The sequence below is a fragment of the Jaculus jaculus genome, chromosome 5 (genome assembly GCF_020740685.1).
Source record: "Jaculus jaculus isolate mJacJac1 chromosome 5, mJacJac1.mat.Y.cur, whole genome shotgun sequence".
Taxonomy (NCBI): domain Eukaryota; kingdom Metazoa; phylum Chordata; class Mammalia; order Rodentia; family Dipodidae; genus Jaculus; species Jaculus jaculus.
In genome coordinates this window covers 46,003,860-46,074,533 of record NC_059106.1, presented here as the reverse complement: position 1 = coordinate 46,074,533, position 70,674 = coordinate 46,003,860, and the positions used below count along the sequence as shown (strand labels likewise).

General features: G+C 51.1%; 1 protein-coding gene across 3 annotated transcripts; it reads right to left on the bottom strand.

Moving 5' to 3' along the window:
• Positions 1–11,986: 11,986 nt before the first annotated feature.
• Positions 11,987–68,397, bottom strand: Disp3 (dispatched RND transporter family member 3). 3 transcript variants are annotated; one of them, XM_004657644.3, is made up of 21 exons: positions 68,165–68,397; positions 47,405–48,473; positions 46,603–46,822; positions 33,736–33,872; positions 32,820–32,954; positions 32,265–32,425; positions 30,382–30,521; positions 28,537–28,685; positions 28,216–28,377; positions 27,273–27,434; positions 25,504–25,617; positions 24,842–24,978; positions 23,708–23,892; positions 21,638–21,768; positions 21,389–21,561; positions 20,280–20,406; positions 19,646–19,791; positions 15,153–15,312; positions 14,628–14,741; positions 13,787–13,953; positions 11,987–13,136 (listed from the first exon to the last, which is right to left on the bottom strand). In XM_004657644.3, exons 2-21 carry the CDS (start codon positions 48,468–48,470, stop codon positions 12,774–12,776), a joined length of 4,149 nt encoding a protein of 1,382 aa, XP_004657701.2. In that variant the 5' UTR covers positions 48,471–48,473; positions 68,165–68,397; the 3' UTR covers positions 11,987–12,773. The 3 variants fall into 3 exon arrangements, with proteins under 3 accessions (XP_004657701.2, XP_045006778.1, XP_045006779.1); XM_045150843.1 differs by lacking the exon at positions 68,165–68,397 and adding an exon at positions 63,298–63,390; XM_045150844.1 differs by lacking the exons at positions 20,280–20,406; positions 68,165–68,397 and adding an exon at positions 63,298–63,390 and having other exon boundaries at positions 19,646–19,765.
• Positions 68,398–70,674: the final 2,277 nt, after the last annotated feature.

The window sequence follows — 70,674 nt, the reverse complement described above, 5'->3', positions numbered from 1 at the left end:
CAGAGATACCAGCTGAGAGACCAGCCGCCAGCAGGAGACATTCCCTTCTATTTGTGGGAGGGTCAGCCTTTTCGTTATGTTCATGCCTTCAATTGATTGGATGGGACTCCTCTGCATGAAGGACGGCCAACTGCTTCTCTCAGCTACAGTCAAAATGCTAGTCTTATCCCAAAGCACCGTTAAACACAAACCAACAATGACATCTGACCAAGTACCTAGGTACTCTGAGGCCAGTTTTATGAACTGAGACATAAAATCAACTACACCATATACTAGGTATGGAGATACACGTCTGGAATTCCAGCACTTGGGAGGCTGAGAGGGATGATTGTGCTGGACTACATAATGAGACCCTGCCTCAAAGTCAAATAAAATAATGTAGTAAGATTAATGATAATAAGAGCTAAAAGGGAGCCTGTTTGAAACATAATCGGATAATATCAATCCCCACCAGGACCACGTGGTCAGCAAAAAATAATGCCCACCAAGTCACTGTATAGTCCAGCATCCTGCCAGTGTTCCTCATAGCACTAAGGACAAACTGCACCCTAGTTATTGATATGTTTGTAAGGTTTCTTTCTGTACGTGCACAAGGACTCCATGAGTGGTTGTATGGGTGTGTATGTATTTGTGTCTGTGGAGAGTAAAAAGAGTTCCAAGACCTGCAGCTGGGAAGCTGAAGATGTGCATGCACGCACGTGTGTGTGGAGGGCCAGAGGCCAATGTCGGTATCTCCCTAAAGTACACTCCACTGTAATTTTAAAAAACATTTTCATTTATTTATTAGAGAGAAAGAGAGCAAGCAAGTGAGAGAGAGAGAGGCAGATATATAGAGAGAATAGGCATGCCAGGGCCTCTAGCTACTGAAAATGCACTCCAGATGCATGCACCACCTTGTGCATCTGGCTTACATGGGTTCTGGGTAATCAGACCTGGTCCTTAGGCCTCATAGGCAAGTGCCTTAGTTGCAGAGCCACCTCTCAGCCACACTTATGTATGTAGGCACTGGAAATCCAAACTCGGGGACTCATGCTTATGTGAAAAGCACTTTACCCACTGAAGCAGCTCCCCAGGTCCCCCTGTAGTTTGTTTGTTCACCTTCCTACTGGAAGGAAAACTCCACAGAAGTGGGGAACTTCCTTGGCTCCTCACTGTATCCCCAGGGCCAGGCATACAGTAGGCCTTCAATAAAAGTTGAATGAATGAATGGATTGATAGTGTCACATATTTTATAGGAAAATTCTAAAAACAGCCCCACCTTTCACCATCTCAGGAAGTATTCTTGACTGTAGGTCTTAGGAAATAAGGTGGATCTCAGGGGTTCTGTTCTGTTTGCATGTACCTTGGCAATCCCAACTATGAAAAATGTCATTTACCTGGGCCTTTCCTGAGGAACAGGTCCCCGGGGAGAGGTCTGGATTGGAGGAAGGTGGCAGCAGAGGGAGGTAAATGTTGGGTGTTTTCCAAACCAATCTTCTCATTACACATACATGTTTAACGCTGTCAGAGTTTAATTTGTTATATAAAGCTGGAAGCAGTAGCTCTGCGTGTAAATAGCAAACCGTGGGAAGATTGCTCTCTGCAAACATGACCCGCCAACCCAGTCTACTGCTCTAGCTAGTTAATGCGCAGGGGATCCTCTGTCCATGGTACTGAAATAATAGCCCAATTGGGCTTCAGGAGTTGGTCTCTCTGTCTGAGGTTCTGAGGTCCCCCCCACCACCACTCTGGACCCTGTCCGGCAATGTGTGGTCACTGCACTCTGTTGGGTCACACTGCAATCACAGCTTCTGGAAATCACAAGGATGGGATGGAATTCTACTCACACCTGGCATCTCTGGAAGTTCATCTGGTATCTAGCCATCATCTCCATTCTATTCTGCTGCAGGGAGAGAAGGGCTACAGAACCTTTTCTACAACATCCCGAGGTAGGGCCAGCCTCAGGCATGTGGACCACACTAATAAGGAACCATGAGGAAGAACAGAGGTAGCACAGGCCTCGATTCAGGGGCTCTACTTACTGACAGCTGCCTGTCCAGCCTTGTACTGTGTTTTCTTCCCCTGGGCCAGGGGACCCATACTCACAAATCCCCACGTACACGCTCTGTCATGACTGACTCTTTGATGGAATCTGGGTGGGATGACAGAGAGTTTAATGAACCACCCACTCTTCTTCCAACACACCCTGTGCTGGAACACACTTGAGAGAATCCTGCCAAACTGAGCTGGGAGCATGGCCTCCACTCCGAGAGCCACAGTGTGGTCCTGGCAGCTGCAGATACTCAATAGCCAAATTTCAAATCTTCAGGAGGCTTCATGGTCCAAGAACAAGAAGGGCAGAAACAAAGCAGGGAAAAGAGCAAATTCTTGCTTTTCTTCTGACTTCTCCCCTTTCTCCCAAGTCTTATAATTTGGGGCAACTTAAGGACTGACAGGTCGTGCTGTGCAAGAAATTCTAAGGCTCAATCTGGGATTGTATTATCGAGTGCTCAATGATCTCAAGGGAGAACATCAAGCACTTTACAGACTGTTGTCAACACGGAGGAGCCAGGAAGGTCCCCTGAAGCCCAATTGGACCTATTATTTCAGGACGATGGGCAGAGCCCATAGCTGCCCTTGACTTTTTCTCTCTCTGTCTTCATGATTTATATCTCTTTTCTGTTTCCGTTTCCCCGTTTTTCTTTACCTGGGATCTCTGCTGTCTTGTTCATTCCTTTCTTCTTACCATCACTTTCTCCCTCTCTGTTTCTTTTGAATTTATGTATTTGTAAGGAGAGAGAGAAGAGTATGAGAATGCCATGGCTGGGCTGGAGAAGATGGCTTGGCTGTTAAGGTGCTCGCCTGCAAAGCCAAAGGACCCCAGTTGGATTCCCCAGGACCTACGTAAATCAGATGCATCTGGAGTTCGTTTCCAGTAGCTGGAGGCCCTGAAGCACCCATTCTCTCTCTTTCTCTCCCTCTCTCTCTACCTCTTTCTATCTCTCAAATAAATAAATAAATAAAATATATTTTATAAAAGAGAATGCCAGCGCCTCTTGCACCCTCACCACCTTGTACACCTGGCCTTATGTGGGTACTGGAGAACTGAGCTCAGGCTGGCAGGTTTTGCAAGCAAGTGCGTTTAACCACAGAGCCACCTCGCAGTACCCTCTTTAAGATATCTTCCCACTTCCTCTGGCCTCACATACTTTTGTGGAGAAAAGATCCTTGAATTTAAGGATATCAAAAATGGCTGGTGACAAATAAAATGAAGCTCCTTCCTGAGTTATTTTGTGACAGAGCCAAAAGTTCTCATGGCCCCTTTGGAGGCAGCATAGGGATGGTCAGTGCTCTGTGCTTGGAGATGAGGACGTCCAGGAAGCTCTTGGCCGGGCTGAGGGTTAAAGAAGTGGAGGCAGTTCATGGGTGGAGAGTGCTACATGATGGTGGAATACCTTGGTTTTGAATCCCTTGACCAGAACATTTGGGGACCATGCAGGCAGGATGAGCCACAAGATGGTACAGTGCTTACCTGGAGGGTCTGGGAGTGTTAGAGGGTCAGAGATGCTCAATGTGCCTTTAGGGCATTTTTATTTTTTTAAAAAAATAGTTAATCAATTTATTTGGGAGAGAGAAAGAGACAGATAGAGAGTCTGAACATGCCAGGGTCTCTAGCCACTGCAGATGAACTCCAGACACACGCCTCACCTTGTGCATCTGGCTTTATGTACTGGGGAATCAAACTTGGGTCTTTGGCTTTGCAGGCAAGTACCATAACCATTAAGCCATTTCTTCAGCCTGTCTTTAGGACATTCTGAATCTGCTATTGGAGCTCTGCCTGTCTCAAGGTTATGCAACTTTCCCCAGGTGACCTATAGATCACACAGAAAACCTGCTACCACTGCAGGAGTCTTGGTGAGCCCCCTCACATGCCCCCTGCCTGAGGAAGGTCGCTGTCAGCACTTTCCCTCTCCATGAGGATCAATAGAGCCCTTGGACTTGACCTCGAGTTCAATTATGGCTTCAATTATGGAATAAAGAGGCTGTTATCACACACCTACCTCTTATTAGAAATGCCGTGCTGGGGGCTGGCAGAGATAGGTCCTGGGGGAAATCATTAGCCTACTAATTTGAAATCAATTTAAAGTGCATTTGCTTAATGGTACGAGTATTGTGAATTATCTATAAATTGTTCATTTAGTTGAATGTCACACCAGATTTTCATTTTATAAATTTATAAGTTATGTTTTAGGGTTGGGTGATGTGAATGTGGGTGTCCTTCCTGTTCTCTTGTTCTCTTATAAAACAAGGGAGGTATGGCCATCCTTCTTGTGCTCAGAGCTTGTGATGTTCAGCTACTTAAAAGTCTGGTGTCTGAAACAAGGGGAAGGATGCTGGGGTGAGACTGCTTGTCTGACCCCCAGTCTGGCATCAGTGACAGCTTGGGGCAGGGTGTGGAGCAGAGCAAGGGCCCCGAAGAGCTGACCTGCCTCCTAGCTGTCTCCGACTGACTCCGAGTGGGAGGTGACTGTGCCTCCTCTCTGAGGGTCACTGCTTCTGTCTGGGCTGGGAGGAGGGAACGTGGCTCACAAAGCAGCTTCCCGGCACAGTGGCTGAGGGCCTGGACTCTACAGCAGCTGTTATGAGAACGAGGCTATCGCCTGTAGTGGCAGCTTCCTCCCCATGGACTGGGCATCCAAAGAGAAGAGGTGACAGTAGGTGGGCCCTTGTGGGCAGGTAAGGAACTCAGTACCAAGCCAGCTGGAATTCATTAGACTCTGGGCTTCTTGCTGGGAATCACAGCTAAATCAAATGAATACTCTGTCTTCAAAAGTACCTGCTTCTGCCCTTGTCACAGACAGAGGCACTTGCTTCAATAAATCACCACATGCTTTTGTGGAGCCCTTACTCTGTTTTATTTTTGGCGGGGGGGATTTCAAGGTAAGGTCACTATGTAGTCATGAGCTGGCCTTGCGCTTCACAGAGATCCTCTTACATCAGCCTCTGGAGGGCTGGGATTAAAGGTGTGCACCACCACATCTGGCTGTTTTTAACTTTTGTTGTGTGTGTATGTATATGTGTGTATATGCATGTACATGTGGGAGTGGGTATGTGTGCAAATATATGTGTGTGCCTGTGAAAAACGGGGGACAACCTCGGGTATCACTTACCAGGAAGCCTCCTTTATCTTTTGTGAGACACTGTCTCTCACTGGCCTGGAGCTTGTTAACTAGACTAGACTGGTTGTCCAGGGAGCTCCGGGGGCCTGTTTCTGCTCCCCCAGTGCTGAAATGACAGGCGTGCACCACCATAGCAGGAGTTTAGAATTTTTTTATAAGACAGAAAGAGCATACACGAGAGAGAGAGAGAGAGAGAGAGAGAGCGAGTGAGCGAGAATTGGTACACCAGGGTCTCTAGCCACCTTGTGCGCATGTGTCACCTTGTGTATCTGGCTTATGTGGGTTCTGGGGAGTCAAACCTGGATCCTTAGGCTTCCCAGGCAATCACCTTAACCACTAAGCCATCTGTCCACCCTTGGAAATTTTATTATTTGATTAAAATATTTTATTGGGCTGGAGAGATGGCTTAGCGGTTAAGCGCTTGCTTGTGAAGCCTAAGGACCCCGGTTCGAGGCTCCGTTCCCCAGGTCCCACGTTAGCCAGATGCACAAGGGGGCGCACGCGTCTGGAGTTCGTTTGCAGAGGCTGGAAGCCCTGGCACGCCCATTCTCTCTCTCTCCCTCTACCTGTCTTTCTCTCTGTGTCTGTCACTCTCAAATAAATAAATTAATTAATTAAAAAAATTTTTATTTATTCATTTGCAAGGAGAGACAGAATGGGCATGCCAGGCCCTAGCCACTGCAAACAAACTCCATATGCATGGGCCACTTTGTGCATTTGGCTTTACATAGGTACTGGGGAACTGAACCCAGGTCGTTAGGCATTGTAGGCATGTGCCTTAACCACTGAGCAATCTCTCTTGCCCTTATTTGACTTAAAAAATTTAATTTTTTTTTTTTTGCAAGGAGAGAGAGAGAATAGGCATGTCAGGGCTTCTTGCCACTGCAAATGATCTCCAGATGCATGTGTCATTTTGTGCATCTGGCTTTACTTGGGTCCCAGGGACTCAAACCCAGCTGTTAGGCTTTGCAAACAAGTGCCTTAATCACTGAGCCATCTCTCCAGCCCTATTATTTGACTTTTTAATGGTCTGGGTATATGGTGTGTGTAGTGTGAACACATTTGTGTGCAGACGCACACACCCCATGTGTACATATGAGGAAACCAGAGTAGAGAACATCAGCTGTCCTTCTCTTCACTCTTTTGCATTGCTTCCTTGAAACAGGGTTTCCTCATTAAGCCCAAGCTGCCGTTTTTGGTTAAGACTGGCTGACCAGGGAACTCCTGTGATTATCGTGTCTCTGCCAACTCGGGACTGGGGTTGCAGGCACCTGTGACTCTGTTCCTTTTTTTCTCTTCTCCTTCTCCTTCTTCTTTTTTTTTTTTTTTTTTTTTTTTGAGGTCTTGCTCTAGCTCTGGCTAACCTGGAATTCACTATGTAGTCTCAGGGTGGCCTCAAACTCAGGGCAGTCTTCCTACCTCCTGAGTTCTGGGATTAAAGGCGTGCATCACCATACCCAGCAAGCAACAAGAAAGTAGTTGAGACAGGAGATAGGTCCTTAGCTGTTACTTTCAGCCATTAGACTTTGCAGTAGTCTGCTGAGCTGCAAGTAAGAATGGATACACTGAGGCTCAGAGATGAAGGGGGGGTGCACAAGGTCACACGCCTCTGGGGGAGCTGGAACCCATTCACTTGATTGCAACACCGTGGGGTAAAGCGTGTCTTGAGATATCATGTTCCTCTGAAGCACTCTCCTTGAGACCTTTAAAAGTCCAGGAGGTGGGAGTTGGTGGTAAGGGGCCAAAGGTACCATGCTTCCTCCTTCTCTGCAACTGAGCCAAGGTAGGGCTTTGATCTGCCCCATTCTGACGAGAGCGGTCCACTTTTACAGACGGGTAAATGGAGGCATAGCTCGGGGGAGTGGGACGCATCAGTTCAATACAGGGAACTCAGACACCTGCTCTTTGCCTTTATGGAGCACCCCTATTGGCAAGAGAGCCAATCAGCAGGTCATTAACAGCTAACAAAGGAATACAAGACTTAGCCTCTCCCACACCCCAAAGGCTTCCAGGAGGAAGCAGGTTACTGAAGCGCCAGGAGACACTACTCAGTGCAGTGGCTCCAGGAGGAGGCGTCAGGCGGGGGGACAGCTCGTGCAAAGGCTGGAAATTAACCTTAATGGACTTGAGAAGTTTGTTTCAGCAGAGGCCAGAGGGCCAAAATGGAGGCTGTGACAGGAGATGAAAATGGAGGGGCTGTCAGCGAGGCCCTGAAGAGCTGTGAAGAGGGTGTGAAGAGATGGGCGGTGCCTCGTGTCTCCAAACACCAGCCACTTGCCGCCAGCTGAGCATGGTTTCATCTACGTTAGGACCCGCTGGGCTTGGCTCCAGCTGGGGTCAGATCAGTTCCCTGGGCCTCTCAGACTCCCAGAAGCAGTGGTCTTGGGGGGCTATCTCCTTCCCCCGGAGGGTCGGCAACAGACGACCAACCGTGTTTCAACTCTTTGCTGCTTCATACTTGTCACAGTCCAGTGGATAACACAGGTCGTAAGGACAGGCTGGCTATGGGTAAGAGAAGACTGCACATTCCAACCTAGTCAGGGCGGGACTGCTGGTGGTGGGGGGATGGGTGGGGAACAGTTCCTGCTTATTAAAGGGCTTTGCCAATCCAAACAGGCCACACTGTCCTAGGTTAGGAGAAACCTATCTGATAAGGATGACAGTGAGAATGGTGATGTGGTGTCACTGTGGCCGAGGCCTGGACAAACGTAATCTCATGAGAACGCAAAGACCGCGCTTGGTGGGTATTATCCTATTTAATGGATGGGCGAACAGGTAAAGATAGAGCACGTGACTTGCTCGCACAGCCAGCGGCGGGCAGGCGGGGGATGCTGTCTGCAAGGGTGTCTTCAGGGTGGTGGCAGAGTCCACCGTGGCCTCTGCTACTCAGTGCTGCCCCTTCCAAGCATCCCCACACGCGCTCTCCTGCCCGGGGACCAGGGGTGCTACCCTGTCAACCATCCTGAAGACTCTGATTGGTGCTCGCCAGCTCTGAAGCTCTGTTTCTGGTCAGAGAAGGTGGCAGGATGCCTGGCAGTGCCCCCAGCAGCCCTTGGCAGTGTGGCACATGTTGGGTGGGGGGGTGCCTCTCCTTCCTCCCTGCTGCTAGCAAGAGCTTCCTAAGAAGCCAGTGACAGTCACCTCTCTCTCCTTACAGGAAAATAATCTAGATGATGCATTCCCACAGTCAAAAAGAAAATCCACAAAACCCTAGTGTGCAAAGATTTATAGCAAAAGCCTTTCTTCCGTAGCTCTCTGCCTCAGACTAGTATTCCCACCTTAGCACGCACAGGGAACCGCTGCTTCTGTTTTTCTTGGATTCTGAATTACTTTATTCATATGCAAGCAAAAATGAGCATAGATTCTCATGTGCCTGCCTATTTCTCAAGCACACAAGCTCGCAAACCTTACCAGGTTTTGCAACCTGTTCTCCCCCATTTACTATCGTCGGCAATTTTGCCACCTTGCTATAGAAAAAGCTCTCTCATTTTTCATTTACAGCTGCAGGTCGGACTGACTGTTAACTCACTCCATTCCTTCCTGTGCTGATGGATGCGTGTTGCGGGGGAGGGGGCTCTGTTCCTTTGCTAGAGTGGACAAGTCTTCAGCGCATACCTCCTACACTTGGCCACTGTAAGCTGATCTGCAGGATCAGTTCTCAGGAGCAGGAATGCTGAGTCTAAAGAGCTGTGTGGTTATAACTTTGACAGTTCCTGACAAACTGCCCTCCATGGTTGAATAGGTTACATTCCCATGGGCAATCATGAGAGCTTCCCCAAAGCCTTGCCAACAAGCCTTATTGATTATTATTATTATTGTGTGTGTATGTGTATGCATGTCCAGGCCAGAGGACAACCTCAGGTGTCGATCCACTTTTTGTTGAGACGGGGTCTCGATTGATCTGGAGCTTGCCAGTTAGGATGTGCCTGTCCTACAAGCATGTGTCATGACGCCTGGATTTTTGTGATGAGGGTTCTCAGATTGAACTTGGATCCTGTGTTTGCACAGCAAACATTTTACTGACTGAGCTAACTCCTCGGGCCCCTCGCCAGTAAAGTTTTAGATCTACCAAATGGACGGGTACAAAGTGGGCTTCTGCTCTGATAAGCTTTCCATTGTGCTTCCCCCTTCCACGCGGGATAAAGCCTAGTGTCCTCTGGCCATGTGGGGAAGGCACAGTGCTGTCCTTTCTTGCAGTTGACTGTTGGCCAGGGAGGGGGTGACAATACAGCTTATGTCTCTGGCTTTGGCTTCCTAAGCAGTGAAACCAGACAAAAGCACTTCCTTCCCTGAGAATCAAAGAATTCTTAAGGAGAGATGTGGCCCAGTGGAGTAGTTACCCCTTGAAAGCAGCTCTGTGACTCCTGTTGGTGGTGTGGTGCAGGAACCAAGGCAAAAGGACCTTTTGTGGGTGAGGGATCTCCCCTCAGCCTTCCTTATACCCTTGTCTCCTCCCCCACACAGAGGTCTGCCACGTTGGCATGCGGGATGCCCCCCCAATCTTAGGACCCCAGGCTGGCTGCCATGCCAGAGTGAACTGAAAACATCTCATTATGCTCACAAAGCTCATTAAGACAGCAGCCCCGCATCAGCAGCAAAGGAAGGTCAAGGGTCTGTTCGTGGGAGCTGCTGCCTCTGGGACCTAGTGGCGCCAACAGTCACAAACAAGATGAAGGGAGCATGTGTTTGTGGATAAGTAGGCAGACAGCTGTGTGGACTGACTTGCCATCACCTTCTTTCCCCAGCCTGTCCCTGCCCCCACCCTTTGAGAGAGAACACTGCTAGCTGGGAGTGGGACGTATCAATCACAATGCAGGGGCTCTAGGAACTTGAGAGAGGAAGTCGGGCCAATTTGGCCTGGGAGATGCAGCTTGGAAATTGAGAATGCCATCCCTAGGGTAGAGGGCGAGCTTGGGCCCATGTCAGCATGCTGTGTGCAAGATTCCTCTCTGGGGCCCAGGCTGCTCATCTGTAAAATGGTTACAGTAGAGCTGCCCAAATGCCAGGGAGACCTAGTCCACCCTTGACTCACCCGCCTACCATCCTCCCAGTCCTCTGAAAACATAGAGGGAAGGAAGAGGAGCTATTCCTTGAATGGGCGAGATGAGAGCACTTTATGTGTATTGTGGATTGTGTGTATCGTGGATAGCATGCAAATGATAAACAAATGACCCACTTCCACATTAAACTAGGTTATTGGGAAGGTCTTGGAGATACCGGCCCTTTTTCTAAGCATCTTCTGGGATGTTCTGTCAAGTTTTCCAGCCCCCTCCCCAATTCTCATTTCCTGGTCTCCTGCCATTCAGTATCACACTCCTTGTCACAATTATCCAGAAAGGAACAGATCTTGTACTTGGCCATCAAACAAGGGATCCAGAAGTTCTGGGTCAGAGCTGGCCTGCTGTCTGGGCAGCCCCTTCAGGGTGCCATCATGAGGCCTCAGGAAAAAAAAAAAACCCACCAACCCTGAGAAGAGCGTCTGGTGTAGTGTGACATGCCAGCCAATACCATAACTGTCTGAGCTCTTCACCATCATGGCTGGAGAGCCCCTCCTCCCCTAGTAACAGGCCTCCCAAGGCTCAGAATAAGCATGGGAAGTCTTGTTCCAGTTTTCCTCTGGAGTTGAAGCTTTTTGATCTGACCACTAACTTTCGACCACCCAGTAAAACAATATGCCTTTGTCACCACTGTGAGGCTGTGCGCCTTCACGGTTGAAATGGTTGCGCCCAATGGTTGAAAACAGGCCCATTGGGTTCAATATCTGGCTGGTCATTTGCTGTCCCATGATCTAGGCAGGCAAGCCCATCCCTCAGGATTGGGTTTCCTGATAGCACTGAGACCTTCAAGCTAGCAAAGGGCCTCATATGTGGTGAACTGTCCCCAAAGACATGCTGAGGTCCCAATGCCCGGTCTCTGTCAATGTGAGTTTGTTGGGAAGTAGGGTTTTTGTAGTGACCAATTTAAGGGATCATTAGGGTTGGCCAATTCGAATGTGACTGAGGTCCCTTTTACAGAGGGGTTAAGCTATGAAATGATAGCATGTAGAGATGGAGGCAGAGCCTGGGGTGATATAACCAGAGGCCAGTGGACGCCAAAGATGGCCGGCAGCCAGCAGCTCAGGAGAAGCCAGAAACACATCCTCCCTCTGACACTCCAGAAGGATCCGACAGCCTCCAAAGCTGAGGGCACTTCTGCTGCAGCCTGTCTGTGGTGCCATCATGGCAACTTAGGAAACGAATGCCAACCCTGAGAAAAGCATCTGGTGTAGTGTTACGTGCCAGCCAGTACCATAATTGCTTAAGCTTTTACCGTGGATGGTTGGCCCAAAGACCAGATTTTCCCCTCAACAAACATTGGGCACTACACCATGCCAGCCATACACCAGCCAGGGACACGGTAGTATACATCTGTCTTGTATTGGCCCCCTCCCATGTGGCTAGGGAAGTTGGCATGGAGATCACCCTAAGGAATCGATCCAAGCTCAGTCTGTGTCCAGCTTCATAAAACCCAGGGGACAATGTCTGTTCCCAGGAAGATGGCCAGTGGCTGGCACAGCACCAGGCATTCAAAAGGCACTCAGAAGTGCCCCACAGAGCCACATGGGCATCATACAGACGGAAGTATCTCCTAAGCCCCCCCTTCCACAGGGAGGCTCCAGCCTGACACTGGGCCCACACAGCACTTGGTGTCCCTGTTCCTAGGTTGGACACACTTCACTCATCTCCAAAGCTACTCTCTGCACCAGGCTCTGGCTGAGCAGCCTATGAACACTTAAATTATTTCAATTTGAAGAATAGGACAGAGCCAGTGATGCTCAAAATGCTCATGTTAATGGCGGCGGTCTGCAGTTACATTTCACTTTAATAGCAAACATCTGCCGTGAGCAGGCGGCAGGCATGGCCAGCTCCTCCCCAAACGGGCAGCCCCCCAAGTCATCCACCCTCGGAATCAGGCAAGGGACATGGGGCGCAGGTATGGAAGGACATTTGCACTGGGTCCCTAGCCCTCAGGAGGGGTCTCTGAGGATCCCTGGAGGCTGGGGCTGGGGATAAGACATGCACAACCCCAGGCAGGTCCCTCTGTCCTTAATGACTTGGACAACGGTCTGGGAAGGACAACAGGTCACCCAGCACTGGTTGCTTAAAGCTGGGGGAGAGGAAGATGGGGTGTGAGATCCCCCACCCTGAATGCACTGTGCTCTTCCTGCAAAGGCCTCAGGGAGGCCTGTGCTCCAAGGCAGCCCTGGCTCCTCCCTGACCCATCCCAGGGTAGTCTCTGCCTTCTGGTGCCTCAGTTTCCATATCTGTAGAGTGGGATCCCAAAACACCCACCCCGGCGGGTTTTGAGCACTGAGGCAGTGAGAACACACTTGCTAGGAAATCATGTGCCCCTGTGGTATGGGAGGAGGGCTGGTCCCTTTCACTCGTGCCAGGCAAGGGCCCAGTGAAGGGCTGCAGCCCAGACACATCCTGCTTGAGCTGTGATGGGAGGCCGTGGGGTCCACACAGCATGACGGTGCCTGTGAGCTGAGCCAGCCGGAGCCGGGCTGGGTCACAGAATGGCTAGTCTCCACCTGCTGAGCTAAGGTGCGGAAGTTGGGACCCAGACACAGGACTATAGGGCCGCCCCGCTGGGCAGGGGGATCTTGTAGCCACTACGCAGAAGCACGAGGCAGGTGCCCAGCCCCAGAGCCCCTGCTAGCAACACGACGCCCAGGGCCTTGAGGAAGGAAGTCCTGGTCCGGGTGAAGGAGCCGGGGGCCATGATGCCCAGCAGAGCGGTGCTGACGGTGAGTGTGTAGAGGATGGACACACCTGTGTTGAGTGCCACGATTTTGCCAAACTTGGCGAACGGGGCGATGATGCAGAAGAAGAGGGGCACGGTGGCGACGACAGTAGTGAGGGCGCTGGACACGATGGCCACACCCACGTGCCGCACGGCCTCCAGGGTCCTCCACTGGCGCTGAGAGTGGGCGTCCTGAGATAGAGGAGAGCAAGAGCTGGGACTGAATGCCCACAGGGGACCCGACTTCAGAACACATAAGCACACATTATGCCCAAAGCCGGCCCTGCCCGAGGCCCCGTTCTTGCTGCGTAAGTGGGGAAGCAATGGGTGGGCACGGGTGCAGGCAGCTAGGGCACAAGACAGGAGGGTTTGTACAGTGGGCTCTTGACAATGGGAGCCCTGGTTGGACTATTTCTTTCTTTTAAACAAAAGCAGTTTAATGTACAACTGACCTAATATCGTCGCCTCTTTATGAATATCTTCACAATAATGCAATTCCAACCACATGGCCCCAGCTCAGGCTTCAGAATACACAGCCGCAGAAAGCCAGGGGGTGTGTGGCACCCCCAGCTCCAGGTTGCAGATAACGCACTGCTAAAGGGCCCTTGTCAATTAGTCCAAATCCTCACCATGCACTGGGGAGACTGAGGCTGGGTGGTACGTGTCTGCCCAAAGTCCTACTGTGCTATCTGGACTGAGCTGACGAATTTGAGTCCTCGGGCTTTGCAGTCGGCCTTGGGGAACCTCAGTGCCTAGAACGTGTTCTCCTTAGGGGGGTCTTTCCATTGCGCCAAGGTAGGAACCCATTCACTGGGGAGGTGCGGAGGAGTTCAAGTGTTTACCTCGGCCTGCTGAGGTGGGAGGTTCTCCCCCGCCAGCAAGTAGCCCTCCACGAGGTGGACGCAGTAATCCACAGAGGAGCCGACCAGGATGGACAGGGAGATGGCCTCCACAGCACCCATCTCCCAGCCACTCCAATACATGATGGTCACCACAAGACAGACGATGCCTATAAGAGGGACAGCAGAAGCCGGCTATGGAGGCGCACATCTTTAGTCCCAGCACTCAGGAGGCTCAGGTAGGAGGATCCCTGTGAACCTGACGCCAATCTGGGGCTACAGAGCAAGTTCTAGGCCAGCTGGGGATGAAATGAAATCCTACCTCAAAAAAAAAATTTACAAAAGAAACCGAAGAGGGACAGTGGAGGAGAGGCTCAGATGTGGCTCCACCCACATGGCCATGGAGGGCCCCTGAGGAAGGAGAGGTCTAGGGTCAAGTTCACATCTTGGATAATAGGAGAGATGAAGGCCAGAGCTAGAGAGGAAGGAGATGCCAGGGGCGGGGCAGGGGGGGGGGAATAGACATAGCAACACATCTTTGAACTAAATACCATCACAGGAGTTAGTTGGCTCTGCCCAAGGAGCGCAGACTTAGTTACTATGGGCCACTGTCACATGGCACCAAGCAGAGGCTCTTTTTGCCTGGGTGGCAGTTGGGGCAAGGGCTTCACTGAGACTACATAGTCAGTGGTTTAGAGAAGCTTGCTGCCTGACGATCAGAAGACCCTCCTGCTTGATCCTGTCCCCACTGGCCTGGCCTGTAGTCCCCCTTCTCATGTGACCAGGGACCCCCTTGCCTGGCTCTGCCCCCTCCTGACCTGCCCCTCCCCTTTGGTCTACATACCCAGGATGCTCAGGAGCACGGGCAGCAGGAGCAGGACATGGGTGGTAAACACAGCCACCGCGGCAACACAGATGAGCAGGGAGAGGACCAGTCCATAGAGGGCGCTCTGCACCCCTGCAAGCGGGGAGAGGAAGGGCTTTAAGGGAAGAAGCCTGCATCTCCCCTTGCTCTGAGTCCAAAGGTTCCTGGAGTTGCATGGAGGGACAGCACAGCTGGTTTGGTCACTCTGAGCCTCATGGCCTGGATCTCTCCCTGGTTGTAGTAGCAGGGGCCCTGACAGGTGTAGTTTTCTAGTGGGTCAGGCCCTGAACACAGGAGTAGCCTGTAGAACAGCCACAGGCCAGGGCTATTTCTTTTCAGGTGGCCAAATTCAATTCCAGGCAATGTGGCCAGATTTCACCAGCAGGACAGAACCAATGGCTGCCTTAGGATGTTTCTCCAGGGCTCTTGGACAGGAAGGACTCCAGATGAGCGTGGTTTAGACAGACACGCCCTCTACGCCCCAGGTAGCTGGCCCGCACACACCTATGATCTCCATGAAGATCTGTTTCCAGTGCTCGCAAGTCTGGAAGCCGCGGCGCAGGGCCGAGCCTTCAGGGAACGTTTGTAGCTGCTGCCGCAGGAAGCTTTCCCAGCGCAGGTAGTCTGAGTAGGTCTGGAAGGAGGACTTGCCCTTGTATGTGGTCTGTTGGGGACACAGGCTAGTGAGACTGGTTGGAGCTGAGGTCTGTCTGCCTTTCCCAGAGATAGCTGCTCTGTGGCCACCAATGGAGTATAGGGTTGTGAGCACCAATCCAATCCCCATATGTATCTACTAACTCTGGACCAACACAATATTCTCCTAGAGCTTCTCCCCCGCCCCATGCTTCTGCATACCACCCTCTGCCTATGCAGGAGACCCCACCCCGGGTGACCCTAAAGCTTACTAGGGTTTATCTCTTCCAGCAAGTATCTTTATTTTTTGTGAGTGAGAGCAGGGGAAAGAATTGGTGTACTAGGGCCTCCAGCCACTGCAATCGAACTTCAGATGCGTGTGCCACCTTGTGTGCAAGTGTGACCTTGTGCATCTGGGTTACATGGGATCTGGAGAGTTGAACATGGGTCTTTAGGCTTCCCAGGCAAACACCTTAACCACTAAGCCATCTCTCCAGCCCACACTTTTTTGTGTGTGTCCACATTTTTTCTCCTCTGGGCTGGGGCGCCCTTCGTGCTTCCTTGATCTGTCACAGCTCTTATCATTGCCTGGCTGAGACTGCAAGGCCAAGAGGGCAGGGGCAGCCTGCCTGGCTCAGTTCTGAAGGAGCTCGTGGATGGCGAATGTTGAAAGCACTTGCCCTGATCTGTAACTTTCTTCTGCTCCCCTGCTGACCCAGTTCTTCTCTTGCTGTGAACCAATCTGTGCACCTATGTGTGAATTTATGTGTATATTCCTCTGCACAGGGGTGTTGCTAAGGGTCAGCTTGGAAGGTGACAACCTGGCTGATGTGTGAGCTTGGCAAGGACATCCTGTGTGTCAAACTGTCTGGGGCATCAGCCAAAGAAGACAGGACAGTTCTGCCACATGCTACAGGGTAGATTGAGGGATATTATGCTGGCAAAAGGACAAATCTGCACAATTCCATTTACATGGGAAAGCAGAATGGGGATGACCAGGAGCTGGGAAGACAGGGAGAGAGTCAGTGACTAACGGGGACAGAGTTTCAGTTGGAGATGAAAAGTTTTTCAGATGGATGGTATGATGGTTATACCACAGTGACAATGTTTTTTTTTTTTGTTTTTGGGTTTTTTTTTGTTTTTTCAAGGTAAGGGTCTCACTCTGGTCAAGGCTGACCTGGAATTCACTGAGGAGTCTCAGTGGTGGCCACGAACTCATGGTGATCCTCCTACCTCTGCCTCCTAAGTGCTGGGATTAAAGGTGTGAGTCACCATGCCCGGCGATGACAATGATTTTTTTGGATATGTAGTGCCCATGCAGATCTATTCATGTTTGTGTGGGTACATGTATAAGTGTGGATGTGGGGAGATCAGAGGTTCATATTGGCTATCTTCCTCTGTTGCTGTCTTATGTTTTTGCCACAGAATCTCACTGAACCCAGAGCTCACCAAGTTGCCTAGACTGGCTCATCTGGAAGTGCTGATCTTACAGGTGTGCACCAGGTCTGGCATTCACACATGGACACAGCTGATCCAAACTCAGGTAAAACTGTGACCACTTTATCCACTGAACCATATCCTCACCCTGTAATATTTTTGTCTCCCATGACAATGTTTTTAATGTCACTGAACTGTATGTTGAAATGGATCAGATGGTGTGATGGTCAATCTTCATTGCCACCTTACCTAGATTTAGAACCACTGAGGCTATGATCAGGCATATTTCTGGGTATGTCTGTGAGGGTATTTCCAGGGAGGCTTAACTGAAGAGGAAAGACCTGCCATGGATGTGGGTGGCACCACTCAATGGGCTGGGGCCTAAGTGGCATCAGATAGGAAAGGGAAGATGCTAAAAGAGTGCCAGCATTCCCTTCCCTGCTTCCTGAACCACCATGACATGAAATGCTCTCCCATCCTCCTCAGCCATGATGGACTGAACTCCCTGAAACAGTGAGCCAAAGTTAATTCTCCCGTTAAGTTGTCTCAATCAGATGCTTTGGTCACAGCAGTGAAAAGGTAACAATACTGAAAACTGGTACCAAGAGTGGGGTTGTTATGACTGAACCTGAGCATGTGGTTTCAAGCTTCTAGAACTGGTTTTGCAGAAGAGATTTGGGAAAGTTTGGAGATGTATATCAGAGAAGCCCTAGCATACTGTGAGCAAGTTTTAGTGGCCTGTCCTGGTGGGAGTTTGGAAAACCAGAATGGGGGCAGTGGTTATGGGTCATGGAGGCTTCCACCCAGATTTTTTTTTTTTTTTTTTTTTTTTGAGGCAGGGTTTCACTTCTAGCCCAGGCTGACCTGGAACTCACTATGTAGTCTCAGGCTGGCCTTAAACTCACAGTGATCCTCCTACCTCTGCCTCCTGAGTGCTGGAATTAAAGGCGTGCACCACCACCCAGATCCCCTGCAAGGCCAGAGAATGTGTAACAGGGTCAGATTTCCTGCAGAAAACCCACAAGAGGGCAATCTGTGAAGAGTGAAGGCTAAGCGCCAACAGAGACCACAGGATACTGAAGATGTCAGAGACAGTAATGTCTGCTGGGGAAAATCACATAAATGAGTGAAAACAGCCCAAGAGAGAGAGGCCATGTGGGCTGAAAATGGAAAGGTCTTAAGTGCAGAGTTGTCCCAGACCAGTGGAGCTCACATCAAAATACCATGTGCTCCAGATGTAGAAATGGAGCTGCAGGATTTGATGTTTGCCTTGCTGGATTTCAGTCTTGCTTTGATCCCATCTCTCTTTTCTCTGCCCCCCATTCTTCCTTTTAGAAGGGGAATATTTACTCTGTGCTACTGGATATTGGAAGTATAAAATTTCCTTTTTGATGTTACAGGAGCTCACAGCTAAGAGCTTGTTTTGCATCTCAGAGGAGACTTTGAACTTAAGACTTCTGAACAATATTGAAACTGATAAGACTAGGGACTGATGCATTTTGCATTATGAAATGGACATAAGCCTTCTGAGGGACTGGGGCAGAATGTTATATCTTCAAGTACTGCATTTGGGCGTCAAGTTGACAAGGTGTGGACTTGCAATGGACAATCTCCACTGTCAACCTGACTAGATCTAGAAACCTCTAGGAAATAGTGAGGGGGACTTCTGAGTATGTCTGTGAGGGTGTTTCAACAGAGGATTCATTGAGGGAGAAAGATCTGTCCTGGATGCGAGTGGCATCATCCCATGGATTAGGATACCAGGAGCAATAAGGGAGGGAAGGAGAAAGCTAGTGGATGTCAGCACCACCCCCCCCTTTGCTTCCTGGTCTGCCAAGATGAGAACTGCTCTGCTCTGCCACTCTTTCTGCCACAATGGCCAGACCTTCTGAAACCACAAGTCAAAATAAATCTTTTGGGCTGGGGAAATGGCTCAGCAGCTAAAAGTGCTGCTTGCAAAGCCCAAGAGCCTGGGTTCAATTCCCCAGCACCCCCATAAAGCCATATGCACAAAGTGGTACATGCACCTGGAGTTTGTTTACAGTGGCCAGAGGTCCCAGCATGCCCATTTTCTCTCTCACTCTTGCTCCCTCTCTTTCCTTGCAAACAAATAAAAATATTTAAAAGATTTAAAAAAAATCTCTTTTTCCCCTTACACTGTTTCTGTCAGATATTTTGGTAACAGCAATGAAAAACTAACTAATACAGATGGCAAACTAACAAAAAAGTCAATAAAAAAACCTTTAAATTGGGGTGTGCATCAGCCTAGGGGTATACCGGGGGGCCTCCTATGTGGTGGCCAGAGGCTTCGTGGTAAGTAACATAGGCCATGGGAGACAGGGTGGTGGGGTGGGTAGAGACTAGGCTTCACTTCTCTCTTGCCTCCTGTTCACTATTTTTGCTACTCCTAGGAAAGAGTGTTATCTCCACGCAGCTGTGTCTGTCACAACAAGCAGGGGTGGGTCTTTAATCCTACTCTGCAGGTGAGGGATTAGAAGATGGAGGGGACCAGTGGTTTGCTGAGGAGCTCCATGTGCTCTCAGCTTTGGAATGGGTTCTGGAGGCAGCACAACAACACTGTCCAGCCTCAGGAGACTGAAACGCCAGGGTCCAGGGAGGCCCAGGTGACGCGGGAGTGTGTGTTCACAGGTGCGTGTGCACCTCCCTTGAGCCCAGAGATAAGAGGCAGCAGGGAGAAGTGTAGATGGCTGGTTCGCTGGCCATCTGCAGGAAGGACCACCACTATGGTCTGTGGCCCTGATCTGGGCCTCCCATAGGGGCAGAAAGTCCATAGCTCTGCAGTCAGATGGACTGGTTTGACACCTGCCAAGGCCTTCTTGGTATTCCTCTCTGACCTGGGATGGGGGCTGGGATCACAGGCGGTGTCTGCTCAAGGTAAGCACTCTGTGTGCTGTTTCTGGGCTCACCGACTCGAAGGCCATGGAGATCCACTGCACACGGCCCTCCTTGACGCCCACCGCCCCGTGGGACAGCTGCCCTGGCAGCAGGTTGGGCTCGGGCAGCTCCTTGCACTCTGGGTGCAGCATCTGCAGGAAGGAGGAGATGCTGTAGCCTGTGGGGAGAAGGAAGAGGAGGCTGGGGGCTTGAAGAGTGGCCGACTATACCCAACACACACACACACACACACACACACACACACACACACACACACACACACACAGAACCTGCCTCCAGACTTCCAAAGTGGCTGAAATCATTTGGCAGTGTCATTGGTCATTGGAAAGCCTACAATCCATGTTTGCCATCAGGGTAGAAACTAACATTTTGGGCCATCTAGGCCAGCCCCCACCCTGCACACAATTTTGGGAGAACATCCCCTGTAGATCCACCCACGCACTACACTGACACATCCTTCTCTCATCCCCATTCATGCACAAGCCTACATTCATCTGGAAGCGCCATGACCGTTCACAGACCCTGCAAGCACTGACGAAGGCTCTGCAGAGATGCCCATAGACCCAGGCGTATATCCCTCGGGCTGTCTCCCATGGACCCCTACCTCAAAGACTCACCAGGACCCGACTCCCGACCCCCACACACCTGAGGGTAAACACTGGGCGCCGCCTGGCTTCACCAGCTCCGAGTTGCCCGCGATGGCCTTGCAAAGGTGACACAGGTGACCGATTTCTTTGAAGAGGTCAAAGCTGCTATCATAGATGACGCTGCCCTTTCCCAAGGAGACACATGGGCCCGGGCGCTCAGTGAGTCGGGCTCCAAGTCCTCACCCTGTGGTCAAATCCTCTAGGAGCTCCTTGTTACCTTGTCATTGTCACACCACATCCCTGCGCATGGTCTCTCGCTGTCTCCACTCTCAGTAGCCCTTGCTCAGCTCTGTCCCTGTGGCACCTCTGCCTTCCCCCCACCCTCCACTTTCTTCTGTGCTTTCTCTTCCAACATCTCACCCGGAGTTGGCAGTTTTCTCCCTTTCTTCTAGGCAGCTCCATCCTCTCCTTACCCTGAGTTCCTGCCCCTGCTCTGCTCATGGGCAGACCCCATCTTGACTGGACAGACAGACCTTGTCAGTCTGTCCCACTCCCTTACTCTTGACTCAATAGCGCCGCCATGCCACTGCACCGAGTGACTGTGGCTTCTAACAGCACTGCAGACACTCCTGCCAGGCCTTCTCATCCCATGCCACGGCCTGTGAGGGGTATCAGCATGCAGGCTTCACCACAGAGGAGGGCAAGAGGTTCTATGCAGGATTCTTTTTTTTTTGGGGGGGGGTTTCGAGGTAGGGTCTCACTCTAGCTCAGGCTGACCTGGGATTCACTATGGAGTCTCAGGGTGGCCTCGAACTCAGCAATCCTCCTACCTCTGCCTCCCGAGTGCTGGGATTAAGGGTGTGCGCCATCACACCCGGCCACAGGGTTCTTATCTTCTCTGTTCTAGTCCCTAATGGAGATACTCGGCCATCGCAGACCCCCAAACGTATCCGGATTCCTGGGTGACTTTCAGCCAGCCCGGCCCAGCCGCCCCCTCCCGCCAGGGGAATAGTGACCCAGGGGCCAGTGAGGTGCCCGTATGGGTTAAACAAGCCACACAGGAGCCCAGTCCAGGTAGGGAGCTGGACTGGCAGTCCCACGGGCATGTGCATTTTGCAAGCCTGCTTCTGCAGCCAGGCCCTTCAGCATCTACTCAAAGGGGCGTACCGGGTCTCCGAGGACGTGGTTGTCCACCTGCTGGGTGCGGTTGATGCCAATGATGCCAAAGACCACGAAGACCATGGCCCCTGTGTCCACCAGCGGCCGCACTGCTGGCTTGCCGCAGCCCGTGTTCACGCAGGGGTTGAAGCCAAAGGTGGCTGAGAGGCGGGCCTTGGGCACTGTAGGGGGCAGTCATAGCCGTCAGAGAAGGGCACGGGCAGGCTTCTGAGGTCTCCCAGTGGCCTCCATGCATACCTTTGTCACTAGGCACATAGAAGAAGCCTTTGGTGGGCCCATCAGGGCTAGAGCTGAGAAGGCAGCCCGGAGGTGCCACACACACACGCCCGTGGAAAGGGGGCCTGTGGGACTGAGCGAAGTACAGCTTCCTGTGGAGGCAAGGGGGGCTGCGCTGAGCCAGGAAGACCAGAAGGGGAGGTGAGGCAAGGGAGGCTGCACAGTGGCCTGGGAGGGTGGGCACAGAGACTGAACCCCAGCATGGGAGCAGTGGATGCCCAGAGCTGAGATTCTGGAATTCTGCTCTAGCCCTGCATCTGCCCAGACCTATCTTGTGACCCTGGCCAAGGACCTTCCCCTCTATTATTTTATTTATTTATTTTGAGGTAGGGTTTCTCTCTAGTCCAGGCTGACCTGGAATTCACTATGTAGTCTCAAGGTGGCCTCAAACTCATGGCGATTCTCCTACCTCTGCCTCCCGAGTGCTGGGATTAAAGGTGTGCCCCACCACGCCTGGCTAAGGCTCCCCATTGTACCTCTCCGTCTCTCACAGTGGCATGAGGGTGGGGGACAGTCTTTGTATTCAGTTTTAGACTGTCCTCCAAGCTTCAGTTGAGACCTAGGACCAGTCCTTGCTGAGCAGTCTCTGGCCCCGCCCATGTTGAGGACTTAAGGAGCCTAAGGTTGTTTGAAGCGAGGGATCCACAGCCAGTCTGCTGACCACAGGACCTGATGTGGCTCCACATTCTTTCTAGAAGGGCTTGCCCTTATCCGGCTTGCTCCAGGCCTCTGCTGCGAGCAGTGAGTCTGGCCCTGCCACTCAGAAGTTAGCACCCTCACCCTAAAACAAGGGGTGTCCGGCTGGCAAGGACACAGTGAAAGCTGCCTTTTCATTCCCTGCCTCCTGAAATCACCCCACTACCTCAAGTGGAGGTGGCGTGTGTGGGAACTTAATGCCCTGACGCCAGTCCCTGGCCAGTCCACAGTCCTTGGGTATTGTAGCCAGCACAAGCCTCCCATGGTGGGAGCTGGGCTGTTCCTTCCTGAGTGTGCATCATAATGTGTAAGGACATTGCTGCTGCCTGTTAGTGGCCTGTCTCTCCCTCGATGGCCCTGGGCGGTACTTGCCACCCCATCTCCGCCTTAGCACAGTGCCACATACAGCTGGTGTTCAGGGTTCGTAAAATCAATGGGAGGATGCTCAGCCAAGACAGCTTCACCCGATAAATTCAACGTAGGCTGTGTTCAGAACGCAGGCTGGGAAAGCTGGGACAAGAGTGCCCCGGGGGTTTGGTGAAGGCAGTGCTCCTTCTGCGAGTTATCAAGCGCTGGCAGCATGCCACACCTTGGGGCAGAGACTGAGGGTACAGTAGCAAACTACAACAGATGCAGCCTCCTGCGCTCCCTCTTCCTCAGTACTTCCCGAATTATCTACACACCGAGAGCCTGGCTAAGAGCCTTGGAGAGGAAGCACAGGGCCCACTCCCTTCCACCCCATGGGGATCGGCTGAGCACCCACCACGTTCCAGACGCTACGTGAGATGCTGGGAAATCGCGGGACTAAGCTGGCACAGGGCCCCTGCAGGATACAGACATGTTCCTGGGGGTGGGCAGGCCACACCCCAGATTAGCATGACTACAGGTAGTGACAGGACCACAAAGAGCAGCCAAGTGAACTCCAGGCAGGATGACTTTGCATGGGGAAGGGGTCCTGCATAGGGACACCTCTTGCAGAAGATGACATTTGGGTAGAAACCTGAATCTGGAAAGTCAAGCCGGTGAGGAGGTGGGGAGAGTGTTTTGGGCAGGGGATGGTCAATGCCAAGGCCCTGAAGTGGACACGTATTTCAGGAATGGCAAGATGGCCACTGTGACCTGCCGGGCATCACAAGGGAAAGCAGCCATGTGAGGGGCAGATGGTGGGCCCGTCATCTTGGTGTGTGCGCACGCACGCTTGTGAGTGCACGCGCAAGGGAGGAGGGGAGTTTAGAAAAGCGAGAGAGACAGAGAGAGGGAGGGAGGGAGGGAGGGGGAAAGGGAGGGAGAGAAGGGTCGAGAATCGAAGGTCCGGGCGGTGGAAACGGCTGTTACCGCGTGTGCTGCTGCTCCTTGGGGGCCACGTAAAAGCTGAAGTCAAACTTCCAGCCCCGCTTGGCGTCGCAGGCCAAGGCCGTCACCATCCACTTGCGGGAGGGGCTCGCCGCCTGGAGCAGCCCTACTGTAGACATACAAGCGGTCAGCTTCTTGGTGAAGTCACCAAAAGGCGCTCTATACACCTAAGCAGTGGGTTGACAGAGACAAGACACATGACTCGGGGAGGCTGCCTCGGCCTAACCAGCCTCAGGGTCTGTCCCCTCCCACCTCAGCCTGTCCCACCCACCCCATGCTAGCTCCCAGAGGAGACAGCCCTGGGCAGAGGCTCAGAGGCCTGGGACTGGGCATCTCCCTGGGCTCCATCCTTCCCTTGGAGGCCTCACTGGACGACTGCCCGGGACAGGCTCTGAGGCCTGAGCTGGCACAGGGCCCGTCTGGCTCCACCCTAGTGCAGCTAGCAGGGGGTGCTACTAGGTTTGGAATATCCGAGTCAGACAATAAAGTAAGGTGGAATGATGGTGGGGAGAAGAAGGGTACCCCAAGAAGGGAGCCTAAGTAGGGCTGTATAGCAGAGGTTGACAACTGTGAGGAAGGTTGCATTGGGTGGCTCCGACAGAGGCTGAGTCGGGAACCCAAGCCTGACAAGGAATTGTCATGTGAAATGTCACCTGGATAGTGTGAGGGCTGAAGGAAAATCAAAAATCATGGTGAGGGGATATTAAGGTCTGGGCTGGCCTTGAGCGACCCTTTTCTGAGTGTTGGAGCAATTGTCTTGTTACGAGATGATCTAAGGGTTTTCAATGTGAGCAGTTACTATGCCCCAGCTACCAAGTGCTACGAAGGCCTTACCCCCTGTTCCTCCAACAATGCGGCTTGATACTTTTTATATCCCATGGCACAGACGAGGAAACTGAGGCTCACAAAGATCAAGCCATCTGCCAAACCACACAGGGCAGTGCTAGGACTTGAACCCAGGCCTGGCTGACTGTAGGCCCTGGACACAGACCTGTCTGACAGAGGCTGGTCCTCATGTGTCCGGAGCAGCTCCATCCTGAAGGACCCTGCTCCCCCTACCTGGCCAGTGCCTACCAGTGTGGCACCCAGGGCCCCTCCTCGGTGTTGACGGCTCACCTGGAAGGAGGGCACCTCTCCATCCCCGGCAGACACGGCCTGCCAGGGGGCCGGCAGGCTGGCATTGAGGGAGAGCCGGTAGACAGTGGGGCGGCCTTTGCTCTTCACTTTGGAGATGTACACAGTGCCCGCGGAGTCTGGGGACAAGCGAGGAGGGAATCGGTGTGGGCCGTCACCACAACCCTCAGCTATGGCGGAAGCCCACTCACAGCTCAGTTGGCTGAGAAGCTCAGTGCGTCTGACCTGGGGCTCATCTCCAAGCGCAGGTTTATCTTTCTCTACAACACCAGGTCCACGGCAGTGACGGTGGGAGGTGGTGATGGGCACAGGAGGATACTACTCTCAGGGGGTTATTTCCCACTGTACACCTGTCCTACCAGCCTCCTGACAGAGGCTTCTAGAGAGATTAGCTATCCTCTAGGGCTCAGGGCATCCTCTCTTGACTCCCAGGGATGGCTCAGTTTGGGTTCAGGTAGCACCCAGACCAGGTATGGCAGGGGAAACTGGTTTTCTGGCCCAGGGGAGCTGCTACGATGGCAGGTGAGGGTCCCAAGTTAACTCACACCCAGCTCCTCCCTTGACCCAAGAATACAGGGTCTCATTTCCACAGAAGCAACTGAATTGGGCCTGCTTCTGATAAAAGAGGAGCCCATCCCACTCACCCTGCGGGATGGCCTCAGGCCGGCTGGCCCAGGGGGTCCCTGAGCCTCGCTTCTTCTTCTCCAAGGATGTCCGGACGTTGTTCTGCAGGCTGTGAGGCTTCTCCTGGAACAAACCTGCCCCCGCCCCGCCCCACACCAAGTGAGGGACAGCAGTGGCTCCTTGGTCAGGCCTAATCGGCATCAAGGACAGGCCAGGATCTGAATAGGGCTCAGGGGCCGGGGGTAGTTTGCAGGTAAGGGGGTGTTTGTGGTCTGAAAGAGACTAGATGGAGCTGACAGAAACATCTCAGGCTGAGTTGTGTCCCCAGAGACAGAGACAGAGAGAGACAGAGAGAGAGAGATGTGTTGGTACTGTCCTCATATGCCCTCTCTGGGCCTCACTTTCCCAACTCTGTCAGGAGGGAGTAGTGCCAAGCAATGGCCCGTTTTGCCTCATGTGCCACAAATAAGGACTTTTGTTTGTTTTACACGAAAGAAGCTTCACACAATAAAAGTGCATTCCTCATGATTTTCCCAAGGCCATGGTTATGGCATGAGGAGAAAGTGGTTCTGGAAGCTGGGACTGCACAGGAAGTGAAAGGAGTCAAGGAGGGGCTGTTAGTTGCTCTCCCTAAAGCCCCGGCCCTCTTTGCGGCTATGCCCAGGGGTTCCCTCTAAGAAGGGGTCCCTCAGAGGTCTGGGATGAAGGGGCTGAGCCAGATTGTCTCCCGATGATGGCCCCGGGCTCTGTCTCACTGGGAACTGGAGGCAGGAGAGGACAGGCGGGAGGCCCTGAGGGGGCAGTGACCATGAGGCGTGCTGTGCCCAGACAGGGACTGGGCTGGGTTGGCAGTGATATGCAAGGGACTCTGGGCACCTCTTGGAGCTGCAGCCAGCTATCATGCATTCGGCTCATGCCATGGCCAAGGGGAAGGCCAGGTTAATGGGAACACTGCCCTAATTAAGTGAAGGTAATTATGGCAACCATGGCTCTTCTCCAGAGCTGCGGGCACTCAGTTCATTCGAGCATTTTCTCATTTGCTTTCTACCTGCCCTGGGCAGAGTGGGTTTGATGTTCACCCAACCCCACCCTGGACCCAGGCTCCCCCCGTGCCATAAGGTGAGGACCTGGACCAGACACTGGGACAGCCATTCCCTGGCTTGTTCTTCTGATAGCCCTGTGTGATCATGTCCTGTGGAAATTGCATCGCCCAAACCTCTTGACTCCCCAGCCCCTGGACATAGTGTCCAGTGACACAAACCCCCTCTTGACCTACCAGCCGGCATCCTCCTGCCCCCCAGTCCACCTCCACACAGAAGCTGACTCCCCTAAGAACACCCGGGAAGTCTTGGTTTCTGCAGCCACCAACTTTGCAACCTGGCCTTGCTCTTCCACATGGTTGGCACTACCGCCCGTCTACAGCCTTCCTTCCCCGCTCCCGCCTCCTGGCCTGCTTGATCCTCTCCCTCCCCACCCAGTCTGGCCTATCCCTTCCCCTTTCCTCCCTAGCCTGACTCCTTCCCATTCCCCAAGTACCTGCTTAGACACTACCTCCTCCAGGCAACGCTCTGGGACATTGTTCTCCCAAAGCGCCCTGCCCAGCTTCCACCAAGGCTCCCACCCCCATCACACCAGCCTGACCTTGGCTCGCAACATGGACGCCTTGAGCGCAGGAAGCCTGCCCCTCCTGCACCGCGCCTCTCTGTGATCTCACGCCTCTCAGGCCAAACAGTGGCAGTCACACACACCGACACCGAAGAGGGCAGGAGCGGCTGGCTGAGACCCTCACCTGAGCAGGTGATGCAGGATATGCCCTCGGCGCTCAGGTTGTACTTGAGGTCCAGCAGCACCTGGATGTTGGTATCGGGTCGGAAGAGCAGCGGGGCCCGGCTGGCAGGGCGGAGCCGGCTGGCGAACACCAAGGACAGGACGAGGGTGGAGGCGAAGAGCCCTGTGGGGAAGACACCTCGCTAGGCAGGGCCCCACGGCAGGACCGAGGCCAGAACCCGGTCCTGGCAGAACTGCTCTCTGTGGGGATACTGAGGGCGATGTCCCTCCAGGGTTGAATGCCATGTGTGGAATTGCTCAGGCCTATCTACAGCTGGAAGCTGACACTCTTCCGTGAGGGCCAGCCAGCATGTCACATGACAGCCCCTGAAGAGCTGGCTCATCTGCCTGGTGGTGACGATGACGATGACGATGGCGACCACGGTGATGCCTAATGCACACTGAGCACGCGGCACGTCCTGCATGTATGCCACCGCACTCCTTACAACACCTTATCAGACTTCTTTTCTCTTTTTGGCGCCGGGGAGATGAAACCAGGGCCTGGGATACACAAAACACGCCCTCTGCAGCTCAGCTATACTACTGGTCCCTAGATATTGTTGTAACTCTCTTTGTCAGAACTGGAATCTGAACTTCAGGCTGACTGGCACGGCCACGGTTACAACCGAGGGGCAGAGTGGGGATTCAAACAGCCAGGCAAGTGCACTGCAGAGCCTAAGCCCGAGTGCTCTCTGTTCTGTAACCCGTGGCGTGCAACCACCCATAAGCTGTGCCTGAGAGGGCCCAGCTGACTCTCCTAAAAACAGGAGGCACAGTGAGGCCCTGGCCAGGCCTCTGAGCTCCCCTTCACCTGTAGGCAGGGAGCCTGTGTTTTGGGGGTCTGTCCCCATGCCTACATACAGCTGGAGCCATGAGGAGATGGGCAGGAAGTGGGGAGCACTCACCCACAATCACCCAGCGGCTCTTGACGGCAGCCCACAGCACCCAGTGGTGCAGCAGCTCTTGGAGCTGCGCGAGAAGCTGGCCCCGGCTGCCCCTGTCTGGACCAGGCTGCAGGCCCTGGGGCGGTACGGATACCAGCGACACATCTCCCAGCTCCAGCGACACTGTCAGGGAAAGCAGCAGCTGATTAGAGCCCAGATCCAAGCCCTCCCTGATCCACGTCCTTAGGTGCCCACAGGCCATCTGGTTCAGCTTCCTGGGGGGCCAGTTTATCCTTGAGCCATTCTGTGAAAGGCAGATCAGCCAGGCCCGCCAGTTCTCACCTGGCTCCTCTTCCACGTTCAGCAAGGGGATGTCATCGTCCAGGTAGGGTAAGGGGCCCTGGGCAGGGCTGCCCCCAGCCCGCTCAGGATCTGCAAACAGGTCCCCAGGGAAGTGCAAGGAGTTCTTGCGGCTGCACTTCTGGTGGCAGCTATGGAGGGCAGGACACAGGTGTGAGGTTGAGAGGGGTCACAGCACCCTGGAAATCACACAAAGCCAGGCAGCATGCTGCTGCACACACTAGCTTTCCTTCTAGAGTTAAGGGAGACAAAGGGTGACAAGAGTCATCACCCGGGAAGGAGGGATAGCAACACGTGGTAACCTGTGTGTCAGGCTCCCGAAGGAGGGAACCATTTCTCTGCTGCCGTGTGGCCCCAGAACTCTGATGGGAGCCAACAGGAAGGGAAGCAGGGCTAAGGGGGTGGTGGCCTCAGCTGGAATGAACAAGAGATGAGGCTCACCCTAGGGATGGAGCCAAGAGCAAGTCACACAGGTTGACACCCTGGAGTAAAGCGAGCTACCTCTCACGCAGGTGCCCTTGCTTCATCCTCACAGTGACTACCACACCTGCTTTACAAGAACCCAAAATGTAGAGAGGTGAGTGACCCACCCAAGGTTCCGGAGCTGCCAAGCAAGAGACTGGTGTTGGAGCTCAAGGCTCACTGTCTATACAAGAGGGAAGACAAGCCCAGGCTGGGCTCCTTTAGGAAGACAACCTCTCCCTAAGACACTGCGTATGTATCATGAAAGCCTCAGAGAAGCACTCAGTCTGGAGGACCCCATGCAGTTCCCAACATGCACCACTATGCATGGCAGCCCTGAAGGGAGAGGGGGTGTGTGGGAGAGCTGAGGGGTCCACCGAGATCCAGGCTCCTACGTCGGACAGTCCCTCTGACTCACTGCAGTCAGGGTGGATTCCACTGTGGACTCTCAAAGCCTAGAGACCACCATGGCCCCTCAGCATTCCTAGCCCAAGGCAGCCTCCAGGCCTGACTCCACTTGACCAACCTCCTTCCCAACCCACTCCCAACACCAGGCACACCCCCTCAACCTCCAGCAGCAACTCTGGCCCCATTTGTCTCTGTATAAAGACTGTCTCCACCAAAGTGAGAACCTGGGATGTTAATGAGAGGCTTGGGGCCATGGAATCCGAGGCAGAGGTTCTTGGGTTTAAAGTCCCAGCTCTGTTCCCTGCTGAACCCGTTGCTTTGAGAAAGCTGCCTGATGCCCCAAAGCCTTATTTCCTCATATGTGTAAGGGTACAATAAGAGGATCTAAGTCCTGGGGACCTTGGGGATGGTGGAATGGTGGTGTCAAGGATGCTGTACAGAAGTGATGGGCCCACCTCCTGTCACCACACAGGCATCCATAGATAAGACTGCTGTACATGGGCTGCTCCTTATCTCCTGCTCTGGTTGACCTCAGGATTTAGCATCACCATGGAAACAAATCTCTGGGCATGTCTGTGAGGGATTTTCTAGATTTGGTTAGTTGAAGTGGGAAGACCCATCCAATACATGGGTGGTGCCATTCCACAGACAGGGCTAATTACAGAGGAGAAAGTGAGCTGAGCACCAGCACTCATCTCTCTGCTTCCTGACTGCAGACACAATGTGAGCAGCTCTGCTTCAGGCTTCTGCCACCACGTCTTCCCCACCACGACGGACTGTAGTCCCGAACTGTAAGTCAAAATAAATCCTTCCCTCCTTAAGTTACTTTTGTGAGGTTATTTCATCACAGCAAAAAGAAAAGTAACTAATGCATCTGCTTAACCCCATGACAGGGCAACAGAAGAACCCCAGAGGCTTTGGGAAGTGCCATGGCTCCTAGGGCACAGGTCAGCTCACCTGCTCTGGCAGGAGCTCTCCAGCGGTGCCATGTAGAGGCTCCAGAGGCCCAGGGCTGCAGGCATGGTGAACAGCACAGCCAGCCAGCAGCAGGTCACGATGAGAGACATGAACAGCCCGAAGTCATGCACAGCCGGGATCTGCAGCCGGGAGGCAGAGCAAGTCGCAGTGCTGGTCAGGCCTGGGTGTCCCTGTGGTCCAGGCTGCAGGACGCCAGCACTGGGCCGGGAGCACACCAGAAGCTAAGAACTGAGCTAGACAGAGCAGCAAAGGGTAGCTCAAATTTACCCCAGGGCAGAGGCTCTGGTCTACCTGCAGCAGGCTGGAGCAGCTCCTGGCCCGGAGCAAGCATGTGGTAGCAGGCATTGTCTAGGTGAAGGCGCATACCACCAGCCCGGGCACAGGCTAGCAAGGGTGAAGGGAGATGATGGTGCCCTGCAGTGGAAACAGGTAGTCTGGGGGAGAGAGGCCCCAGAAATCCTATAGGGACCTGCTCGGGGCTGCGGCAGTTGCAGGAAACCCTAACCAGACAGCAGATGAGCCTGAACTTTGTGAACTTTATAAAACACCACCATCTACTCATCCACAAGTGAGGAAGCCAAAGCCTGGAGAGGTGTACATGGGCTACTGGCCCAGCTCGCAAAGTCTCTCAAAAGATGTGCCTTTTGGGTTCATTCTGTACCGAGGACTCAGGCTAAATCCAGTGCTCCTCCTGAGCCCCACTCAAGAGCATGGGCCAGAGAGAAGTCCACGTAGGAGAAGAAAGAGGGTGGCATCGGTGGCTAGGGAAAGGGCTCCAGGCCAAACTCACTACCTATCAGCTGTGTCACTTTACATCTCTGGGCTCTAGTTTCTGTGCCAGGAAAATAGAGTGACTATACCTTTGCCTTGGGTTATCAAACTTCAACGTGAAGAGCTTTGGAAACTCAAAATACTCGGGGCAGAGGAGCATGACTTTTTTTTTTTTTTTGGTGTGTGTGTGTGTGTGCACGTGTGTATGTGTGTTTGTGTGTATGGGCATTTCTATGCTGTGTGTGTGCCTGTGTGTGTGTATGTGTGCATGCACATGCATGTGGAGGCCAGAGGTTAATGTCAAGCATTTTCTTTTTTTTCCCCCTTGTTCACAAAAGACTTTGTTATCTAATATTGCAGACTGAGAACATACAGAACTCCACATGGTAGGCGTCTTCTCACACTGCTTTCTTATTTTAGTTTTGCATTTGTTTGCAAGGAAAGAGAAGTATGGACACACCTGATCTCTTGCTACTGCAAACAAACTCCAGATGCATGTGCCACTTTGTGTATCTGGCTCTACGTGGGAACTGGGGAATCGAACCTAGGCTGGCAGGCTTTGCAAGCCAGCGCCTTCAGCTGCTGAGTCATCTCTCCAGCTCTTCAAGTGCTCTCTACCTTATGTTTTTGAAACAGAATCTCTCACTGAACTCAGAATTACTTTGGCTAGATATGTTATCTAGCAAGCTCAAGAAATCCTCCTGTCTCCGCTTCCCCAGCACCAGGAATACAGGGGTGTACCCCAATATGCCTGGTTTTCACATTGGTGCTGCCACTCCAACCTCAAGTCATATTGCTTGCATGACAAGCACTTTGCTGTCTGAGCCATCTCCTCAGCTGCTAGGGTGACTATTAATGAGCATTAATAATAGATGCTATTTAGACTATTCTAATCTTTCCACTTGTTAGGTTATCATAATGAGTGATTAGTAACAAGAATGAAGTCTCAGCAAAGACCTTGAGGCAAAGGCTTTGTGTCAGAAACGGGCTGTGTGATCAGAAATGAAGGGGCTGCAGGAGCAGAGGTGGGGACCCAGCCACACAGAGGCGAGTGGGGAACCAGGTCAGGGAGCAAGTGGCGAGATGCCCACCTGGGAGAAGACGTTCGCCGCGTAGGCGGCGGCTGTGGTCAGCGAGGTGAAGAAGGTGGCCTTGCCTGCGGTCTGGATGGTGTGGATCATCCGCAGCTGTGGGTCTTCCAGGTGGGTGGCCTGGCGGTAAGTGTTGATGAACACAAAGACATCGTCCACACCTGCAGGACGGAGGCCACTTCTGAGCACCCCTGACAAGTCAGGAGCCAGGACAATCCTGCTTCTCAGCTTGAGATCTGCATGGACCCACTTAACTGGACTCAGTCTGAGGCCAAGCCCTGCCTACCTCCTTGACTCCATCTGAAATGCCCGAGGCCCGTCCACCATGCTCTTGGGCCTCACCCACTCATCCTTCAACTCTTGCTTGCTTCCCACTCCCCTCTTTCCTTCCCACCACCCTGCCATCCCCCAGTTCTTGTTCTTTCTGTCTACACTCAGTCTAATCCCCCATACTCCAAGGCTTGAGATGGGGCTTTCTAGAGTCCCGTGGAAGCCGGGCCTTGTGTCACAGAGACAGTCTTTCTTGGGTTGCGGTGGGGAGGGGAGACCACTCACCAATGCCCACGATCACAAAGGCGGCCACCCCATTGAGGATGCCCAAGTACTGGATGCCAAAGACCACGTGATAGAGGAAGAGCGCCACGAGACAGCTGAGGCCGATGCTGGCGATCCCGAAGAAGGACAGGAACACTGGGCAGGGCAAGGAGCATGGGCACTGGGGAGGGCCCTCACAGCCCTGGACCCTCCCCCTCCATCCCCATGTTGTTCCCATCCCAGGTGTAGGGCGCGTCTCAAGTCCTCATGCCCAAGGAAGGGGCTGGACAAGGAGGCCTGAGCAGCAGATGAAATGATGCGAGGTCAGGCTATCTGTGGGATCTCGCGTACCAGCAGAGAACCCTAACATCGCACATCTGGTGTCACCCTCAGTTCCAGAGGGTCCATGGTGCAGGAACTGTGCCTGGCTCACCACTGGATCCTAGCACCTTGCGGCATGGCATACATGGCTGGTGCCCAATTAAAACTTGCTGCATGGACGACTGTACGCCTTGTTCACTTCTGAAGGCTTTGGGTAATGGAGTGTGCCTACTGTATAGAGGCAGCAGCAAGAAGCAGCTAGTGTGTGGAGAGGTTGGGGTGGAAAGATGAACTGGATGGGGTAAGAAAGGCAGCTGACAAGGGCTATGAAGTGGGCTCTTGAATAGTTCATGAGAAGGTCCAATGTGCCAGCCTCCCCAACCCAAGACAGATGGTCATAGGGCAAAAGGTGGAACAGACTGTGTGAGGTCCAGGGTGGAGGCTATCAAGTATGGCCCAACGGTCCCTCTGGAAGTCTGCCTGCTTGTCTGCCTGCCTGCCCGGGGTTCAGAGATGATTTCTGAGCACTCCCATTCCAGCTCTGACATGCTAGATTCGACTATCCTGGTACTTCTGAGAAGGGGCCAGCTGGCATGAGCCTTCCGGGATGCTATACCCGAGCAGGAGGTGAGGATGTACACGAGGGCGGCGATGCAGCTGCTGCTGATGACGGCCAGAAGCATGTCGTTGTTGAAGGTCCTGCGCACCTCATAGTCGAAGAGGTCCGTTCCCCCGTAGAGGACCTGGACTTTGCTGGGGACAGGGAAGATGGGAAGGGACTGAAGATGCCTGTGAGTACTTGAGGACCAGGCCCACGCACTGCACCAGTGACTCTTGTCTTTGGCTGCTCATTAAAATCTCCGGGGCTTGCAAAAGTCCTGATGTCTAGGCCAGATGCCAGACAACTTATGCCAGAAATTCGTGGGTAGAGCCGAATCACCAGTGAATTTTTTTTCCTTTTTCTCAAGTGTGTATGCATGTGTGCACACGTGGAGGCCAGAGGACGGCCTTGGGTAGAGCTCTCAGGAGCATCCACCTTTTCTTTGTTGAGAGAGGGTTCTCACTGACCAGGAACTCACCATGAAGGTTAGACTTGCTAGCCAGAGAGCCTCAGGGGTCCACTGGTTTCACTTGTGTAGCTCTGGGATTGGGGCATGCCACTACACCCGGTTTATGTGGATCCTGGGGATTGAACTCATGTCCTTATGCTTATAACACAAGCACTTTACTGACTGAGTCATCTTCCCAGCCCTCATCAGTGTATTTAAAAATCTCCCAGATGGAGCTGGAGAGATGGCTTAGCAGTTAAGGTGTTTGTCTGCAAAGCCAAAGGAACTTGGTTTGATTCCCCAGGACCCAAATAAGCCAGATGCACAAGGTGGAGCATACATGTGGAGTTTGTTTGCAGTGGCTGCAGGCCCTAGCATGCCCATTCTCTTCCTCTCTCTCTCTTTCTGCCTCTTTCTCTCTTCCTCTCTCAAATAAATAAATAAAAATTTAAAAACCACCCAGATGATTCAGATGCACAGCCATGACTGAAAAACCACTATCCTATACAGATAATAATCAATTAGAACCAGTTCCCTTGTCTTCTTCCAATTCACAACTATCCGCAGCAAAATCTATATTCAAACTGGCTTCCACATATTCAGTTTTGCACGGCTAGTCAGTGAGTACTTAATAAAAGTAATTTTTCCTGAGAAAACAACCAGGCTAATTAAGCTGTGTTTTAAAATACAAACAGAAGTGACATCTCACTCTGGACATGATGGAGTAAGAAGATGTTGTCTGGGTTTACTTTTCCCCCTGGATCCATTACAAGTATTTTTAAATATGTGGAATAAGGATATGGACATGAGACCACAAAAACTGATGACCCTTGAGAGATGAGACGTAAAAGGGGCCTTGTGGTTGGTTATGCTGACTCTCTGCCTTGAGAGCACTCTCTATCCCCAGTGCAGCCCAATATGGCTTGTAGTCAGTAGATTATCTAAAGAGGCTGAAAAACTTTCAAACTTGATTAAAAATTACAAATCCCTTGATCCAAGAAGTGGAAGCAATGAACTCCAAAGACAAGCACAAGGTCGCACATGCACACAGGTGGTGCACATGTCTGGAGTTCGATTGTAGCAGATACAGGCCCTGCCACACCAACTCTCTTTTGCATCCCCCCCCCCTCATAAAAACATGAAGAAGAAAAGAACAAAAACCAAATGGACAAATAAGATGAAATAAGATTGACTGAAGTAGTTTAACCACATTAGCTTCATTAATGTTAAATGTTTTGAACATGGGAAGTCAGAGTGTGGGGCTGGGTATGTGGCTCAGGGGTAGCGTGCCTGCCTACCACATACAGGGTCCTAAGTTTGACCACCAGCATGACACAAAAACCGGACTACAGTCACACGCCTATAATCCCAGAATTCAGGATGTGGAGGCAGGAGGTTCAGAAGTTCAAAGTCCTCCTTAGTGACAGAGAGTTGAGAACAGCTAGAGCTGACTCTGTCTCAAAAAAAAAAAAGAGGTAGAATCTGTCAGACATATTTTTAAAACCGAAGACCAAGATACTTACAAGAAACCCACCTTAAAATAGAAAAACACAGATTAAGAGCAAAAGATAAACCATGCTAACAGGCATCAAAAGAAGTCCCCAGTGTTAAATTAATAACAAGACAAGAAAATCTCAGAGCAAATATTGCTAGAGATTTTAAAAAGTAATTTCAAACTGATGAGCAGGTAATTTCATCAGAATGTAATAATGTGACATGTTTGTGCACCTTACAACAAATTTAAAATTCATGAGGCAAGAAGTGAAAACAATAGAGAAATCCACGATTAGAACTGAACATTTCAACACCTCTCCCGTAATAGTTGCTAGAACAATTACATAAACTCAGTAAGTACTAGAAATCCTGAACAACAATCTCTCAACTTGCTCTAATTAACACTGATAGACTACCCCACTACATGATGGAAGAACACATTCTTTTCAAGTGCACAAGGAACATTTAGCAAGACAGACCATAATATATGCACCATAAAGCAAAACAAAAATCTTTCATGAGTATAAAAGGGCTTAATCATAAACATATGTTCTCTGATCATAATGAAATCAAGTTTAAAAACTAAGGGAGACTTGGTTTCCCACGAGTAACAGATGATAAGACCCTATTGCTAAATAGTTCACATGCCTGGGTGGCAAGGTCACTGAGAAATCAAGCTGGTGCTGAGCTGAAAATTTTCTCCCTGTAGCCCAGCCAACTGAAAGCTGGAAAAAGCTGTACTGTATGCACCCTATGGAATACAGAAGTCATCATAAGTGAAAACAGTGGACATTGGAAGCCTCAAATTTGGCTAGATAGGCCAAATGACTGAATGGGTGCAATACTGGCATGTCTGCTCTGGAGGAAACCAACTGCTCTTTAATTGGACTGAAGACCCACTCTGTGGGAGGGAATACATGCCTAGTACTGAAAACCTAATCAAAAGCCTATGACAGGGGAGGTCATGAGCCTTAGGGGTATAAAGTCTGCTCTTGTCTAGATAAATGCATGTATTACTCTAACCAAATTGCCCTGAAAGTACTACACTTAATGTTCATACTCATATTTACTCTCACTTCTGCTTAGAGAAGCTTCTCTTTTCAGATGGTGATGACCACTGGGATGACCCAAAAGGCAACATAGTGCTGAGAAGAAGGGACAAAGGAGTGTCCAGCACTGAAACATCTCACACCCTCCAAGGCTCAGGGTCCACTGCGGAAGAGGTGGTAGAAAGAATGTAAGAGCTAAAGGAAATCACTGCTTACATACAACTATCCAGACAGAATTTGGCATCAATACCCAAGACCTCTCAATGCCCAGCAACACAAGACCCTCGTAATAGGAGAAAAAGATGATGACATCAAATTAAAAGAGAGACTAATGGAGAGAGGGAGGGGAAATGACGGAGAGCAGAGTTATGAAGGGAAAAGTGGGGGAGGGGAGGGAAATACCATGGTTTGTTGTCTAAGTATAGAAGTTGTCAATAAAAATATGTCAAAAATAGGGGCTGGAAAGATGGCTTAGCGGTTAAGTGCTTGCTTGTGAAGCCTAAGGACCCCGGTTCGAGGCTCGGTTCCCCAGGTCCCACGTTAGCCAGATGCACAAGGGGGCGCACGCGTCTGGAGTTCGTTTGCAGAGGCTGGAAGCCCTGGCGCGCCCATTCTCTCTCTCTCTCCCTCTACCTGTCTTTCTCTCTGTGTCTGTCGCTCTCAAATAAATAAATTTAAAAAAAAAATATTTAAAAAAATGTCAAAAATAGGAACAAAAAAATCAGAAAAATTCTGTGACATGTGCTAAGAGAGTAGTACTTATGGGAAATTTTATGACCCTGACCATTACACTAGAAGAGAAGGCTTCCTATCCATGACCCTCGGTAAGACAGCAGAACTAGAGAAAATCCAATATAAAGTAATTAGAAAAAGAAATATATAATAAAAGATTAGAACAGAAATCAATAATAGAAAAACAATAGAGAAAATCAATTCAACTAAAAGGTAGTTTTGTGAGATCAATAAAATTGATAAGCCTTCAGCCAGGAATCATGGAAAAGAGAGAAGACGTGTGAACGAGGAGATATCACTACAGTTTCTACAAACATAAAAAGCTAATAGGGAAACTGGGCATGGTGGCACATACCTTTAACCCCAGCACTCAAGAGGCTGAGGTAGGAAGATTGCTGTTCGTTTGTGGTCATCCTGGGATACAGAGTGAGTTCCAGGTCAGCTTGAGCTAAAGTGAGACCCTACCTCAAAAAAAGATAAGGAGGGCTGGAGAGATGGCTTAGCAGTTAAGTGCTTGCCTGTGAAACCTAAGGACTCCAGTTTGAGGTTCGATTCCCCAGGACCCATGTAAGCCAGATGCACAAGGGGGCGCATGCATCTGGAGTTTGTTTGCAGTGGCTGGGGACCCTGATGCACCCATTCTCTTTCTCTCTCTCTCTGCCTCTTTGTCACTCTCAAATAAATTTTAAAAAAAAATTAAAAAGATAATGACGGAATATTATGAATTTCTACAACAACAAATTTGAATATAAATGAATACTACAATGGATTCAAGCCATCAAAGTTCACATAAGAATCAGATAAAGTCTTAATAGCCTTATGTGTATTTTAAAAACTGGATTTGTACTTAAAAAGTCTTCCCATAAGCTAGGGCTGGTGGTGCACTCCTTCAATCTCAGCACTTGGAAGGCTAAGATAAGAGGACTGCCATGAGTTCAAAGCCAGCCTGGCAACAGTGGGATCTTGCCTCAAAAAAAAAAACACCAAAAAAAAAAAAAAAAAAAGGAGGTGCTGAGGAGATGGGTAAGTGGTTAAGTCACTTGCTTGCAAAGCCTGCCAGCTCAGGTTCAATTTCCAAGCCACGCACATAAAGCCAGAAAGGCATTTATTTGCAGTGGCAGAAGACCCTTATGTGCCTATAATACATACATACATACATACACACACACTGGTGCAAAGAAATAAAAATAAATTTAAAAATCTTCCCATACAGAAAACTCCAGGCCCAGCAGTTTTTTCTGGAAATGATAACAAACACCTAAGAAGAAAATAATAACAGCTCCATACAAGCCATTATCACCTAGTCATTTTCTGGTGAGTTAAGACAAAGAAAGTATCTGTCCCCACAAAGACTTGTACATGAGCGTTCACTGCAGCTTTATCTGCTGCAGTTAAACCTGAAAACAATCTAAACATCCATCAATGGGTGAGTAGATGAACAAAATATGGCAACTTTATAAATATATATCTTCATACAATTTAGCACTCAAAAACAAATTGATAACACCTGGCACAACATGGCTATAACCCAAATCAGCTAGATGGAACCAAACAGACCAATCAAAAGAGAACACACTATACGAAACTATGCAAATAAAACTCTAGGAAACTTAAGCCAATAATGCATAATGCTAGAAACCAGAAAGTGATTACTAGGGTGGGAGTTTGGAGTCAGGATAGGCTAGTTATCGGGGTACAAGGACACACTGAGTGTGATGGATCTGCTGTCTTGATGGTGTATACATGTGTCAGGACTAATCAACTGATAATATTAAAAATGAGCTGTTGGTATCGTGTCAATTACAATTCAATAAAGTTGTTTGTCCCCTACCTCACTTAGAATACATAAAAGTCAGGTAGGAATGATCTCTGGATTCCCTGCTTTGTTGAACTACACTGATGAAAATTTTCCTTTGAGCGGAACTGCATGTTAAATCAATCATTTACTGTGTGCACTTTAATTTGTTCAGCACTTATACACTGTCTTCTAGGTTCTGGGTCCTGTTCTAATTGCTACCTATAAAGAGATACAGACCCAAGTAGTCACTGTTAAATAGCCCACAGAAGACCAGTGTTCTTGCCCAGATCTGCAGTGGTCCCTCTGCATCCACGGGGGATTTGTTCTAGGAACCTCCTCCAATACCAAGATCCACAGATGCTCAAGTCCTCTATATAAAACAGCATAACCCCCACATACAGCCTTCTGTCCAGGTTGCTTCTCATACCTAATGCAATGTAAACACTGCAAGCAATTGTTTAGGGGACAATGACAAGAAAAGAAGTCTGTATGTGTTCAGCACCAACACAAAATTTTCTCTACATATTTTCAAACTGTGGTTGGTTGATTTCAAGGATGCAGCATCCAAGGATATAAAGAGCTAACTGTCCTAAAAAGCTAGGTACAATTCAGAAATCATCTGTCTGGTGACAGCAGAGAGTTGCTGGAGTAATGAATGGTGCGCTAAGAGTGAAGAGAGGGAAGAGCCTCAGGAGAGCACGCAGCCTCCTATGGCTGCTCCTACCCCGGAGGTCTCTGATGCTTTCCAACATGGACAGGAGGCTGGAAACCATGGCTGACACTGTGGCTGGGAGTCAGAAAAATTAGCAGAGCTTTGGGCAGAGACTCATGAGCCAGCAGAATACTGGCCAGTTTTCCTTTAGCACATTTTGTGGATGACTGGGGCTGCGTGGCATGAAGCTAAAAGACCCAAGCAGAAAGCCTCAGCAACAGCAAAGCGAGGTGTGTGTATTTGCTTCCATCTTTGGGAAACAAAAATTAGAGTGTAGAGTGGAGCTGGGTGTGGTGGTGGCGCACGCCTTTAATCCCAGCCCTTGGGAGGCAGGAGAAGGATCGCTGTGAGTTTGAGGCCACCCTGAGACTACGTAGTGAATTCCAGATCAGCCTGAGCTACAGTGAGACCCTGCCTTGAAAAATAAAAATTAAAAAAAAAAAAAAAAAGAATGTGGAGTAGAAGAGACCATGAAGAACACACCAGGCTCTCAGCTGGAAATCCTCAAGAATCTAGGGCAAACTAGAGAGAGACTGAGCTTTCCAGGCCTACAGACATTGTTGCTTCTGTGCAGCCACTGACCACTCAGGGCGATCAGCCATACCGGTATCTACGTAGAAGAAGAAAAAGTAAACTGTATATGCAGGCACTAAGGTGTGTTTATACAATGTTCATTACATAATGAACATAGTAGGCTATCACAGACAGGAGCGCATGACTGAAAACCAACGAATGAGTAGAATATGAAAACAAATCCACAAGTTACCCAGCCATTGAAAGTTAGTTGATAAGAACTTTAAAAAATAAGTATACTGAATATGATTAAGAATAGACTAGAAAGAAAGTGACACAAATGTCCAGCCATGTATGATGTACCTATTGGTGCAAGACTGGCATGTCAGATAGAGGGGTGACTGATTGCTCTCTGACTGGATTTGAGGCCTATTCCATGGGAGGGAATTCATGCTTGGCACTGAAGACCAAGTCAAAAACCCATAGATTAGAACTTCACAGGCACTGGGGGGAAACTACCTATGATGGTTAAGGTGATGTCAACTTGATCAGTTTAGTAATCCACAGAAATCCCTTTTGGGTGGGTCTCTGAGGTTGCTTCCAGGAAGGACTGACTGAAGGAGGAAGTCCTTCCCCCACAGTGGGCAGCCCCTCTAAGAGGGGTACTTGATATAAGGAAGCTCTGGGTGAAAAGAGCCCCTTCCTTCATTCGTTCCTTCGTTCCTCCCTCCCTCTCTCCCTCTTTCCCTCCCTCCCTCCCTCCCTTCCACTTGGCTGCCAGAGCTGCTTGCTGCCTTCCAGTGTGGATTGAAGACCAGCGTCAATTGAAGGTCTGTGTGGATTGAAACCCAGCAGCTCCTTAGGAAGCCTCCAGGCCCTTCAGTGCCAGATCAGGACTGCTGAGGCATCCGGCCACGTGGGCTGAGCAGCTACCAGGTTCCTTGATTCTTGGGCCTGCAACTGCTACTGGACTACGGTAAGCTAATCCAGTGAATTCCCCTTTTAACACAACTCATTCTAGCAGTTCTGTTCCTCTAGAGAACCCTGACTAATACACCACCAATGTCCTTTGGCTAAGTGGATATGTTGTGCCCATCAAATTATCCTCTAAATATTTATGTTTATGCCCATAGATTTGTGTTATCCTCACTTTTGGATAAAGGAAGCTTCTTTGTGCAGATAGTGGTAACTGGGAAGACCCAAGATTCATCGAAATGATGAGAGGTGACAGTTGAGTGCTCAGCACTGGATGACACATTGCTACTAAACCCACCAGGTCTCAAGGAACACTGTGGAGCATGTAGTGGAAAGGATATTAGTGCTGCTTTCACCACTGCCCAGAGAAGCTTCTTTCTGGAGATGGCTGTGGATACTGGGGAGACTCGAAACTCATCAAAGTGCTGAAAATAAGAGGCTGTTGAAAGCCCAGCACTAAAATGTGGTATAGCCATCATGCCTTCCAAGGCTCAGGGAACACTGAAGAAGAGGGGGCGTAAAGAATATAAGACCAAGAGGGTGGGGAGAAGTACTTTTGGACACTATCCTCTGGACATGAAGTGACTGGTGCATTCATGACCTCACAGTGGATGTTTTTACCTCCACCATACAGAGCCCGTCCACATTTTGACATAGATGATGAAGGAGGACACAAAGAATGGGACATCAAAATAGAAGAAGCACTACTTGAAAGAAGGAGGACATTCAGTGGAATGAGGTGAGGGAGGAGGAAATAGAGGACCATGGGAGGGGATTATGGTAAAATTACAGTATGCTCATATATTAAGATCCCCAATTAAAAACAAAGAACATACCAGACAAGAATTGAAAGAAGAGAATTTCAACAGTGATGCATATTTACAAAAATAGTCCGGGCTGGAGAGATGGCTTAGTGGTGAAGGCACTTGCCTGCAAAACCTAAGGATGCACGTTCAACTGTCCAGATCCCACGTAATCCAAATGCACAAAGGTGAGACAAGTGCAAGATTGCACATGCCAATAGGTGGCGCAAGCATCTGGAGTTCAGTTGCAATGGCTGAGGCCCTGACAGGCCAATGATCTCTCTTTCTCTAAAAAAAATAATCAGTGGTGGCGCACGCCTTTAATCCCAGCACTCAGGAGGCAGAGGTAGGAGGATTGCCATGAGTTCAAGGCCACCCTGAGATGACAGTTAATTCCAGGTCAGCCTGGACCAGAGTGAGACCCTACCTCGAAAAAACAAAACAAAACAAAACAAAACAAAACAAAACAAAACAAAACAAAATAATCAAATGGAAATTCCAACAGAGAAACTGAACATTAATATTAAAACTCAACAGACATCAATGAACAGAATGGATCCCACATAAGACAGGATTAGTGAATTGTATTATCTACACAGACATAAAAATACTAGATGCAATTAAGAAAAGAGTATTGAAGCCAGGGGGGACGCAGTGCAAACATTTGTGTCTAAAGGCAGAGGGTGCAGAGAACAAAGTCAAAAGCACTGTTCAAAGAGTTAACACCCAGGAAGCTTCCTCAGCTGATTTTAGTCATCAGCCCGTAGATTCAAGTTGTGACCCAGGCACACCAAATTCAAAGAAAAGAACACCAACACACCTGGTCGACGAGCGAAACCAAAGCTAATGAGAAATTAAAACCAGAGGAAATGTGACTATTTGAAAGGAGCAACAGAAAAGACTTACAGCTGACACCTTTACAGAAAATGATGGAAGTCATTGGACAATGGAGTGACATTTTTAAAGCATTAAAAAGAATTTGCAATTTGTACTTCTACATAAGAAAAGTAGACTGCAGTCTGGGGAGATGGCTCAGCAGTTAGAGGTGCTTGTTTGCAAAGCCTGCTGACCCAGGTTCAGTTCCCAGCACCCACGTAAAGCCAGATGCAAAGTGGTGCAGGCATCTGTGGTCCCAACACGCCTGCGCCAATGGGGAGTGGAGTTGTGAGAATCTGAAGCTTGCAAGCCAGCTTTTGTTTGCAGTCTGGAAGCTTTTCAGTGGCAAGAGGCAGTCTCAAAGAAGGTGGAGAACAGGCACCTCACACAGGGACACACAAATAAAATGTTTTTAAAAGTAGATTTCAAAAATGGAAGCAAAATAAAGATGTTTTCTAGAATTTATCATCCACAAACCTGCATTAATAAGAATACTAAACAGAGTTCTTCAGACAAGAGGAAAATGGTCCCAGAGGGAAACATGCAATTGTAGAACGCAATGAAGAGCAACAGGAAGGTAAATATGCGAATCAACAGAAATGAGCACAGATCCTATAAAATGCAGTGTCTTTGGGGGTTTCAAATGTATATAGAATTAAAATCCACGCAACAAAAATGCAAAGGCTGAAGAACAAATGCAGTGGAGAGCTCTAAGAGGAGTGCCATCAGGGAAGTAGTAAACGTTACAATTTGTCTAATTTTGTCAAGGCACATGATTTCATCTACTGGTTGCCAATAACATAATAATAAAAAGGATTTCATTAATCCAAAACAAAGCACTAAAATCAAGTCTATGAGTTTCTTGGCTATGTTTCTGCTATGAAACTCTAGGGTAAGGTGGCTACTTTTTTTTTTTTTTTTCCTTTTTAAAGGAAGCCCTTGAACTTAGCAGGTAAATATTGCAGTAGAAAGTTGATGCCTGATCTCTGAAGAGCCTTCCACAATCAGCCTCTATCAGCTGCCTTTTTAAAAAAAAAAAAAAAAGATTATTTATTTATTTATTTGAGAATGAGAAAGGGGGGTAGAGAGAGAATGGGCCCTCCAGATCATCCAGCCACTGCAAATGAACTCCAGATGCATGCGCCCACTTGTGCGTCTGGCTTACGTGGGTCCTGGAGAATCAAACCGGGATCCTTTGGTTTTGCAGGCAAACGCCTTAACTGCTAAGCCATCTTTCCAGCCCAGCTGCCTTTTTTTTAAAAAAAAAAATTATTTATTTATTTGACAGAGAAAGAAGGAGAGAGAAAGAAAGAATGGGCGCATCAGGGCTTCCAGCCACTGCAAATGAACTCCAGATGTGTGCACCCCTTGTGCACCTGGCTAACGTGGGTCCTGGGGGAATTGAACTAGGGTCCTTTGGCTTTGCAGGAAAACGCCTTAACTGCTAAGCCATCCCTCTGGATCCCAGCTGCCTTCTCAAAAGCCACTTCCATCCATCCATTCATCCCTCCCTCCCTCAGAAAAAAATCCTTTCTTAGGGGTAACCTGCCACTGTATTGGGGAAAAGCCTGCAGAAACATGCCAAAAACAATTCAGTCTTCACTAAACACAACCTCTACTGAGAAGGATAATGAAACAGACCTTTCTTAAACTAAGGTGCAAACAAACCATTTGGAAATACCATAGGTCTAGGAAGGGGCTTGGGGGTCTGCTTTCTAATAACATGATGCTGATGTTGATCTTGATTCAAGGACCACACTTTGAGTTCCAAGTAACTAATGTGTGGCAAGTGCTCTGATGAGATGACAGATGAGAAAGGGGAAACTGTCCCCTGAAACCCTCAAAACTACTCAGTGGAGTACCTGGGCTCTGACCCCAACAATATCACAATACAGTGTCCAAGGGAGGATCTTTCCTGCCTCCCTTGGGGAGAAAGGGACTATGGGAACATGTAGAGTGAGTACTTAGTCCAGCCTCAGGGAAACACACAGCCAAAGCTAGATCTTCATAGGCATGTGCCTGGACAGGAAATGAGACATGGGGAGGTTTCCAGTGCAGCTGCTTGCGCAGAAACACAGGAGGCCAGGGCTCGGGGTTAGAAAGCCTGTGTGAGAAGCCCGTCCCATCACTGATGGTGAGCTTATTTTTAAAAAAATATTTTATTTTTATTTACTTATTTGAGAGAGAGAGATACAGAAATAGGCAGGTAGAGAGAGGGGGGGGGGAGCATGGGCGTGCTAGGGTCTCCAGCCACTGCAAACAAATTCCATACGCATGCACCACATTGTGCATCTGGCTTACATGGGTCCTTGAGAGTCGAACCTGGGTCCTCTGGATTTGCAGGCAAATACCTTAACTGCTAAGCCATCTCTCCAGCCCCTGATGATGAGCTTTAACACCGTAGTTCACTTCGGCGCCTCTGTTTCCTCAAGTGGAGATTATCCTAGTATCACTGACCTCACTGGTGTGAGAATTAAATGACAGGGTGAGTGTGAAGGGTTCAGAACAGTGTGTGGTAGAATAAGTGTTTAAGAAACATTAGTCTTGAGTGTTACAGTGGGTGAGAAACGGGGAAACCAAGAAATTTCAGGCAGGATCTCTCCTGTGCTTGGCCTAAGTGGGTTAGGGACTGGGAAGACACTGGAGTTGCACAGCAAGATTGCCCTGTCCTGAGCGAGGGACCAAGCTGTATTCCCACATACAACATCCCATAGGACCTCTACATCAGCTAGCTCATCTCTTCTTTTTTTTTTTTTCTGTAGAATTTTTTTTTTTATGAGATACAGAGAATGTGCAAGAGAGAAAGAGAAAGAGACAGCGAGCAAGAGAGAAAAAGTACTGAGGTGCCAGGGCCTCCAGCCACTGCAATCGAACTCCAGATGTGTGTGCCACCTTGTGCACATGTGCGACTTTACACGCTTGTGTCACCTTGTGCATCTGGCTTACGTGGGATATGGAGAGTCGAACATGGGTCCTTAGGCTTTGCAGGCAAGCACCTTAACTGCCAAGCCATCTCTCTGGATCACAGCTCATCTCTTCTTAATGATCTGGACAGCAGGAATCACTGTCCCCACTTACATTAGGGACACTGATGCCCAAACAAATGAAGCAACTCTCTTACAGACACCTCTGCTACCAGAGATAAAAAAAGGAGATCCTTCCTCTCTGATCAATACTCTTTCAAGAAAGACCACTAGCACCATCTGGTGAGAAAATTAATACCTAAGCCCTCCAGGGCAAGAGTTCTGGAATTACCTCCCTCCCTCAGGGCTGTCATGTTCACTAGCCACTGTTACTAATCAAGAGTTTTTTTCTGAGGGACTAGAAGGATACACCTGGCTGTGTGGGGATTTGGGAAGAAAAATTTCCTAGTGAATAGGCTGAGGGAAAGGAGGCACCCAGAAACCCTCTTCTCTACAACTCAGTTTCTTTCCCGGTGTACACAGGGGGCGGGTACACTGAGGTGAAACTGGACTTCCTACCTAGTAGACTGCTTGGCCAGCATGGCTACATAGGTGACCACGAAGCTCTGAAACTTGGCCCGCTGCTCTTCCCAGCGGTCATCTACCGAGTAGTAGTTAGGCAGCGGTGCTCCGAACAGGATCTCACTGCGCAGGAGGGAGCTCTTCAGATTGTCCGCGGAGAGGCCCTCGTCTACGTACCAGTAGAACTCAGGATGCGTCATGGCCAACTCTAGGGAGCCTGGGGGGGGGGGGTCAAAGAGCTCAGCCAGCAACTTTCACCCGACTTCCTCAGCACCTCCCTCAACCCTTTGGGACAAAGGGATGGTTTAAAAGCAACTCTCCCTTCCCAAGAATGCAGCCTGTATACCCATTGTTGTCAGCTATCCCCAGGCTTACGCTTTCATTCCAGTGTGAACCCCACTAATTCCAAGGCTCAGTTTGCAATCCTGCAAATCTATCTGGAAGTCTTGTTCTAACCCCGACCCCCAAGGTTCTGCCATGCCCACGTCCTCCTTTATAAGGAGTACCCAAACCCACCTTATTTCCCACAACCATTCACTGGTCTTGCTCCATTCTTCCTCATGTCTTATCCCCAATCTCCATCTTCCTTCAACCCATCTCTCCCATCTTTTTCCTTCCAGATGCTCTCTAACTAACCCCATGCCTACACCTCATCCCATACTGTCTGTCCTTCTGGCTACAACATAACTGAAAGTCCTACAATCCCAGAGAGCATCCAATCCTCCACACACTTTGCCCTTGGGCCATAACCAGCTCCCTGCACTGAATCAAGGCTCACCCCACCAGTGGACCTGCTCACCCCGGATGTCGGCTAGATCCTGGCCCATGCCATCATAGTAGATTTTGCCGCCCCTCTCGGTGGGGAAGAAGTAGGTCATGAGAGAGCTGGGTGGAGAGCAATAGGAATAGGAACCCAGTGGCAGGTCTTTGAGCACCTCGTGGGGCTTCCAGCAGAACTCCCGGAAGCCTGGGTGGTCCATGATCTTGCGTTCAATTTCGTGGATCGTGACAAGCCGCTCACTGGTGAAGATGTTGCGCTCTGCATCACCGCGTGCCAGGAAGATGAGCTCGATGCGCCAGTGGGCATGCGTCTGTGTGTTGGCATTCACATAGGCGCGCGAGTAGTCCCAGCGCGAGGCGCCCCGGCGGGGACGGCTCTGATTGGCTGTGGTGGCCACGGGGGGAGGAGCGCTAGCTAGGCGCCGCCTAGTTTCCTCTACCGGCTGATTACGTAGTCTATCCTGGTTGGCTGTCACGTCTGGCAGAGGCGGGGCCTCGCGCCGAAGACGCCCGCTGCGATTGGCTGCTGGTTTCTGGGTAGAGGAGGCGGTCCAAGCGGCCGCCGGGGCGGTGCGTGGGGCTCGGGAGGCGGATCGCGAGCGGTTCCCGAGGTGCAGCTGCTGCAGCTGCTCCGAGATGAGGCGCTGCAGCGTCTCGGAGGTGAAGTCGGCCAGGTCGCGCCGGTTGCGACCCCACGATCCAAACTGGGACTTGAGCGCCAAGGCAAGAGCATCAAAGCGCTGCGAGGCCTCGTGGTTGCGGATTTCGAAGGCGTTGTAGGAGATGTCGATGTCCAGCGGCGGGTAGTAAAGGAACATGAAGGCCGACAGGGCCATGGGGATGCTGCAACCCAGGAAGAGCACCAGCCCCGCGCAGCAAGGGTTGGTGAAGGCCCAACCCAGTGTGCTCCAGAACCCCGAGGACGGGGGCCGGGAAGGCAAAGTCCAATGCCGCCAACAACACTGACTCCCTGCCCCAGGTTGTGGCCCGGGCTTCTGGGGTCCCCCACAGGCCTCACTCGATGCCTCCTCTTCCTCCTCCTCTAGCCACACATCCTGCAGCAGGGGATCATCCTCCGAGTCCATAACCTGTGGGAAGGGAGAGGTCTGATTAGCAACCTCAAGAGATGGAGAGCACAATGTCCCAGCTACCAGGCTCCCTCTCTAACCTGATCCTGCAATGGAATTTATTTGCTCTACTGAACTCAACCACGTGGAGGTTGAGGACCACGCGGGGGTGGAGGACAGATCCAGTTATTTCCCATCATGCCACCCCACTAGATCTTGTCTTTCCTGGCCACAGCGAAAGAGAACTGGGGCTAAATCCAAACAGAAAAGACGTCTTCTCATGTAAGTACTATCTGCAAAGATTTCTGACTTCACATGATGTTTCAGTCTTTGCTGTATTCTTTATTCTAGAGGTCAAGGCCAATGTATGAAATGGCCCCACAGCAACCCCTTTTCTATAATGAACATCTACACAGCACCTTAAGGAATTATCAGGGTGAAGGAAAAGAGAATGGTCTCTGGAATTGTACAGACCTTGATGTGGGTCTCGGCAGTGTGAACATAGGCAAGGCAGTAAAGCCTCCCTGGACGTCAGAATTATGCTCTATAAAATGCAGGCGCTCATTCCTGCTTCACAGGATTATGGGGTCAAAGGTGTAAGTACTCTGCAGTCATTAAGTACTGTCACACAAACAGATTTCTTTGCTCCCCTCTAGGGACTGGAATATGTTCAGCCATTGCCCAGGGGGACTGGTGCCAGGCCTAGGTGCCTGTCATAGCTCTCTTCAAGAGCCCTCAATAGCTCCCCCCACCCCTTGCTGCTGCAGCTGTGGCTGCAGCCAGTGTTTGTCAGGCTCACACCACTTAATATGCAGTGCCAGCGACCTGGGCATGGGCAGAGGCCCAGCATCTGCCTCCCTAAGATGTGAGGACTCCCGCAGGGTGGCCCAAAGGCAGGACACCTTTGGCATTCCTGAGATGGCCTGTTTCCTGTCTCCGATGAAGGGAGAACCTTTATCCAGTTAGACACCAGGCAGAGAGAGGAGGAAGCTAGTCCAAGTAGGCTGGCTGATGCAGCCTTCCCCATTGATATTCTCTAGAGGTCTCCTACTATTAGACGGTCTGTTCCGGAAGGAGGGAGCATCAGTCCAGAGAAAGCAAGGAAGAAGGGAAACAGAGGCAGTCAGACAGAGACTCATAGAGATAGGGCAGTGGATTAGTGGCAGGAGAAGAGACAGATGCCATAGGGAGGCATAGGAGAAACAGGAAGAATGAGGGGTGGGAGCAGGGCACACAGCCTAAGACTTGAAAGAGAGGCCTGGGAGCTGCAGGCAGAAGCTGCTCCAGGAATGTGCAGATTTCTGTTAAAGAGAAAATTATGCTTCCTATTTCTGACGCCCCAATGTGAGCCTGTCAGCCCACCCAGGGCATGCAGACTGTAACTTGCAGCAGAGGCAGCTCTGACCCACCCTGTCTCCAAGAAGAAAACCCATGGATGGGGTATAGAAACCATCACCCCACTCCCAGCCTTAGGAGGATGCAGCTGGTGGCAAGAATAAAGGCTGGGACCACTTTTAAACATTTATTTTAAATGTATTTTAAAAAATATTTTATTTAGAGCCGGGCGTGGTGGCACACGCCTTTAATTCTAGCACTCGGGAGGCAGAGGTAGGAGGACTGCTGTGAGTTCAAGGCCACCCTGAGAGTACAGAGTGAGTTCCAGGTCAGCCTGGACTAGAGCAAAACCCTACCACAAAAATAAATAAATAAAACTACATATATAATTTAGTTGCAAAGAGAGAGGGAGGGAGGGAGACAGAGAGCGAGAGAACATGGGTGCACCATGGCCTCTAGCCATGCACCATTTTGTGTATCTGACTTTGCACTGGCACTGGAATACCAAACCCGAGTCACTGGACTACAGGCAAGCACCTTAACCACTGAGGAATCTCTCCTGCCCTTTAATATTTATTTATTTATTGTTGTTTTGAAACACACTCTCTCTAGCCCAGGCTGGCCTCAAATTCATGGCAAGCCTTCTACTTCAACCTTCTGAGTGCTGGGATTAAAGGTGTGGGCCGCTATATCAGACTTCACTTTAGCACTTTTAATGGGGACTTAATCCATTCATTCTGCAGAAAATTGGGGATAGCCACTTCATGTCCAGGGAGAGCTCCACAACTGTGTAGGGCTGTTCCCCACCCAGTGTCTATGGCCTATCATACTGCCTGTGTATGGGGGGGGGGGGATAGCAGCTGTATCAAATGGAGGAAAAGGAGGGTACGAAGATCTTGGGCCAAGGAGTCACAGAGTGTGAGACACCAAGCAACAAAGGAATGGGGGGGGGATCATTGGGAAGTCTCTAAAAGGAAGTAGACCTGGTGAGCTCTCTTGTCTCCCTGAAACAAAGCAGCCATGTGGGAAGTCACACAACACTGCTAGTCCTCTGATAAGTCTCCAAGGCTTCAGGGCTGCCTCAGTGTCCAGCTAGCTGAATTTTTTGTTTGTTTGTTTAGGTAGAGTTTCGCTCTAGCCCAGGCTGACCTGGATCTTACTGTGTAGTCTCAGGGTGCCCTCGAACTCATGGTGATCCTCCTACCCCTGCCTCCCAAGTGATGGGATTAAAGGCGTGCACCACCACACCTGGCTCAGAGTCCAACTTTCTGTGTAGAACACTGTTCCCCAATTCAAAGTATGAAGGTAGAGGCCTAGGTCCCTCCAGCTGTGACTCTCTGAGAGTGTCTGAGAAACCCCAAACACCCAAGCGTTCCCTTTTTCCAATCTGCAGGTTAGTGAGAGTGAGTCTCCCCCCACCCCCACTAACCTCCCTGCTAAAACTGAGGCTGGACTGGCAAGAGGGTCTGCTACCTACACCTCAGCCATCCAGGGCCTGCTCAGGACCTTCACACAGGCAGGCAGTTAGCAGCTCACACATTTGTTTTCCTTTCTCAAGTGATAAGGACGGGTTGGCTTAATGAGGTGCTCCAAGAAAAGCAAGAAGGGTAGTCTTTCAACACCCACCCTTGACTCACAACGGAAGTAGGTCTGGGGTCCCCCCAAGCTGGGGTCTTGCCTTTCCATTTCCAATTAGCGTCGGCTCATAGAGTCCTCCTTAGTCAACATTTTTTTCTGTTGAGGTCCCCTCTGTCGACACACACAAACCACACTCCGAGGCAGTTAACATTGGAACTCAGGGCCTCTTAAATGGTCATACGACCCTGGAACAAAGTCTTGCTCCTCTGGTGAAAGGCAAGAGGATGGCCACTTAACAGGGCAGGAGGAGTCTAGGAAGGAAATGATATACCCAGTTCCTCCCTGCCTTCTTTTATTCCTTTCCTTCTCCTTCTCTCCCCTTTCCTTCCCTCTTTCTTCCTCTCTCCCTTCCTCTCTTCCTTCCTTCAAGGTCTTTTACAACCCAGGCTGGCCTCAAACTCATTAAGTAGCTGAGGATGTCTTGGAGCTCCTAAGCCTCCTGCCTCTGCCTCCTGAGTGCTGGGATGACAGGTGTGTGACCCAAAGCTACACCCACTTTTATAAAATTCCACTTTTACAACAGAAAAAAAAAAAAACCCATATGCATGTATTTGAAATAAAACCCATTAAGAGTGGTTCACTGTTTGGGGGGAATTATGGATGATTTTTATTTTCTCCTTTATACTTGTCTGTTTCCAATTTTCCTACAATGGTCAGGTACAACCTTATGTTCAGAATCAAAAATAAACGTTATTTAAAAATAGCATAAAGCTCACAGCCTTCAACTGTGAGGAGCTGCAACAATGGACACAGGAGGAGAGCGCCGTCCTCCAAGGAGAGTGGGCACAGGCCGTGGCAGCAGGGATCCAGGGAAGAAAGCACCCCGGGGCAGTGGGTGAAGTCCTGAGTGGGAGAGAGGTCTGGAATGAACTGGAAGTAGACAGGGGCCCCGCGACCCCAGTGCATATCAAGTGTACCACCTTCACTTCACACACAGTGGGGCGAGGCAAAGGATCCTAACACCCAAGGTGGCACTAGCGATGCCTGGACCAGGACACTTGCTTGGAACTTTTGCTTCTACCCCACCACCAGATTCTGGGAGAATTTTTTGGTAGCCTTAGGGAGCAGGTAAGCCTGGAGATGCCATGTAAATGCAAGGAGCCAACCCAGAGAAGCTGTGATTAAAACCTATGGGGAAAAGCATTCTTTGGGTCACAGTTCGCTTTGGCGGTGGCTGTGCTGACACCACCCAGATCCCCTCCCTGCCTGGGATCAGTCTAGCTCCAAGCTGAGTCCTGGACCTGAGCTCTGTTTACAACTGCCCTCCTCCTTGCTAGGGATGGTAGAATCCTTCCTTCTTCATTCCCTCATCCCAGCCAGACTATTAAAATGTAATCAAAAAAATCACATTAGACATGCAGATTTGACTTAAAATACGTGTGTGTATCTACAATTTAACAGCAATTAGGGGCTAATCAGCTTTTTCTTTCTGACTCAGGCTGTTTTGCCTCTCTGGTTCAGCTCTGGTCCTTGAGCAACTTGAGGCCTGTGGCTCTCTACCATTAGGTTGAGAGGTTTGGGTAGGAGTTCAAGCTGAGATATTCCGAGTTGAACTGCTGACATCCTGAAGTGAGGATACTGTGTCTCCCAGGCCTCTGGTTGTGGGCGCCCCACTTGTGACTCCAACTCACCAGACGTAGAAGAGGAAGGAAAGAAAGAGAAGAGGAAAGGCTGGGCAGATGGCTTAGTAGTTAAAGGGGCTTGCTCGCAAAGCTCGCTGGCCCAGGTTTAGTTCCTAAGACACCAGCCACGAGAAGTGGCACAAGTGTCTGTGTTCATTTGTGTGTCCCCACCCCACAACATGCACAAATAAATACATTAAAAAAAAAAAGGACCAGGGGGTTCAGCCATTAAGAAGTGCTTATTTGCAAAGTCCACCATTGGGTCTAGGTTCAATTCTCCAGTACTCACGTAAAGCCAGATATACAAAGTGGCGCACGTGTCTGGAATTTCTTTGCAGTGGGCAAGAGGCCTTGGTGTACCCATATTCCTCCCCCCTCTCAAACGGATAAGTAAAAATATTTTTAAGGGCTGAAAAGATGGTTTAGCAGTTGAGGCGCTTGCCTGCAAAAGCCTAAGGACCCAGGTTTAATTCCCCAGTACTCATGTAAAGCCAGGTGCACAAGGGGACACATGCATCTGAAGTTCATTTGCAGTGGCTAGAGGCCTTGCCATGCCCATCCCCACTCTCTCTTTCTTTTTCTCTCTTTCTCTCTCTGTCTCAAATAAATAAAAATAATCTCTAAATTTAAACAAAAACAAAAAGGAAGGAGGAGGCCACCGTCCCTCCTAGATATCACTAAGTCTTTGTCCTCCATCTTCTGAGGACCCTCCAGGTGTCCCCACCTTACATATGTCATCTAGACAGCCGTTACCTGAGACCTGGATACTCCACCTCAAACTAGGAGACTCATGAAGCCTTAGAGATGAGAGGAGCTGGGGCAAGATCAACACACATGGGTGAAGCCACAAGTCGGGCTGGCTTGGTGAGACTCTGTGACACCCAGTAAGATGATTATAACATTGTAATTAGCTCTGCACCCACTATGCAGCTAGGGTCCTTCATCCATCCTCTATCAGCCTTGTAATGGAAGCACACAAGCATCTCATATTACAAAAGAAAAGAAAACCCATGTATCTACGTATAGGATTTCTCTCTCTAAACAGGATCTCCCTCTCTACACACACACACACACACACACACACACACACACACACAGGTGTCTTCTACTAGCTTTGCTTTGCTAGAGAAACCTAAGTAATGGGGCATTTCAGATAGAAAGTTGGGGGGGAGGGGAGCAGGAAGCCCCACCCCAGCAACCAGATACTAGGGACATTCTAGAGTCTTCTCTTGAGTAGCCCAAGAACAGGGTGGGGACATAGCTCAGTGGTAGAGTGCTTGCCTAGTATGCATAAGGCCCTGGTCCAAATCCCAGAAGTCCCACCCAAATATCCTGGGTCTCCCCAGAATCTCAACTGAAATGGCAACAGGGCTGTGAAAAGCCCTCCAGAGCCACGGGGGAAGGGGCTGGCACCTGTCCTAGCCCTTCCCCAAGGTGACGATCCTAAGTGTCTCCCAAGCACCTGTCTGCCCGGGAGCTTGGAAAGTGGCTGTGGCTGTAGCCAAAGAAAATCCCTGATCTACCATCAGTCCTACCCTGGACAGCTTGGATTCTACTGGCCCAGAGGGAGCCAGGCAGCCACACCTCTCCAAAAAGGAAATCTGGGCTTATTGATTGGGAGCCCAGGTGGATGGGAAAGGGGGGCCTGTGGTAAGTCTGCCTGAGCCCCTCATTTCTCAGAGAAGAGTGGGCCGCAGAGATGGCTCAGATGAAGGACAGCCTGCCTCTCAGGCTGACAGCCAGTGAAGAAACTGGGCACAGATTCATAAGCCCCAACAGCTCAATATATATCAGACAAACAAGCTTTGCTCTGAGCAATATATCAGCCGAGGGACCGTCTGAGCCAGCCTTAAGGAACCTCATGACAGTGGGCACAAAAGCCACCTCTGCTAGCCCCATTTGGTGGGTTCCCTCTAGTGGGATCAGTGAGACAGATCTGGTCCTTTCAACACCAAGAGATTACCAGGAGCTGAGAGCAACCAGGGCCCGACTTCAGAGGTGAGAGGTAAGCTAAGCAGCACAGATTGTGCAGTCAGACCTGGGCTCCACTCCCAGCACTGCCACTGGCCTCAGGCAAGTATGCCTCCCCATCTATAAAATGGGATAGTGACATCCTGGTCCCTTGCTGAATCGCAGCAGCTAGAACAGTTGCTATGAACTTCTCAGATGACAAGAGCTGTACATCTGGCTCCCTGGTGTGGGTAGGTCTATATGTCAGCCAGAGCAGACATTTCTCTGTTACAAATGTCCTTGGACCTTATTGTAAGTCACAGAAACTTCTTTTACGGGTGTGTGTGCGCGTGCGCACGCGCGCACATGCGTGCAGAGGGTGGAGGTCAGAGAGTGTTGATCCTTGCCTTCCACCTCATTTAAGACAGGGTCTCTGTTGTTGTTTGCCTCTGCACATGTCAGGCTAGCTGGGCCTATAAGCTTCAGGATTCTCCTGACTCTGCCCCCATGGCTTTAGGCCACTAGGATTACAGATGTGCAATGCTGTTTGCTTCCAGCTTTATGTGGGTTCTGGAGATCTGAACTCTGGTCACCAGGCTTGTGCACTTTTTGTGCTTTTAACAACTCAGCTACTCCCAGCTCCTAAAGTCATTTCTTAAAATATAAATCCTGGGGCCGGACCCCAGATATGCTTAGGGAAAGGGCAGGGACTCTACTTAAACCACTTTCCCAGATGTTTTCACGTAAGTGATTCTTATTGTAGCAGGCACAGAGGGCCCCTACCTCTCTCATCGCTTGTTCTAGATCGCACAGCAGGCCTGTCATAGATTAAAGCTGCCCCTTAACTCTCTCATCCATTAGGAGAGCCTGCAGCCTGGCCACCTCCCCTGCTCTGGTGTCTCCCCAGGTGACCTAGCTATTTGGCCTTCTGCTAGAGTTCACCTGTGCCTCTGGGAGTTGTGGATCTCAATTCTTCCAGTTACAGGGAGGGAAGAAATGCTGGCATTTGAGACAGGACAGGATTTTGTGTCCAAAAGAAGGGGAAACAAACAGAACATTTAGATGGGCCAGCCAGCTCTTCCTGCACAAGGAAATTAGAGACTGAAGGATGATTATCTACTAAGCCTCACGGAGTCCCACTGTGTAGCCAGCACACAATAGGAGCTTTTCTTAGGTATGCCATCTCAATCAGGTCACAAGCAGCGTGGTGGGGAGGAAGGGCTGGATTAAGTTTCTGCTGGTCCATCCTTTTAGCCACTGTACTGGGCTGCTCTGCCCTCACTCTCAAGCTTTCCCACCCACATTCACAGCCCAGACCCATCAATCAGCCCAGGCTCTAGAGCCCTCACAGCGGCCTCAACATCACAGAGAATAAGGCAATAAAAGCTTAATAAAACCAGCAACACAAATGGAGAAGGGAAATTGGCCTAGGCTCCCAGGTGTCCCTGGCCAGACGGGTCAAAGAAGGTTCTAGATAACCTACCCTGTTGCCCTTCCACCCACCATGTCCTGGCCACTGCCTGGAGTTCCACATGGGGGCTGGAAACAGGGTCTCTGGAGCCCAGAGATCCCTGGGGCCTAGCAGCTAGTCCAGCTCCCCAGCCCCTGCCCAACTGGATTAATGACAGAGAGAAGGATCCTACAATGTATGACCAATAACCATGGCTATAAAAGCCAAATTGGATTCCTTCCTAGCTGATGAGCTCAGGGCCCTTCCTCCCTCTCTCTGAGACCAGATTAACAAATATGTAAAACACCATTTGCTCCCCGCAGCTCTTCCTGAAGTTGGCTCAGGGAACAAGGAGGCTCAGGAAGCAGGGGTCTTGAGCAGCCCAGGGGCCCGGGTAGGGGCCTATCTACCAGAGGCCTGCTGTGTGACCTACAAGTATTCAGCATTTGCGAGCCAATAGTTCCCTCAACCTGCTGGACAGTGGGTGGAAGAGTTGCCCTTTACTCTACTGGGAATGGTAGGGGAAGGGGAGCTAGGTACTGGCAGAGGCTGCCCCTTAACTCCATATCAGAAGATATTGTGTAACTGGGGAGCTGGCACTCAGGGATCCTGATGTAACCTCAGGCCAAGTGGCAAAAATAACTGAAAAGGGCTGGAGAGATGGGTCAGTGGTTAAGGCATTTGCCTGCAAAGCCTAAGGACCCAGGTTTGATTCCCCAGAACCCACGCAAGCCAGATGCACATGGTGGTGCAGTGGCTGGAGGCCCTGATACACCCATTCTCTTCTCCCTCTCTCAAACCCATCCATCCACCCATAAATGAAAATAACTGAATAGCTGTATATTGGATGCCATTGGCTCCCTTGGGACACAGTAGGGAGATATTTGCTATTTCCTAGCTCTGAGAAAGGCCTCAGAGATTGCTTTCCTTCACCTCCCTGCACCTAGACCATATCTTTGGGATGTGGCAAGGCTCTTAGTGTTCCCCCAGACCTCCCACAGAGAAGCAGGAGGGGAAGAGGCATTACGTGAGCGAACTTGTGGAGGCCATGAGGACTGGTTCCTGGTGGGAAGGAAGATCACTTAGGGCAAAGCTTCTTCCCTGGGAGAACATGGGGCTCCCCCAACCCCCAAGTTTTCAGATTACTAAGGCACAACATGGAAACGTCAGAGACTGCCCAGAGCCCGTGTCCCCAAGCCAGAGCCGTTTCTCCTCCTGTCCGCCATCATCTCGGCAGCAGCCTCCAGCTTGCAGACTGTTTGGTATAGGTCTTCTGCTCCTAGAAATGATTTCCAATTTACAAACCAGAAAACTGCGGCTTTAAGGAGTAAAGAGACTCATTTGAACTTGAACTCCTCACTGTGTGAGATTTTACTTGTGTCTGACATATATGGAAACTCTAAGCCCCAAACTCAGGCCTTTTGAGCCTCCCCGCTGGTGTGTGCAATGTGCACAGATAAGCACATTGCACTGGGGTGCACACTCAGTGTCTCTGGGTGGAAGCTCCTCTCATTGCCAGTCAGTGGCTCTGGGTGAGGCTTCCTGGCAACTCTGCTGATTGACAGTTTGGGCACCAATGGAGGAGTGTGCTCAGTGAGAGTGGTGGGCTCCACGCCTCTCTCCACCTGGGACAGCACAAGCACCTTTAGCAGGGTGGAGAGACTGACATTGCCCTCTGCTTCAGCGCATACCTCTATGACGATGCTGTTGCCTATGGAGACAGGCAGGAATGGATCAGAGCTGAATAGCTAGGGCTGAGGATGAGAGTGTGTCTTCAAGCATCTCCCCCCACCAACTCTGTGGCTTTTATCGCAAAATTTTCAGGAGGCTCAGGGTCCCAGGGACCGAGGACTGACTACTTTCAGAGGCCAGGAAAGAACTCACCAATGAACTCACCCGGGTTCAAGAATCCCAGCCCCTCCCCAGCTGTTCCAACCTTCCATGGCAAAATGACCCTGTCTCCTATTCGCTTATGACCTTGTACAATGTAGTCCTCCTCTCTGTGTTTCAGTTTCTCCTTCTGTCAAATGGAAGAGCTTTGAACTAAGTCATTCAACGTCCCCAAACAGCCAGCATATAGGAGGGGACAGGAAAGAAGATGGAGCCATCTGGGAAGGGGAAGCGGGATGCAGATTTTAAGGGATCCTGAGGCCACAGCCATCATCAGAATGTGTCCTCCTGGATTCCGCCCCATGCCATGGCCAGGAGCCTGAGGTTCACGGGGTCAGATCATCTTTTTCTATCCGGAACCAGGAGTGCTGAAGGTCCTTCATCACCCCAGAGTGGAGAAGCCAGCCAAGAAGCAGGAGTCTGGGCATGCTCTGATGGAAGTCTGCAGAGGGAGAAGCAATCCACTTTGTCTTCTAGGCAGGTGAGGGCAGCAGTCATTCAGATGCTGCCCCTGGCAAAGCTGGTGGCTTCTGAGGAGGGCAACTGGCCCTTTTGCCAATGCTCCCCTCTAAGCATTCCTTCTGAGCATCAGATCAGTCTCCTAGAGCAGAAACCCCTGCCATAGCCTTAGACTCAGATTTGGTCACCTCTGCCACACATTTCTAAGGAAGGAAACATGTCCAGACCTCTAACCCAGAGCCAAAGCTTCCTGTCATCCCCAGCTTCTCAGACCCACAGCCTTCCTCTGACAGCAGGGCAGCCCTTCCTGGAATGAGTTTGTTTTTTTAAGATAGGGGTGAGAACTTAGAGCCTTCCCTTTGTCAGTACTTGGGACTGGGTCCTGATAAATCAAAGCCCTGTCTATCAAAGTCACCCACTCACGCATGCATGGATCCATCCACTCACCTACCCATGCATGCTCACACACACCTCTCCATCCACCCACCCACCCATTTACACATATCATGCATCCACCCCCTTACTCATCTTTGCATTCATGCATATATTCATTTACCTCCCTTGTTGGTACCTGTATGGAAAAAGACCGTGATTTTGCTAAATCATCAGTCTTAACTTTGTGGTATCTTGAACTCCTTTCCTCCTGAAGGCTCTCTGAGCCTTCTCATCCCAGATCCATTCATGAGCTCATTAATGCTCAAGAATGCCTCTTGGATGACAAGTCCTTGCTCATCCTGGCTGTAGTCCGGGATGGAGTGCCCAGCTCTCAGCCGGCTTGCCTTGCAGGTAGCATGCAGGAGCTGCCACTGCAATGCTTGCTCCCAGCCAGACCAGGGAAAGGAGGGTTCCCTGCTCTGGCAGCAGATGCCTTTCCAAAGCCTGGCTTCAACCTAATGCCTCTCAGTTCTGGATTGAAGGGAGGAACTGAAACCAACAGCCTGCCTTTGTGAAATCACAGCAGAAGCCAGCAAGGGCTTTTTCAGCCATGAATTCCCAGATGCAACTGTGTCCAGAGGGATTCCAGCCCCAGCTGTATCTGTGAAGATGAAAAGGGGAAACATCTGAATGGAAGCCAGAGAAGATCTGCCAGTTGGCTGGATGCTGCCCACATCTGGACATCTGAAAAGTAATGTTTGTTGACATAGTAGTCGGGAATCCAATGGGTCAGTCCCTATCTGGAGCTACATGTACAGACTACTGGATCACTAATGGATCCAAAACATACTCTGGTTTCATTCACCTTTCTCCTTAAAGAAGCAAACCACATTAGCCTGAGACGTGGGTCTTTATCTGTGTACCATAGCCTGTGATCAAGCTTGCCTGGGTTCAAGTCCTGTCTGCGGCTTCCTAGCCAGCTGCTTCACCTCTCTGGGCTTCTCTTTGCCCACCCTTCAGATGGAAGCAATAGTGTCGTCCCATTGTGGTGATTTGAATGTGAAAATGTCCCCATAGCTGCATGTGTTTGTGAGTAGGCTACATACTTAATCCCCAGCAGGTGGAGCCTTTAGGAGACGGAGCCTTGTTGGAGGAGGTGTGTCACGGCAGGCGGGATGTTATATCACAGTCCTACTTGCCACTCTCAGCTCACTTTCTCCCTGCTGCTGAGGAAATGTGATGCCCAGCAGCCTGCTCCTGCCATGCTTTCCCACCAGATGAAACTTCCCCTGGAAGCTGTGCTAGAAACAAACACTTTCCCTTTCATAAACTGTTTCTGGTTGGTGTTTGGTTCCAGCAATGAGAAGGTAACTGCAACACGATGTTATTGCCAAGTAAGCACGAGGATGGAGGATGCTGCCTGCAGAACACAAGCCCAGGCAGCATTCAAAGTACCTCCAGCCTTATGACTCCAGCAACCACTCTCAGAACACCCCAGCAAGGGTCACCGACCATTCTGCTGAACACCCCAGGGAGGGACACCCACCACTCTCAGAACCCCCAGGGAGGGACACCAACCACTCAGAACACCCCAGGGAGGGTCACTGACCACTCTCAGAACACCCCAGGGAGGGACACCAACCACTCTCAGAACACCCCAGGGAGGGATACCAAATACTCTCAGAACACCCCAGGGAGGGACACCCACCACTCTCAGGACACCCCAGAGAGGGACACCAACCACTCAGAACACCCCAGGGAGGGTCACTGACCACTCTCAGAACACCCCAGGGAGGGACACCAACCACTCTCAGAACACCCCAGGGAGGGATACCAAATACTCTCAGAACACCCCAGGGAGGGACACCGACCACTCTCAGAGCACCCCAGGGAGGGACACCCACCACTCTCAGGACACCCCAGTGAGGGACACCGACCACTCTCAGAACCCCCCAGGGAGGGACACAGACCACTCAGAACACCCCAGGGAGGGACACCGACTACTCTCAGAACACCCCAGCGAGGGACACCGACCACTCTCAGAACACCTCAGGGAGGGACACCGACCACTCTCAGAGCACCCCAGGGAGGGTCACCGACCACTCTCAGGACACCCCAGCGAGGGACACTGACCACTCTCAGGACAACCCAGGGAGGGTCACCGACCACTCTCACAACACCCCAGCGAGGGACACCGACCACTCTCACAACACCCCAGCGAGGGACACCGACCACTCTCAGAACACCTCAGGGAGGGACACCGACCACTCTCAGAGCACCCCAGGGAGGGACACCGACCACTCTCAGAACACCCCAGGGAGGGTCACTGACCACTCTCAGAGCACCCCAGGGAGGGACACTGACCACTCTCAGAACACCCCAGGGAGGGACACCGACCACTCTCAGAACACCCCAGGAAGGGTCACCGACCACTCTCAGAACACCCCAGGGAGGGTCACTGACCATTCTGCTGAACACCCCCAATGATGAACACCCCCATGAGGTACATGAGAAGTCCTCAGAGATGCTACCAAGGTCAATACACTTGGAGACACATTCCTTCCCAGTATCCCTGGAGCCCAATTTGCCACAACCTCTCTGCTGTTGAACTCCATGTAGGCCGCCCTCCTCCAAGCCAGGAAGATTACGACCTCTTCTTCACGACAGGAATAGCTCACCACTGGCAGTCACGTCTGCTCTCTTAACAAGCTTTGGCAGAATCAACACTGTCCAGGTGCCAGCATGTATGTTAGATGCCTGGAGCAGATGGTAGCTGGAGAGGGTCTACCCTGTGGCACCCCCTCCCTCCCGCCGCCCAACCACCAAGACAGGATGCTGGAGAGTATGACCAGTTGTGATGGAGTTAACCACACATGGAAACTTTCCTTCTGGCCTGGGAGGACCATGAAGGAATTATGCCTTCATCCCCAGAAAACACCTGGGTCCCTCTTCTACTTCTGATGGAGATCTAGGTGAGTCATCATTCTCTGTTTCTTCTACTGGGGCAGGAGGAGCCAAAGATGGGGGTTAGGAGCTCTGTGGAGCTCAACAAGAATGGAGAGAGATTTTTCCATTTCTGAATGCCCAAGGCCTGGCACACAGTAGGGCTGTGTAGGCTAACATTTGGAAGGGGAACTAAAGAGAAGGCCTTCTCAGGAGGTTTAAGTCCCTGGACACTGTCTCTCAGATTAGACGTGTCCACTCCTGTTAAGGGTGCCAGATGGTTGGTAATCCACACCAACCCTTCCCACTGCCCTCATCTTCTAGTTCCCAGTGTTCAAGATCACTGCACCCATGGAGACCTGAACCAGCCACTAACACAGATCCAAACAGCACAGGTTCCCAACATGGCTTCCTGAAGTAAATAGCCAGAATCCAAGGGGTCCACATTCAATGATACCCTCTCTAGTGGCTTCTCTCCCTGGAGTTCAGAGCAGAGACATTCCTAATACCTATGCTTCAGTGACGTCCTCAAGTGCCTGGCCCCAGAACTCTGCCCTGGGCCTCCTTCTTCTGGGGTTTGGCAGAGCCCCAAGTGCTGCTGGTACCTGCCAGCAGCTGTGACAGGGCCGAGGTATCATATAAATAGTCCGGGGCTGCCCAGCAGCTCCACCTCCCTCTTGGCTCTGGTTCCCAGCCTTCCCTCTCAGTCCCGCAGCAAACCTGCTAGCAGGAGCTCTCTGGGCTCCTCCTGCCTCTTGGATAGCTGTGTGACCTTAGGCAGGTGACGCAACCTCTTTAGTCTCAGTTCCTTTTCCTGGTTAAATGCAATAACACCTGCCTCTAGGGTGGCTGTGGAATTACGTCAGTTAGTATAGGTAAGGCCTTTAGCATAGTGCTGTAGGTGCCTCAGTTTTTGGTCATGATGATGAGGTGGGAGCTGGGGGAGGCCACAGGGTCAGGCTTGACTGCAGAGAGGACACAGAAGAGAGGACTTGGCTAGTGGCAGTAGGAATTTCACCTCTGCCCTAGGAGGGGATTTACGCTTACCCATCTCAGCTCAGCCCCTTCCCTGGTAGCATTTGGATACTTGGGGTGGGGGGGAACTGCATGGAAAAAGCTTCCCCTTGGGATGCTGAGGCTCAGGTCCTGGCACCAGAGTGCTGTGTGATGCTAGGCAACTCACTTGCCCTCTTTGAAGTCGCTTCCACATCTGCAGAGAGCCCTGGCAGCTCTGATCTCTTCTGAGTCAAGCTGTTATTCACAGTTCAAGCTTCCCATGGGGTGCCAGCTCCCAGGAAGTTGGTTGAGCTCCCAAAGTCGGGGACATAGCCTGAAACACAACGATGGGGCAATTCTGACCCAGCCTCAGGTGCCTCACCCAGGCCCCTGAAAGATACACTTTGTGACAGTACCTTGACCTTGCCCCATGGGAAGAGAAATTTACATTGTTTGAAAGTAAGATGCCACCCCCCGCCCCAGCCAGGTAGGGTTTTATTCTAATCTAACAGGCTGACCTGGAATTCACTATGTAGTCCTAGGGCTGGCCTCAAACTCATGGCGATCTTCCTACCTTTGCCTTCTGAGTTCTGGGATCAAAGGCGTGTGCCACCACACACATACAAAACAGCTTCAAAGCAGGTGTGTGTTTGTTTGTTTCTCTCTCTTTTTTTTTTTTTTCCCTTGTAGTGCTGGGGATTGAACCCAGGGCTTCTCACAGCGAGGCAAGTGTTCTACTACTGAGCTATATCCCCAGTCTGATTTCCTATATTTATTTAATTTTCTCTCTCCTTCTTTCCTATTTATTTATTTCTGAGGGTCTCACTATGCTATCCAGGCTGGCCTTGACATCTTCCTGCTTCAGCCTCTTAAGTACTGGAATTACAGACATGAGCCACCATGCCCAACTAAAGTCAGTTCACACACACACACTGAATGCCTGGTATAGAGGATGAGGTAGCAGGAGTTCAAGGCCAGACTGGGCTACAAAGGGAGTTCCAGATCAGCCTAAGCTAGAGAAAAAATCCTGCTTCAAATATCCATAAAGGACAAATAAATAAGCACAAGCAATGAGTAAAATGGAGGCTTTTGCTTCATTCAGATCCAAACGTGATCCCGGCTTGGACTGTTCAAGCTTGAACAAGTCTTTTCACTTCTCTGAACCCTGGTTTTCCCATGCATTCCACAAGAATAACGTTTCCCCATGCCCTTAGATGGTTGTAAGGCTTAAATAAGATAGCATGTGTATGTGCTTGGTGCCTGGCACACAGTAGGTATCCAACTGTCAGCTATCACGGGTACTGTTATTTTACAGTTTCTCATTGTAAAGAAAGACCTGATGCCGCCACCCTTGCACAGTGGCCCTTACAAAGAGCACTTAACACACAGGCACATGTTAATTGCCATCTATATTCTGGCACCTTCCAGCTGGGACAGTCCAGGAGTGTGGCCAAGCAGGGAACGAGCTCACTAGAGGCGGCTCTGTCACCTTCACCAGACCAGATCTGCCAACGTCCCTGCCTCGGTCTTTGTCAAGCAGCTGGAGCGTGCTCTGTGCTGCCTGCCCGTGAAATGCGACTTGTGGAAAAACATGCATATTTGTGACTGGTGCGTGTTTCTATTTCAGGCTGACACTGCTCTCTTTATTTATTTTCCCTGGGATCTTGGCGCTTTGGAATCCAGCTCTGAGGGGTGTTTTGACAGACTTTGTCACTTCTCCAGCTCCTCAGGCAGAAACAAGCTCTGCTGGTGGGGAGGGTGGGCAGAGAGGGGGAGACTTTCAAATGACAAGCCCTCTTCTGTAGCTAGGATCCAGACGGTCAGCCTCAATGCCCATACTTGAGCATAGAGGACAGGTTTGCAAGGGGGTTCTGGTGAGGACACAGTTTCACAGAGGCAGGGAAGGGAAGTAAAGGCATTATGCATTGAGTTTCCAGTTCAAATTCTGCTGATGTCAATACCAACACCAGTACTACTGTCACTAGCGGCTCCCATGCCATTGCCACCACCGTCATTACTGGGTGCCTATTTCTGTTGTTGTTTTGAGGTAGGGTCTCACTCTAGCCCAGGCTGACCTGGAATTCACTATGGAGTCTCAGAGTGGCCTCGAACTCACAGCAATCCTCCTACCTCTGCCTCCCGAGTGCTGGGATTAAAGGCATGTGCCACCACACCTAGCATGGGTGCCTATTTTTGTGGATCAGTGGTGGGCTGGTGGTTCCCTTGGGGAAGCCACTGCATTCCTCAACATCTCACTTCGCGGCTCTGCTCCTCCTCAGGCTCACTACACTGTGAGAAGAAGCTGGTCAGCCAAAGCATGTCTTCCCTCCCTGCCCAGATCGTGACCAACAATAGACTGCCCATGGGCAAGCTGCTCAGTTGAATCCTAAGGACGTGAGGCTGATTGTTAAGCCCATCCCAACCAGCAAGATGTCCACAGCTGCTCTCAGCCAGTCCCTTCCGTGGAGCCATGAGTCTTGTCAGAAGAACCTTCATTCGGGCAACTCTGCTTTTGAATGACCAGGAAAGCTGAGGAGTCAGGGAAGCAAGTCTTAACTGCCAGAGAAAAGGGCTTGGGCCATTGTCCCAAGGAAATGGAGGCTAGGAGATCTGGGTCTACATCTGTACTCTCGCATCATTCATTCACCAAGTATCTATTGGCAGATTTGGTGATTCATTCAGAGGGCAGACTGACAGTCACACCTATGCCTGCCTCCATGGAGACTGGACTTCTGCAGGAGGGTGACCATAAGAAAGTCACTTGATTTTTTCTGGTCCTACTAAGGAACTTCCCTCATCCAGGGGCAGGATGATGTTAGCAGTGGTGGATGTGCTAAGGAAAGGAGAGGGTACTGTAACCTCTGGGGGGGGGTCTCAATTATGATCTTCAATCTGCCTCAAAGTAGGGCACTAATCACTACAGAATCAGCGTTCCTGGTGATCAGGGCCAAAAAGGGATCCCATAGCTTGCCCCGACCTTTTCACAAAAATGAAGCCTGAAGCTCGGAGAAGGGCAGTTGTCCAGGGACATGCTAAACATCTGTGCTCTCCCTACCTCCAACTCAGTTCTCCCGACACTCACAGGACTATTCCTCTCTCCACCCATTGTCTGGATTTTGGGAAAGTGTCAAAGGGCAAGCCAGGGAATAGTACAGATGCCTCAGCAAGTCACATCTTCAGGGTGGGGGCAGTGAGGGTTGCTGTGCTCCTGAATTCTTCACCCTTCAAGTTCTAGATCTCCTGGAGAGAACCTTCTGGGGCTTCTGACCCAGGAAATTGCCTGGAGATGGTGAAAAAAGATGCTGAGACCTTCAGCTAGGGAGGGGAGGACACCCAAAGATATGGAAATAGGTGCGTGGGCTCTGCAGCTGAGGAGGCAAAGCTGGGAGACCAGAGCCCGCAGTCCCCAGGGGTCAGCGGAGCTGGCGTCCATATCAGAGCAAGGGCACCCTGATGAGAGCCGCGTGAAGGAAAGTCAGGAAGAGGGGTGAAGGCAGCTGGGAAGAACACAGGAAAGACCAATGGTGTTTGTGCAAGATAACCTGGGGAGGGCAGGGAGCGGGGAACACAGACGATGTGGGCAAAGTCTTTGGATCCCGTTGGGAAAAGGTGTGCCTGGGGTGGGCTTGAAGAGGCATGGTGCTGGAGAGTTGAGCAAAACAGACCCTGACTTCAAACCAAGACTGTGAGGTGCCTGCTTGCCTGCCTGGACTCCTGCCCGGAGTTTCCTGTGAGCCTAACAACTGCTTCCCTCCGTTGGCAGATGCCCTGGTTCTGAGGAGGTCTACGGAAGGATGTGAGAAGGGGCAGCTCTGTGTCCTGCTTCTTGCTTGCTTTCTTGTCCTTTAGGTTCTGGAGTGTGTGGGGGGGGGCGAGAGACACGGAGGGAGGGAGTAGGGGGGAGGTTGCCAGGTTCCAGTAGGAACCTTGCCCTAGTGGTCCCTAGGGTCGGGGGGCCTTGAGCAGCCTCCAGTGAGGAGGTGGAGTGAGATGCTGGCAGTGTCTACAAACTGGTTCCTGCGGGAAGATGCAGTCGATCTATGTGGGAGTGTGTTCCTGGATCTGTCGGTGTACTATGTGCCTTTGGGCCGTACATGGGTATGAGTGTTGGCGGGTGTTTACTACAGATGGTGTGCGCATCCTTGGACGTGTCAGTGCGCGCTGGGAGCTTGGGTCGGCGGGGGCATGGGGGCTGTTAGGAGCTGAGGCCGCCCCCATGCGCTGTCCGCGATGCTGACCCAGAGCGCCCACTGGTCAGCTACCTGCCCCCCCCGCCTCAGGAAGGATGCCAGAAGCAGAAAGAGGCTGGGGGGGGTGGGGGGGCAGAAAGCCCCCGAGGGAAGAGCCTTCCCAGGCCAGCGGCGATGTTCTCCCGGGGACTTGGGAAAAGTTCTCCCGGCGGCGGCGGGGTAGGCTCTCGGGACTGCGAGCAGCTCAGCTCACTCTGGGATTCTATGCCCCGACCTAACTCAGGTGCTCATCACTGCCTTCATTCACGTTCTCCTCTGCTTCCATCCGTCGCCTGCTCGGGCCCCAGGGTTAACCGGGCCCCGGGACACAGGGAAACTTCCCGCTGGGCGCACGAGTGCGCCAAGGTTGGGAGTGAGTGGAAAATCGGTCGTTCACCTTTCCTTGTGCCTCCCCTCCGTTGTCGCCCCGCGGATAGCCCGACTGCAGGGTAGCTGCAGGCTGATGCTCAACTTTTATAGACCCGACAGCCACCCACCCTCCGGGGTGCGCAAGGCGTCTGGAGGGACCTGGCCATTTCTGAAGTCACCCAGGCAGACCGAGGTTGCCCCGGGTTCCCTGTGAGTTGGTGCGAGGCTGTGGAGGTGGTGATGGTGGTGGGGACACAAGGTCTGCGCTCTGTCGCCCCCCTGGCCGTCTTTTCTGGGGCACCGAGGCCCGCGCCCGGGCTGGCCCGAGAGCCGGAGAACTTCACGCACGGCCCCGCACAGGCCGGGGCGCAGGCGGCGCGTTGGACCGGTCCCCCTCCTCCGAGCAACGCACGCATCCCCAAGTCCCCGAGGGTGCCCGGGGGCTGCCGCACTCACCTCGGCGGCCGAGCAGAGCTGGGCTGAGTCGCTGGGCTCCGGATGGATGGGGCGCGCCGGAGGGGGAGGGAGGCTGCGGCCACCCCGCTGCGCCGACCTGCCCCTTTCTCGGAAGTCTTCCCGGAGCTGCGGGAGGCTGGCGTTCCCTGCTCGGCTGCGGGACGGACCGCGGACGGCTCAGCGTGTCACTACCGTCCCCAGCGCACAACCCGAGCACTCAGCTCCGCAGCCGCCTTTTATTCGCCGCCCGCCTTTGTTTGGGTCCCGGCTCCTACCACGGGGTGCGGGGGTGTCCCGGGCAAGCTCTGGCGTCGCGCCGCCCCCTAGACGCTGGCGCCTCCAGCCTCGGCGCCTGCAGGCTATGCATCACGGCCCGGCGAGGCTCTGCGCTCGGTCGAGAGCTGCTGTCTCCGGATCCGGCCGCCAGGCGCCGCCGTGGCCGCCTCTCCCCCTGCGGGAGCCGCGCGGTGGTACAGCCAGGCTCCCAAGGCTGGCCGGTGGGGGTTGCGCATGGCGCAGCGACCCCTGGGGGTCAATCCCCGCCTCTGCAAATGGCCCGGGCCTAGCCTCCGTCCCCCCACCGCTCCCCGCCACGTTCCTGGGTTCCCACATCTCTCCTCCTCACGCTCTCGCTCTCGCTCTCCTGCTTCCTCCTCTCAGACCATCTGCCCAGTCTTGGCACGTCACCAGCCTCCTGGATACTCGAGGGCATACCCGGGTGCCCTCCGGAGGGAGCTGCCAAGACCACTCTCCTGGCACTGTCCTGTCCTTCTCTGTTCATTTCTCTGGCAGCAAAGCCCCAAGCTCTGCCAGCCCCTGACACCCGGCATCCCTCCAACAGTAGTACATAGTCTACTGGACACCCCTGACCGGATGGGTGCCACAAGAGGAAAGAGTCTGGCAGCCAAAGCCACTGTCCTGGTTCATCTATTTTCTCTCTCTCTAGCAGGGCACGGAGGACATTGGTCTTGGTATCACTCAGGGAGCGCCTAGAGGGATGCCTCAAAAGAGGAGCCACTGCCAGCCTCCAGCTTCACGATGGAGGAGTGTTAGGGACACTGGCCATGGTCACTGCTGGGTGAGATGTCTGTCATATATCTTTGGAGTGTGGGCTTCCAGAAGAAGGTAGAGAAACAGGGGAGCTCCAACCTGTGTCTTCAGGAAGCTTCCAGCTTAGAGGAGAGCAAAGAATATGGGGTAGCATGAAACAAAACATCAAGCCCCACACTTGGCTCCCAGCTGTGAAGCCCGTAAGCACCTCACCCCTATTTTTACTTTTTTTTTTTTCCCCCAGGTAGGGTCTCACTCTATCCCAGGCTAACCAGGAAGCCACTCTGTAGTCCCAGGCTGTTCTCAAACTCATGGCGATCCTCGTACCTCTGCCTCCCGAGGGCTGGGATCTAAGGTGTGTGCCACCATGCCTAGCTTCACACCTATTTTTTTTGTTGTTGTTCATTTTTTATTTATTTATTTGAGAGCGACAAACACAGAGAGAAAGACAGGTAGAGGGAAAGAGAGAGAATGGGCGCGCCAGGGCTTCCAGCCACTGCAAACGAACTCCAGACGCGTGCACCCCCTTGTGCATCTGGCTAACGTGGGACCTGGGGAACCGAGCCTCGAACCGGGGTCCTTAGGCTTCACAGGCAAGCGCTTAACCACTAAGCCATCTCTCCAGCCCTTCACACCTATTTTTAAAAGAGGAAGACTGGTGCTGGAGAAATGGTTTAGCAGTTAAGGCGCTTGCCTGAGAAACCTAAGGACCCAGGTTTGATTCTCCAGGTCCCACATAAGCCAGATGCACAAGGTGGCACATGTGTCTGGAGTTCAATTGCAGTGGCTAGAGACCCTGGCATGCCCATTCTCTCCCCCCCCCCCCCGTCTGTCTATCCCTTTCCCTTGGTCTCAAATAAACATAAATAAATAAAAATAAAATAAAAGAGACCTTTTTTTCTGACTTTGGGGTAGTGAGTTCCTGCTGGCTTTCACCTGTTCTCTCTCAAGCACAGTCTTTGGGAGTGGTACCCACTGGCTGGCTGTCAGGAAGACACATGGGTATCTATGACCCTAGGTGTCTCAAGAGCTCATCTATGCAAAAGCAAATGATCTAATCCAGTGTATCTGTCCTAGAAATCGCTTTCCACGCGTTAAGGAACGATTGTCAGGGGACCTATTGCCAGGCCACTGAGACTGTCAGAGGGCCAGCAGTGGCTTCACGTGGCCTTAAGACATTGGGGTTGGGCTGGGGAGATGGCTCAGTAGGTAAAGTGCTTGTCGGGTAAGTGGGTAAGGGTAAGCCCTGAGTTCAGATCCCCGGAGCCCATAAAAAGTAGCACAAGCATTTGTTAGCTGGTATTCCTATGGTGAGATGGGAGGCTGAGATAGGAGAATCCCCCAGAAGCTCTCAATGAGAGGCCCCACTTCAAACAAGGTGAAAGTCCAGGACTGACCCCTGGGGTGGTCCTATGACTTCTACACACATGCTGGCATGTGTGTGCTCTCATTCACAAACA

What these genes read in the sequence shown, in the direction of transcription:
- Disp3 (XM_045150843.1), bottom strand. Translation starts at nt 63,324, where the DNA reads ATGTGGAAGCGACTTCAAAGAGGGCAA. An exon ending in GAGAGGTGCCCTCCTTCCAG is followed by an intron (nt 23,893 to 24,841) that starts GTGAGCCGTCAA and finishes CCCACTGCTTAG; the next exon opens with GTGTATAGAGCGCCTTTTGG. An exon ending in CGTGCTCCTGAGCATCCTGG is followed by an intron (nt 13,954 to 14,627) that starts GTATGTAGACCA and finishes TCCCTCTTATAG; the next exon opens with GCATCGTCTGTCTTGTGGTG.